Source organism: Aspergillus saccharolyticus (assembly GCF_003184585.1).
Source record: "Aspergillus saccharolyticus JOP 1030-1 unplaced genomic scaffold BP01scaffold_43, whole genome shotgun sequence".
Lineage (NCBI taxonomy): Eukaryota > Fungi > Ascomycota > Eurotiomycetes > Eurotiales > Aspergillaceae > Aspergillus > Aspergillus saccharolyticus.
The window spans coordinates 1-65992 of record NW_020290653.1 but is presented as its reverse complement, the minus strand read 5'-3'; the positions used below and the strand labels follow the sequence as shown (position 1 = coordinate 65992).

Sequence of the window (65992 nt, the reverse complement as noted above, 5' to 3'; positions counted from 1 at the left end):
GTCTGTGTACATCATTGGAAGCAGACGGCGGGACAAACCGACTGGACCGATTCACTGCCATGATTTTACGATCGTGGATCATGTGGACTGGGGTTGGATGGGACCTGAGGCGATGCGATACATTCCTCCAAGTCCGAAGGATTGCTTGCTGAGCGTCTTTCTCTCTTGTGGCGTTTAGATCGGAATGCAAAAGAAATGGGGAACCGAAACAGCAGCCGCGCAGCAGCATGGGCGGCAAGATCTTTGTGGCTTTGTGGGAGAGGTTTCAAAAAGCGAAGAAAAGTGATCGATTTTGTTTATCAATGCGTTCTTGGGATTGAGCCCCTTTTTCCTGTCAGAATTATATGTGCTATCTCACTGTCTATATTGAATAATTATATACAAAGATTTACTAGTTGAACATGATTGTTAAGACAGTACAGATCCCTCTTTCCTTCAACTTACAGGCAGACTCCAATCTGTAGAACGAGTCATATGCCTACCCCTCCTGATCTCGAGAAACCCGCCCTATCCTGCGATCGTTTCTTTGCTTTTTCCCTGTGTATCCAGCTTTGCGGGAGGATGATTATTGTTTTCCCCTCTAGGAATTCCATCAAAGTTTCCAGCGCAAAGACCGGGAAACCCGCCATCCCCCAGCGAAGCCCATGATAGTAGCGGTGTAGCCACCACCACCACCACCACCTGAGCCCCCCGCCCACCCCCCTCCCTCCAGCAAGCAGTTTGGCAGCTTGCATATGCATGATTGCATTGCCACGAACAACTGTCAATCACGAATCTGGGAAATATGATTCATGGGAGATATGTGAACGAAGGAACTTGGCGGACGTTTTCGACGTTATTGTGTCATCGCGATGGAGGGGGCGATAGTGTCATAGGCTCATAGTTACCTTACTTTATTTTAGGGATTGCACAGTACATACGTTATACCCGGCGGATTGCTTTTTGCAGGGTTATCTGCATCCCTTCTTGCTGCTGTGAAAAAAAAAATCCCTTTTTCTTCCATTCTTGTGGAATTTCAACTAAGTTGGCAAGTTTTATCTAGTAGTTTTGTTCTGCGAGTCATTCATGACCGTTGTATTGTACTAAGGGGAGTGGCGGTATAGGTCCTGCGCAGATTTATGCCATTGTTGTTCACAATAACTCCTTTGGTAAGACAAGGATTTGAACCAGATTGCTGGAATTGTGTAAGTAATACCATCATTCTATAAGTTCGGAAATCTATAGCCATGGTTTTCTTTGCACATAGGATTTGACATTTTGCGATATCGCTATCGATCCTTCGAGCAGTGATGTCGTGTAGGCTGGAGATATTGTCAAATCTATACCTTCTTTTCCTCGTGCGCACAAGACTGCTTCCTCGAACGAGGAATGCTGAAAACATATTCATATCAAAGTGGATATATAGATAGTCATCAACCCGATCATCATTATCAGATTCAGAACGAGCAAAGAACCCCCCCTAATGAATCCAGACCCCGTAGACCTGACCAGGAACCTCGTACGATGAGAGCAAGGACTGCTGCTGCTGCTGCTAACTTTATTCCGGGATGAGGATCTAGATCCCTCCTCCACATTGACTTTTAGAACTCTTATCCCAGAAACCGAACGTTAGGGTAGACACTCGCCATACAACCGGCTCAAACCCTTTGCCTTTGGTCGGCGAGCGGAGAAGCGGTCTGGAAGCTGGTGGTGTAGTCTAGTCTCTGAAGCTCGCTTGATTCTTTGGTAGATGGTATCATTGCTCTTCCTCATGAAGGGAGTGAGAAGGGGACGGTGAGACGGTGAGAGGGGTTGTGTGTCTGGAACTGCTTGTCATATTGATTCTGTATTCGATTCTCGGGGACGTAACTTTGAGACTTGATCTTATAGTCTGGCTCACGATTTTGAATAAGACCTGGATGGGAGGGCTCGTCGTTTAGAATTTCGAGCGGTGAGTCCCATAGTGTTATCATGATGAGTATGTACACTGGCAGTATGTGATGTGGTGGAAATGGGTGGCAATGTGAAATATATTTTGGTTAGCATGTTGGGCAGTGCATATACTCATAATCATATAGAGTGTACAATGCTCAAAAAGTGTACTCACTACATTATTCTACACCTTGTACAGAGTGCCATTCCTATATTGATGTATTCACGATCTCTAAGTGCTGTTCTGGTAACACCTTCCGCACTATGAAAGATTATCTCATCCCAGTTCAAAGACACCCTTCATACTCTACTCAAACAAGTACATTTCCCCGGAAAGATACTGTGTCACCATGTCTTCGTGTTCTTGTCGCGAGTAAATCCTTTCTATGACTGTCGGGTTGGTGTGTAGGCCAGATACTATTTCGAATGAAAACTGGCAAACTCTTCGCATTGGCTATACATCAGTATACACTTCCACCGCGAGTATCAGTATCGGGGCTGTGTTGGCCTTGGCTCCCCCTAATCTTCCCTAACTCAAAAAGCCTGTCGTTACTGTAACTACTATACCTGCTTATTAAAGAAGTAAAAGGAGCAAATGAAATCCATAAAACTACGGAGTATAGCCTACCTAGTGTTATGGCAAAATTCCTCGCCCAAACACGCCCAATATCCAGGGCTTCAACTATAGCACGTACTTTGTTTGGTCACCCGTTATAGCTAACTACCCTGTGTTAACTACTACTAGCGATACCCCCTAGGCAGACAAGGATAATCCCAACGGGCGATAACGCTCGCAGAGATGAGACAAGCGGTGAATGCCTAAGAGTATGCCTAAGGGGGGACAATAATCAACTGCTAGTTAACTAGTTTAATATCTAGGATTACTTGAGTAAGCTAAGTAGCAGACACGGCTGCTACTGCTGCCCTGTGCAATCTGATTCACTGCACCGGAAAATGAACGGCTGACTTATTACTGCCGAGTATTATTATGACAGAAGTACTCCGTATAGCTTAGCCGGAGTATATTAACTTATTGCACTAAGTCCTCTAGCACGCACATCGCTCCGATCCAGCGATACAATCGCCCGGAGGAGTTCGGTGGTCGCATCCTGCAATCACCAAGGACAGCATTGTCCATTACTCATAGTCTATTATAGTCTATTCCGTACAGTTTCGTGTATAGTTAACCAGCTATGGCTGCCCTCGGCACGGGGTGGGACTTCCGAGGGTCAAGAGAGGGGCCGATGTGCTCCCTGCCCGCAAATTGATCTTCAATGTGAATTCAGAGATTTCGCTAGGTAGGGAATTGATCGACCATCGACAAACTGACTACGTACTCACATCCTACTCAGTAACTAACTACGTATTTATGATTGTGCTGTGTAGTGGTGGTAAGTCGACTCTGTCGTCAGCGGCAGTAACCAGCCAGTTTCGGCCGAGGGCAGCGAATCTACCCCGCCAACAGCACAGGAAACAAAAACTTGGAAGAGTGAGTCCCTTTTTGCCCCCCCATTTGACCCTGTTCACTTGCTAACTACTACTGTAGAGGATTACTGCGCGGCGTGTGTCAGGTCTCAGAGGCGAATATTCTGATACACACAACTGCATCATCAAATTCAGTCGGAGGCTGCGCCCCTTCCACGGTCCCAAAGTCTCTTGCCTTCGTGACAAAGTCTATTCCACAGCGGGTATCTCCGCTGAATGCGCGACAACAGCCATGAGCATGAGCATGAGCATGAGCATGAGCAGCCGAAAGGGGCACACGAAGATTGAGAAAAACCTCCGAGTCCAAAAAAGGAGGAAGACAGAAAAAACTTTGACTCCTTGCATTACGCAGAATCACCATCGATCGCCTCGTTCAATAGAGGTGCGGTGATCTGGAGACGGTCATATCTCAGTCGAGTATAGTTCTCGTTCGCGGGGAAAGAGGAAAGCAACTTCCGACGGAGACCCAGCAGACAACCAGACACCAACACACGGGGCGGCGTTGAGGATCGACCCCCTTTCGCTGCTAATATCGTCTTGCCCTTTTGGTTCTTGGTTCTGTCTGATTCTGTCCTGCCCGCCCTCTCTCGACGACGAATTATCCACCGATGACCGATTGATCGATTGCCACCATCGCGGCGGATTAGCCTTCAGATCGGATGGAGGAAGGTGGATTCGCGCCGGTTCAACTCGCGCGGATAGTCAAATCAGGATTCCCGCCCCTAGGCAAGCGAAGACCGATTCGAAAAGTCAGATAGAAGGTATCAACAAGACAGATCTGAGATGCTGTGCAGGGACAAGCTGGGCTTGACCTGGTAATCGGGTCCTTGGGTTGGCCCCTAAGGGCAGGATTCCTCACGGCTTGATCCACTTGGATGACCGTTTCAAGCGGCGTGCATGGGTCGGGTTGGGTCCATCGTGGGACCGGACGAAGAAACAGAAAAGAGGGGGAGAAGGTTGATAGATACTGATCTATCAACTGGATCAACTGTCCGTCATCAGGTGTACACGACACACTTGTTGGTTCTTGGTTTGGTTTGGCGGCGGGGGTGATGATTCGTATTCATTCCCTTTCGAGTTTGGGTTGAGGGTGGTTGGTGCTTCACGCGGAGGACAACTCCGTAATGGAGACCGCCATCGTCTGTTCGCTGTTCTAGTTCTCCGTACTAGGTCTAAATTGACCGACTGATAAGATAGGTGTGGTAGTACTATGGCATCAAGGACAGCTTCATGTAAGAGTGTCTGATTTCCCAACGATAGCGAAGATCGTTCATCCCGACAGCTGATTTGTGTTTAGGGGAGGGGAAAGGTTCCTGATACTAGAGTAGGCAGGGTGCCAATAATAGCCCGTCAGGCGGGGGCGAAAATCCTCAAGGTCCAACGCTCAGGCCGTTAGAGACTTGCGGCGCAAGAGCTTCACCCAAGACCACTCGGAGGCCGATGGCATGCATCGATTGGTGGCGACCTCGAATCGGGGCGAGCTCGACATTCTCGATTTCCCGCGGAGAAAGGGGTCTGCAGGGACCGGCTGGTGACCAGTGGATCGCAGAATACACGCCAGATGGGAGGTCCAGACAATAGAACTGTTCGGGATTGATCGGGGGTATGCGCGCAGCAGAGTCCGCGCAAGACGACCGAAACGATGTTATGATGGATAGCGAGAAGCGGGCCCGAGAGGAATAATGAGTGATAGAAAGAAGAGGGGCGGCGGGTACTCCGTAGTTGGGGATGACAGCTGGCCGCGGTCCATTTGTCCAGCCGCCCTCCCGCTATCTCCCTTTGAGGAAAGCGTCCATTGGGTCGGTCACGGGTCTTAGGGTTTCTCGCTTAGGGCTGATGCATGGGGAAATAACATAATAAGTTAACTAGTACTCCGTATGACAACATGACATATATGACTAGTCAGCATAGCATAGCACAGTCTCAATCATATCGATATTAATAGCATAGCATGAATATTCTCCAACACCTCAAATGCGCTGCCAATTGACCCTCAACAAGAAGACTGAATTCCTATCATACAGTACCTACGAGACTCCGTCCCATTTCTCAGCTGTCATGGATCCTCAAATGCTTTGCCCTATATTGCAGATCCCCCCATTCTTTCTTCGCAATTCCAATTTACCGGGCCGGCCATCTATCCCAATACAGTATCATATCCGTGCCAACATTTAATGGCAGGAAGACAACAGAATCAGGTTAAACACAGACGAACAATATAGCCTAGTAGTCCACAGCAGCAGAATGACAAAAGCACCACGGACGATTGTTTAATTTTACGCCTCCCAAAGTCAATCCTGACTGAGGAGGAAAGCATCCATGGTCTTGGGAAATCCTTCGAACTCCTCCGTTACTACGTGGCTTGTGCACGACCCCTTCGGTCCGTTCCCTTTTCATCTGACAAACCCCGATTCCCAAGAACTTACCGATGGAGGACTCCGTACTTTGTACAGAGTCAACCCCCTGAAGTTGATATACCTGGGACCCCGGTACAGCCACCCCTCACCCCTGCTTTCTGCTGCATAGGATTGTAGGACCCAGAAAACCACAGTGGATCAACAGGGAACCGCGCGCCTATAGTACATTATGAGATGAGCGGGGTGGAGATGGAAAGAGGAGAGGAGCCGAGGAACCTTGAGCTTGATCTGCCTCCGCCCCAGTATCTGGCTCCGTAGCGACGACTAACTCAAAAGCGATTTGAGAATCTGAAACAAGCCTCCAATGTTCGATTTCCACCGTGGTGGGAGCCCTAAGGGGGCCAAATTCAACAGCTGACTGAGCATTGGTTTAGATTGCGGATCTTCCGCTGTCTACGGAGTACGGAGTCTTAACCGCCAAGTCAACCACTTCCAAAAACAAGCGATATTCATAACTTGAAGACAATGGCAAGTATGCAATTGCTTGAGTAACGCCCACAACCAGAATAATCAAGAGAGACACCTCACCCGCCTCTTCATGCGTAGTACTTTGTCTCTCACTGATACATCTTCATTTTGCCTTTTGCTGTCTCTACACTCTCTTCCCTGCCTAGTACTCCTTCGCCCTGCCCGTCTGCCCTGATTCTCATGCTTTTTAATATAAATCCCTGACCCGCGGACCAGGTTTCTAGACCACCACCACCTCACAACTTCCTTCGTCGTCTTCCCCTGGTCGAGTCTAGCGCTGACATGGAACACCCCTGAAGGAAATGAGTTTCCGGGCGGATGAACGCGACAAAGGGCTGGCTGGCTGGCCATTGTCTCTCCGTACTGAATACGGAGTAACATACTACCGGTAAGGATAGTTATTTCTTAGAAGTTATCTATGGGGTAAGGTGACAGATCCCAGGCAACAAAAAAGAAAATTCCCCAGAGGTTCGGCCCGATACCAACGGATTCCCTGGTTACTTTGGCCGCGGTGGTGACGGCCAACTGTAGCTAATAACTAGGTAGTTGTCGTCTATGATCCCTGCGCAGATTAACGGGCACGGATTGCACATCAACGCGCAACAGGACAAATCATTAGGACCAGAAATACCAGCTAGCGTCTGCTATAGATCGATGCATACCTATTCCATCTATGTCTGTCTCTTTTATTCTCGCTTGTCTTTCTCTGGCGCGCGCGTGCACTACAAAGGTCAAGCGTGTACGATGGGGTGGGAACTGTGATCCTACTATTTCAGACAGGAGCCAGTTGCCCCCTCTGTGATCCTCAGTAGAATCCATTCAGTAGTGGTTCGTAGGCGCACGATACCGGAAGCAGAAGGTATGCAGAGGCTCCAGCTGGGCTATACCCATACTCATTCCTAGTCTGTGGACTCATTACCCGTCGGGGAGAACGGATGTCTCTCCAGCCAGTAGACTGACGACCTTACTCCGTTACGGCCTCTCCAAAGTGGGCATTGCACCTCTTGCCTTCGGTCATCGTCAATGTTACTGCTTTTTTTCTCTTTCCCAAACAAGTGCATCGATTTTGAAATTGAGGACTGGATATTACGGATGGAGCCCGGATGCCTCACGAAGGAAGATCGTTGCTCCATGCGAAGTCGTCAGGCGATTCGCGCGGGGGGGGGGATTGACGTCGAGGGTAAATGCGGAAGAGGAAATGGGGATTGTTATTGCTTTAAGTAAAATGAAGTTAGAGATAGATTAGAGCGAAGCTCATTCGAAAAGCCCAGAAACATGGTGCCACCATGTCATAAGACAAAACAAGGTCTTGTTTGATCGTCGTTGGGCCAGAAATCTTGCTTTTAGAGTGTAACACTACCACAGTGCTGCTTGCTGTATAGATGAAGATATTCCCGGTCCCAGCGATGAGGTCAGGGACCTAAGGGAAAAAAAGCAGGGAAGTCGAAGAATGTTCCATGGAATATGGAGGAGCTTCTCTCTGCATCCCTGCTGCTGCTGGTGCTGGAGAAAGGGCAGGGAAAAAGCAAATAGAAATTGAAACGGTGATATCAACGATCAACACACAACAGCACTGCACAAGGTGCATGCACTTACAGGGGTCATCCCTGCAACTCTGGATATGGCGGATTTGGAAGCTGGTGATTGGATTGGATGTGTCCTAAGGTTAGCAAGCATGCACACGCTTTAGGTAGTGGGATGGAGTCAGAGGCGACTTAGTACCCTCATCATCTCACATTTGGTGATGTGAATGGAACCTCATCGAACCGGCGGCCCTCGGCATCCATCATCACCGTGCAAGATGCTTGTGTGGCTTGTTTCCGGAGTACTAGTTACCAGCGTGGACGGACTACCTTAGCCATCCACACGCATGAAATGGGTCCATTGGAGGGAGGGGTTTGCGGCTCCACTCGACTACAAACTAAGTGGAGAGACTGTAAGTACAGCATGATGGCTGCAGATGTGATCCACAACCCGGGAAATCATCTGGCCCATCTCCGCCAGTCGCTGAGCCAGGAACAGGGATCCCCCGGGTAAGATAGGTTCGAGGCTAACGAACGGCTGCAGATGTGGCCAAGCCCACCACAAGCCCAAAAAGCCCACGCGAGCTCCGTCCGTTCTCCCAACCATCGCGAAGAAAACAGACGAGCCAGGCAGAAATAATAACGTCGGCGATAGACGCCCGCCAATGAGGTCCTCGGGGTCAGTCCCCGCTTCCCATCCTGAAACATTCAGAGTGGAAACAAGTGGGAATCATAGCCAGAGCCATGACCGTCACCGAATTCGTCGAGAGCATGGCAGAGGGAACTGATGACTCGTGAAGAATTGAGGAGGGAGCCTACAAGGTGGTGGGTGCGGATGTCCGACACGAGTCGTGCGCGCACACACCCGGGAGTGAACTTGGCAGCAGCAGCAGCCGCAGCTGTAACTGTAAACCTGTTACACACTGGCCAGATTGACTTGCAGCATCCTCAAACACAAAACACAAAACATAAGTCGCGAGGGACTCTAACAAGGGGGTGGATAGAACCCAATCGGGCGATTTCCCCCCAATCAAGCCCAGCGATCTGATAGTCTGCTTAGGAGATCGTTCGAAAGCATGTTTAGTCTCAGCTGTCATCGTGACCAGGCACATCCACAGAAAACTCCAATCAAAATTTGACAGACTATTCATTCGCCTGCATGACTGGTCGAAAACATGCAGCCAGTGCCAGATCCTCGGTCGCGCGACGATTACCAAAAGAGAGTTGATTGATTTTGTCATTGATTCCCTGTAACTACATGGAGGGGGCAAAGGAGATGATTCCAGTTCTTCTGCACCTGGTCTTTTCTGGTAGGACGGAGGACGCCAGCCACCCGGGCGGGGAAAACCGACTGCTCCAATATGGATGGATAGATGGATTCTGTTTTTCTGATATACATAGAGAAAAGAGTCTAGTCCCAGCGACTATGGGCGCGGTTCCATGGTTCCAGAGGGTCTTCCGGCATATACCCGTAACCTTGATGAGTTGTACAACCCCAGATCTAAACCCGCTTCGGCAAGTCGGTGCGTCTGGGAGGAGATCGCGCTCTCTTCTCGGCGGATTCAGTTGACGCCTCCATCAACTCTGCTTGTAGCCACAGACATGCTCAAGCGTAAACAGAACCCATGCGGATTTGGGAGTGAGACTCAACTCTATGCTAAAGCGATTGTAAGGGCGGAACCATGGTCATGGTCCAGCGAAAACCGCCAATCCCATGGCTGCAGTACATGAGTACGGAGTAGGATCTCAGTCTCGGTAGCTCGGTCTCGCTACCCCACAGCTGGTCAGAGCGACTTCGTTCGGCCGAATCTTGATCCTTCCCAGCAGTCCTTCTGCTCCCCTCCCCCTGCGTTGCCATCTCATTCGTGAGTTTCACCGCGTCGGAGATTTGATTATCTAATCCCTATGCCTTCTGACAGCGGCTCAAGTGCCGCAGCCGTTTTGATATAGATATTGCTTACGGACAGCAGTTGTGTTGTACAACATATGCGCTACGCCTTGTATATCCACGTAAATTCTCACCTTACTGAGTCCCATTTGATGCTGACGTTCAATCATCTGGTCCAGCATCTCTTCCTCTTGCACCCCCCACGGCCTGCATACAAATCCTGCAGAGGCTCGGCCCGGTCGGGAGATAGCCCTCTCGACCTTCGGCCGATCTATATGAGGTATCTCAGACAATGACATAGTTGTGTCTCTACGGGTAGGACAAAAAGGAGAAAAAAGCTGGCAGAGCAACACCGCTCGCAGACATCAGTGACGTCGTCGGAGAGGAAGCAGGTTGGCATAGGGGCAAGGCAAGAGACTTGCTTTCTTGACTTGGGACAAGCAACCCTTCCCTCACCCTATTCTCTCTCACACGCTTCTCCCGCGTCCGCCTCATTTCCAACTTCTCTGGTTGCCGAAACCCTGTTTTCCCCTTCAAAGTCAAATTGCTCTTGGATTCTGGATGAAACGTCCCAGACGATGTCGCTTGTGACTCAGGTGAAAGAGGGACTACACGGCAGCGAGCGCGCGTGACGTAGGCTGAAGAAAGCTTCCTTCATTAAATCTGGGACGGGAAATTGGTGTTGTTCGAGAATGTAAATGGCCGTCTGTACCGAAGTACCATCCATCAGACTGGTACTCCGCTTCCAGAATAGTATAGTCCTCACAAAGCGGGAAACTCAATATGAAGGAGGCACCCATGCACAATGATAGACTGTTAGGCGAGTGGACGACGTCATATACATTGGTTTCGAATCTTCACTGGGCTTTTCACAGTTGTGTACAGAGCGGGAAGATAATTAACGGTGGTTGTTGATGGCATAGATGCAGATCAGCGCAAACATCTAGACTATTGGGTCCAGATGGTCCGGAAGCCAGGGATCCCACTCCGTAGTCCAGGGATAGACGGTACCAATGTCGATTGTGGACAAGAACGGTTAACGCATGGAAAAAGGGGGAGGGGAAGGGAGACGAAGAAGAAGATGGGGAAAAGTAATGCGTAGCCTTGAGGTTAATCGGTATCAAATGAAGAGTTGAGGATAGCGGGCTGATACTTAGTAGTAGCTCCGTGCTTTGATGGAGGAGAGAGGTCTGAGATGCCAAGATGGAGGTTGAGTGGCCTCGTACTTTTGTCACGCATGGGTCGCTTAGGCAAGCAAGTGTTATATATATAAACACGAACCCTTCTCAATCCCGGGAACTTAGATCGGTTCTCGGCAAGCCACCGAAAGATCGCACACGATGCGCCAATGATCGAGCACGATCTTCTGAGCATGCTTCAGCTTCGGGGTGGGGGGCCTGGGCTTCTGCTACTGCAGGTGTGGGAGAGGGGGGTCTGGACTGTCCTTGGGCCGAGCCTCTGACACACTGACACTTAATAACCACCAACTATGATACCTCTCAGTTGTTTTAGTTAGTTCCATTAGCATCTTACAGGGAAGCTCTGACGGGCGATCCATTGTCTTACTGGAGTTCCATCTGCTTGGTAGGTTGGTTGCTTTCCTGATGACAAGCGTTGGGACAGTCGGAAGCCTCTCCCCGAGCCGCTCTCTTTCCCCACCTTAATCTATGTGCACTGAGTGGCTGGTGCGGCATGAGAAATAATGGGAAAGGGTGCTTTTGACAGCCCTGACAATTAAATCCTGTACGTACAATCTGTTTCGTTCCCTTTCGGCCCGTTCCTGACACCCACCCGTGACCCCTCTCTTCTACTACCGAGTACACCATATCTCCATCAAGGAAGAAAGATCGAGACGGACGGGAGGACGGTAGGCTCGGTGCGTGCTGAGTGGGATCGGATATGAGAGGCCCAAGTTGGTCGTCACCATCAATCTAATCACCTCCAATACCAACTAAATGGTTGAAGTACCAAAGTACGATACCAAGCCTAGCCTGACGCCCCGGGCGGGCAGTAGCTCGACCCAGAAATTCAACTGATCGATGTTAGTCCATCACACCAAGTGGGTTTCGTCAGACAACATTGTTCTTTAGGCTTCTTCGTGGTAGCTGTAACATTTGTCACGAAAGTATGTACTTCGTTGCTGGTCTGGTTCCTGGAGCTTTTGTTTGCCGCGCTGGAGGTTTCCGCCTTCTGATTAAATATGACGTAGGGAGACTTTACCCGCCTTGAAATTAAGCATCCCTTCCAAGTATTGTCCACAGGCTGCAGACGGGGACAGTGTTGTCATCGCACTTACCATCAATACAACCTCAGTACATCTGTCACGCATGGTGTACAAATTAGCCGTCCAAGGGCCCTTAATTATGCTCGAAAGCGAGGAGTGCTCGGTTTGTCTTGACCAAAGCAATGCAGTGATTCCTTTCTACCCAATACCAAAACGTTTGAAATATGCACTCGTGGTAGACCTTTGATGAGGGTGAAAATTTACTAGGACGATCTTAAGCACGCAGTCGGCCGGTCGACTGGGGTCTTTTTGCCTTCAAAAATTCGGCAAAGTTCTTAACTAAGTTGATGAACCTTGATGAACCTTGAGACATTCTCGTGTCAGTCACTCTTACTCCGCACAGAATACACAGAATATTTCCCTTCTTTTGGTGAAGTGGGATTCAAAAAGTACCGTCAGACCCTAAGCACATAGTGTGTCCAAAGATTGAGGAGTTCATGGTTCCTAGTGGTGGTGAGGGAACGGGCTAAGGAGAATCCGAAGTCTGACAGGTGGGCTGTAATCCAATCGCTGGGCCTCAATTGCAAGTTTAATCTCCCATCCATGGCACCGGTCCGGCAAGCGTCTTTTTACACCCCCTTTTTTCTTACCCGGACCCCGGTTCACCCACACCCCCTGGGCTTTTCCTCCCTGCTAACCACCCTCAGGCCCTCAGCTCTCCCCTCGTCTTTCCTTTTCGGGTAGTCGTTTAGCGAGTTAGTTGATTTCACATTCCGTTTGTCATTGAAGACCTTCATGAACCGTCTGAGCAGTGGACAGTTCTACTCAATATTAGGATATTGAGTTGGACTTGAAAACAATTAGAATTGTATGGGTATACCTCCCTGAGACGACTTTCATATTCCAGCTGATCATCTACGCATTTGTATTTCGTAGTTCTCGCCAAAGCTCCAAATTCTATATATCGCAGCGAGGATATGTTTCGGTCATACCTGACACTAGCTGACTCGAGTCAGGGTGCTGCGAGACATGACCAAAGCACCTAGAACAAGCGGTCATGCTAGCATGGAATCAATGAACGAATGGCAAAAGGAGCAGATACCGCCATGTTCCGCGGAATCTCGTTTCTTCATCCATGATACCACTGCCAATACAACCATCAGGCATCAACCAACCAACTTATCGCTTGTTTACTGACAGAAAGAGGAAGGAGGGGAAGAAAAGGAGCTGAAGTCTCAACATCGAATAACCCCAAGATCGAGATTAAGAGTAGGTAAGAGTTGGGTAGCACATGGTTTGATCGATTTAATTTGGTTTGATTCAAGCGGAGCTCATGCACCTCAAGGCATACTTTGTCTGTGGCCATCCCACCCACCGCCTTGTTTGATATATCGTGGCGGTGAGGTTATTTGCTTCCCGCCTGCAAACTGTACTACGGTCCCCGTCACAATATTACATGGACAGACATCAGACATTGCTTGATGCAGGTGCTTTCTTCCCACGGGCTCGTGTAGCTGCCAGTTTATTTCGTTTTTCTCTATCCCCGGCCCACCTGGCACCCGCTGTTGCCACGTTGTGGGTGGACATACGTTTCTCTTAATTTTCTGCTTATCACGATCATACAATGCTGGTTCCTCGTTCTCAGAACGTGCGTGGATAATTCCATTCTAAGGTGCTCTCGTAGAATCCGTCAATGTGACGGAAATATACGATATGCTAAGGAGGGTGTGAGAACGGGCAGAGATCCTGAAGGTCTAGACTCGGGTATATCGGCTGGGTTGAATGAAAGGAGGGTGTGCGGGAAAGACCGTGGTGGTCATATGCGCAACTACCATCCATTCCCCCTCTCCTCTTCGCTTCTTTCTCCTTGGCGGTCACTTCCTGAGAGCACAGATGAGCAGGGATCAACAAACAACCGTGCATTTCCAGTTGGTTGATAGTGAGTTAATGATGGAAGGATGATGTGGTTCGGAACATGGAAAGATAGGCGGTCTGAAAGTTCGTCATTAGGTTAATTAGCTGAAGCATGAGGTATACGGTGTTGCTGCCTTGGATGGGGGCAGAAATTAGGCTTCAACTACTCCATACTCCGTGAAATATTTTTTGGTTTCAGGGGGAAGCTAGAGTAGATCATTATGCCATACGAAGGGTCTTGAGAGCCATGGCGTTCAGTTGACAGCGGACTGGTGGCCTGTCATCAGTGCCTTGAGACCTTGACTCGGGATCACGGATCACTGCGTGGCCCTGACGAAAATCATTCTCCATGATGACAGTGGGCGTTTCGCTAAGCGGTCTTTCTTTTTCATTTGTGGCTCGAGAGGCACTGTGTAGAGACTATGGACGGCCTGATTGTTTGCCAATGAGCCACTTTGAAAAATTGAGAAAACCCCGATCAAATCAAATAAAGATAAGATATGGTTTCTGCATTTGTTTTGTGCCTGACATGTTTGCAGGCTCGAGGCTTGCTACCGCCGGAACTATGCCAAGCGCTTGATCGGATTAGGCTGGTGGTTACGCAGACCGCACTACCAGCACTTAGCAGACCACTATTGTTAGACAGGACAAACAAGCATTGTTTCTGCCATGACCATTGGTCGGCTCAAACTCCCCCGAAAATACTTCCAGTAAAGTTAGGGTTGGCCGGACTTTGACCACCAATGACTCATTGAATTACTGTAGGTGAACACAGGCTGAACTCACAGCCTGGAGTGTCTCGTCTCTCAAGAATTTTCCCCCACCAAAAGTACCAAGGGCGAGCCTCTCTTCCTTCCCCTCTCCGCCCCCTTTCCTCCACCTGACGGCTCATTTGAATTTGAGGCTGGAGTATATTGTGCCTTGGCCTCGTACTAAGAGGTTCACTGGGTTCCAGATCGGAGTCGCAGCCACCACGCTGGGACTTCTTATCGGGTCCGTTTCACATGGCTCAGACAATCCAGAGTTCAGCTATAAGTTGATCGATGGTCGAATCATGTTAGAGTATCGCCAGTGACGCCTGTGGGTTTGCTCCATGTCGTTTTGGATACGCTCCCCGAGACACTCATTGCCGAGCTCGTCGGCCTTCATTTCATGACTCGAATTGATTGCTTTTCTTTGTCTCGGGGTCCTGTTAGCTTTACTAACTAGCTAGTTGCTGATTCAGCTCAAAGAAACTCCATACCGGTAGATCCCGACTAGGGACACTAGTAGAATGAGGACTCAAAGCTATGGGGTGAGTCTGTATTTCTGGCTGGCTGCTGTCTTAGTTGCTCGGCCCTTGCTCGCGCATCCATTGGTGAGAGAGCAAGCAGGCAGGCAGTGCTGTTGTGCCTTGAACAAAGACTCTCCGGACTTTCGCCGCATTGACACACGAGCAATTGAAATTAGTTGTCGTGATTAGATTACTTCTTTGTCGCTGCAATAAAGTAGGACTTTGGATAATGAAAGCATAATTCATATCGCGGTGTGGTGTTACGGTGACCTCCAATGGCCTTTCTATCCCGGTGGCAGGGCAGGTACCGTTTTCTGTCAGCCTCTCGGTCGAGTAAAGTTACTCTGTAACTCTATGCCATCATCCCGGCCTACGACTTAACCTCTCTGGGTAGATGCGCCGGACATGACTGTCCTCACTCCTGAGGTCTGATAATCTGAACCTATGGTTGGCAGATCCCCCCTCTCCCCCCCCCCACCCTTATGATTGGCACACTAGCGCTTCGGGGCAATACTCTTTAGATCCGCGCTCGATCGGGGGACCGAGATCACCTCTCCAGACTCAATCGTCATGGTGTCTTCGTCTATCGCAAACCCTTCTCGAAGTTTTTTTTCTTTTTCTTTTTCGGTTTCTTACAATTACTACTACGGGGTAGTATGCCCCCTCTCTGTCACCTCAGGTCATGAACATTACGTGCAGTCCTACGATTGTCTTCAGTAGTACTTTGCTTTGATGAACCCTAAGCTACTTCTCTGCCGCTTTGTCCCGCGGTCCACGCTCAGGGTACTGTACATCGCGACGTCGATTGCCCTTCTAGCGTCATACTACTGTCGACTACTCCAGATGCTGGTCGATAAATGACCAGGAGAGATTCAGACCGAAGCCAATTCCTTTCCGTTCAACTCGCTTAGTTCAGGTTCCTGCAGTTTGCGTCTGAGAATGCGGGAAATGGCATCCGAGTGTTCCATATTACTTAGGTATCAGACACGTTTCTATTTTGTTGTGGTTGGACGATGAAGTAGGCAAGGTCGCAATGTTTCTACACTGCATAGTAGGATGTTGAGCAGAAAATGGTTGAAGAACCCACCCCGCGCCGTGGGTCTGAAGAACACTAAACACAGTCCTCATACTGGATCACGACAACCAGAGGATAAGTAGATGTATACGAATCCATGCCCATCCCACTGTCTCCCCTCTCCATCCATACTCCATGGTAACTAACCCGCCCAGAAGCCGCGGAGTACAACCCTCCACAAAATCCGTATTAGAGGAGAGGGGGCAAAGGAGAACCGCGCGCACACCCCATAAACAAAAAGTACGATGTTTCGTTCGACTACTACGTACACCGTAGAAGTCGAATCCCATCCTCCCCCTTCCCATTAAAGGTAGAATAGGCCATTAGAGGTTCTAGGTCTAAGCCAATGGGTTGACTGGCTGACTTATGCTTGATGCGTGGATGTAGTTTGTAGTCCTCCGTAACGTATTCCGTATGCAGTAGTCATTCACCTGGTGGTCTTCATATTGGAGTGGGACATTTTTTGTTTTTTTTTTTGACGATATGCGATGCGGTCTGTGCGTATGTAATTCGAGAGAGGGAGAGGGGAAGAACTCGAGGGCTGGCCGCCGCCCGCCCGCTTGTCGGCCGGTGGTGGCCGGCCGTTCCTTGGAAATTATACACCATACTCCATACTCCGTATTTTTTTTTTTGTTTTTTTTTTTTCTGGAGGTTTGTGGTTATTTTGCTGTTTGGGGGATCTGTCTTTCGGGTTGTACAAGCTGCAAGCCATCCGAGAGGCTAATTAGGGGGCGAAACTTGGGTTTTTTGTGCTGTCTGGAGTACTGTGCGTAAACTGTGCGTAGTATGTACATATTCATCTGGTTTTCTCGCGTGGTTACCTACTTGCCTGCAGTGGCTACCTATCAGCTGTGGTGGATCCCTGACGAAGGGTCTCCAGAGGCTGTAACTTATGCCTTTTGCTCGGGGTCCCCGATAAAGCGATCCTGTACCTACACAGTACAGTGGTGAGGTATTGTGCGTACATCTTTATAGATCTGGCTTGTGTGTGTGGATAAGGAGGGCGGGGTTGATGGGGTCAGCAGCGGAGGGGGACCGCGATCAATTTGCATTTTGCGCCGCATCTATCTATTTATCTATCATCTACAGTATCCATCATGAGGGTACCCTAATCTACTCGGCAGATGTGGGTGGTGCCGGTGGAAGGATAATCTAGGTTTGCATAAAACAACTAAACTACAAACTACTGGCTCGCCTCTTCTCCGACTCCGTTCCGTCACTCGTACGGAGTACAACCGGTAGATACTACGGCGTACTCAAGGTTGCTGTCAGATAAAAACAGGATTTCTAACGGGGAGGGGGAGCTGTCGACGAAACGTCAAGAGGGTGACGGAGAGGGAGGAAGTGAGTAGTAAGCAGGTCTGGGGTTCAGCCCAATAGAACCCAGAACGGTGGTGGTGGTGGCTTGACAATTTGCTCACTGGTGAAAGAGGATGGAGAAACAGAAAAAAAGCAAAACGAAAAAGCAAAACGAAAAAGCAAAACAAAAAAAAAAAACAAAACAAAAAAACAGTGAGCGGGAAAGAGGAAAAGAACACAAACCGGTTCCATGTTGGTGGGCGACAGCGATCTGCATTAGCCAATGACGAAGGCGGGTTTGTCGTTGTTGTGCTGCAGTGGGCGATTGTACACTGTAGGTAAGTTAGACATTGAGAAGAGGAATTTAAAATCAAGACCAAAAATAAAATAGAAATGAAAGTCCCAGCGGGCGCATGAAGCCGCTGTCCCGGAAAGCCCATCCCTGTCAAAACGCTAGATAAGTGGCGGTTAGACTCGATTTCGGTATATCTTCTCATTGCTCAGGATGTTGGACTATGTTCACTATGTCTAATTAACTAACTATATGTCAAATCAGCTTAGTGCGCCTCCCCCATAAGTTGACTAGAATCGTCCCTATCGCTCTTCCTACACGTAGTTAGTGCTTTTGTCCTGTCTGTGCTAGACTGACGGGGACGGCCGGACCGGACTGAAGGCCTGAGATTTGACCCATACGCCCGGGGCTATCTGAATATTGCACCTATGTACGGAGTACGATGCGGATCCATAGTGTTTTGCTCTCCCTCTCTTCAATCCGATCTCTGTTTCGCGTCCCTCTATTACTCCAGAGGTTTTCTGCAGAATAGAGGACTCAAGTGCATACATTTGCCCATCGGCTGTCATCACCGCAACCGTCTCTCCCCAGGAATTCGGATGGCCGAGTCTAGGCAACTATCGATGCGCCACCGTTCGGGTCTTTTTGACAGTGGAAGTGAGCCCTGGGGAAAAAGGCAGAGGAGGGGCGCCAGCTGCTGCCATAGCCACTTAGCTGGACGATCTACAAATAGTACCTAGTCTTACTTTAGTGCCTTAGCATCGAGATATATGTCCATCAAAATAATCTTAAACCAAAATTCGAATGACAAAAAAGATTTAAACAAAATAATCACCCCCGCTTAAGAAAATCATTTTTACAAAATATTCGTCCCGGAAAAATCATGATTTCCCAAAGGATTTTTGACCGTCTATTGCATGGTTTACCGTAAACATGCAGGCGCAGTATTTACCAATGCTTTTGCGTCGTCTGGCTGTTTCGGCTCTGATACAGTCAGGGATCACCCATGCTGTTGGAACCACAAGTTCCAGTTCCCCCAGTTCCATGCCAAATCGGGATGAATTTCGAGTTGACAGACAGAAAAGATGTGGAGGGGAGAGCAATCATGCCGAGATGGAGTGTGTGGGTTCTGGGTTCTTTTGTCCACAGATGCACATCTCGATCCTTTTCTTACTTCTATCTCGCAGATTGTTCAAAAGGTCCAGCTCCTGTTCTTTCTCTTTCTCTCACTCGTCGTCTTTATAAAGACCTAAAGCACTCCTCAGAGCTCGATACTTTCTGTTCATCTTTTTCTTCACTCATCCCTATCAGAGAAGATTGGCTTATACCTCCGTCTTATATATACACACCACTACCAACTTATCACTCTTCATCATTACACTCCTCTATCTATCCCACCACCTCTTGAGAACACTCACTACCCCGTTCTGTACGACATCAAGTATTGTTTGTGTTACCGGACTTCTTCGACCTTGTTCTCGCCCGACGGAAGTGGTCTACACTTTGCCAAACCATCTCCGACTGTGTGTACGAGGATCGGCTACCAGCAGCTGCCTCTTCACTACACCCCAATTCGCGTCCTGGGTGAGTTGCCGATTCCCGGTCTGGTCCTACTATGTCTTGCAGTTTGCCTGGGATGGAGAGCATGGATCATCCTTCCGCATGACCACAATTCGGGGATGAGCCTATGCGATGTCTTTGCTTTGCACCAAGCACTGGTTCAGCCGTCATTTCAGTCGAATCGGATGCTAACCTCTGACTGTCCTTGATGCGCCACAGTTGCCACATTAGGAGTATTGCAGGGTACACCGTCTTTGATTTGGTGACTCGAAGGCTTTGGAGTTGCGCCATATATATCTAGCACTCTCCATCCGTGACAATCACCAAGTCTCGACACACACTTATGCTTTAGGCCTTCCAAAGCATCAAGCGTTCGCTCTGACAATCTTCCTTGACCTCTGCGATCTTAGGTCTTCCGATACGATTATAAATTCAAAGCACATCTCGATTGTCCCACCGTCCGTTCTTGATTATACATCCGCCATGGTTTACACACCTGCCACTCCGTCGGGGTCTGGACCTACCAAGAGGTCTGCCTCGAGCCTTCACGATGGTGCCCTTGGTTGGGAAACTGCTCCGGTGAGGAATTTTGCCATGTTTTGGTCTAGCTTTCGCTAACAGGCGCGCTTCAGATCATGAACGCTCCTCTACAAGCAACCGTCAACATGCCATTCAACCACTACTCTCTTATTTATCTAGATCACATGGGCCGGCTGCAGGTGCAAGAGTCGCCTTCGATCAGTGAACAGAACATGACAATCTTCACACATGACGTACGGGAGAAGTTCTTGGAAATCCTAGGTTCGCAAATCGGCTACAGACAGCCTTTGATTCGCAGTATGTGCTTGCAAATGAGGCATAGCAACAGTAGCTCCGGCTAACGCAATCCAGGAACCTCTAATGTCAGCCCCGCTGCTTTGAGCCATGACCGCATGAGTGAGAAATATCGGCGCTCAGGCAAGCGGCGCAAGACCCAGTCTGTCGCTTCCTCGACTCTGCGATACTCCAATCCCTACACCAACACCGTGCAAGAAATGCCCCCGGTTGCCACGGTGAACAGAGTCGCCATCCAGATTGGCGACTCGGCCAAGCTACTCCAGTACTATCGCATTGCACTGGACCATGTCCAACAGCAGAATTGTCGCCACGTCGCCAAAGCGTTCATCAAATATATCGAGCCGCGCAAGCAAGTGCGACACCCGTACAACGGAGGCCGTCCCAGGCCTGGAGCGCCACCGGGAACCAGAGGAGACCCAGAGCTGACAAAGCCTGCCTGGTGGCCAGCTAATGTGACTCACAAGGAGCCTGACCATCTCAAGAAAAAAGGTAAATCCATTCGCTCTGACTTCTGCCGAGCATTGGCGCTGATTCTTTTGCACAACAGAGCGACTTGAACTTCTACTCCACATTATCCGAAATCTCGGCCAGCACGGCATCACCCCAGAGGACCTGCAAGACGTGGCTCATGATTGCAGAAGACAGATTCCCCAGGAGAGAATGCTCATTCTCGACGAGATATTCAGAGTGCGCAAGATGGAGGTTCGATATGAGATGGGCGAAGTCGGTAAGCATCACCCTTGTGGGTTTCATTGTTTATCCTAGCCTTGGCTAACCAAGACCTGTCAGACGCGACCACAATTGTCTATGTCCAAGAAAGACATGACAAGGGGGAGAAAGATGAGGACAACGAGGAAGAAGGCGAGCCCGTTCCCGAGCCTGTGCAGAAGATCGAGCCAGAAGAGGCAGAGTGCAATGAGGCGATTCATTCGACCGCAACCTCGATGGAAGCCTTGTCTGCACCATTCACAGCGATAGATCCAGCCAGCGTGTCCTCCCACCGTGCCATTTCATTGGGAGCCGACCGGGATCAACTCTTCCCTCTCCCAGAGTCGCTCAGCTACGGTGAGCCAAGCCAACTACAGAAAGGATCCTTTTACTCAACCTCTGTCGACTACAATGACGAGTACACGTCTCCCACGGTCATCAACACCCCCGCGGGCAGTGAGATGCCTAGCCCGATCGAGCAGACCTCCTCGTTCGAATGTTTGACTCCCGCTCCTATCACTGCGCCCGCTGGCTCGGAACACCATCGTCCTACGACAATGTCCATGCAGCAAGCTGTCGGAGCATATGATAGCTGGGCAACACCAACTTACCGACCACAGCCTATGTACAGCTCCTTTGACTACAGCACTGTGGCAACCACCCAAGCAATGGCTCAGCCGACCATACACTACCAGATGCCGATGAATGAGATGCACGGCCTTCCTGAGCTCGCAAACCCTGCCAAAATGTCCTTTCGGACGGGTTCTCTAAGCCATCCCAGCCTTCACCAGTCTGCCGAGCAGCTGTGATTATAGACCGCACACGAAATGACCCCGTAACGAATATATATGATCGACTCCTTATTTTGATTTTTCGCCTCTGTTTTCATCTTCGGGGGTTTTTGGTTCCGGCTTAGGCCATTGTTCGTTTTATTTCCCTATGCCTGTGTTTTTTTGCTTGTCGACACATCTTCCTCTGGTTCAGACAGTTGATGTGGGAGATAAACGTGCACGGCATACTTTTCTCACCGAGCGCTGTGTAATTGAATTAGATGGTTGGGTGGTGAGGTTGTTGTCTTTGCGACTTTATGGTTTGCTTTGCTGGGTGGGACTGATATGATAGATTCTGGGCAAGCACGGGCGCTCCGAATTCGTTGTACTCTCTGGGTCTCTTGTGACAGAGAGCTGGTGGGTTTGTTGCTTTCTCCTCTTTTGATTGTCATTTGCTTGTGTTTTGACCTTGGGGTGGATGGAGCTTGAATGTAGCGTTTTAGCGTCTCTTGTACTTAGTGGCGCCTAGAAAGAATTGCATGAGTTGTATACTGTTGTCATAAAGCGAGTTCTTGAAATGTATAGAAGCTCCTAGCCTAGTTTCGCGCTGCATTGGTGGCGGAAACTACTCAACACTGCAGATTCCTAAGAAAGTTCCAACTACCTCTGAAGGGTGAGCAATATTGGGAAGTGCTGGCATAATTACACGAATCATACTCTAGTCAGACTGACTGACCACAGAGATAATCCATTCAAGTGCTCCCTGCTCTGCAGAGATTTCCGTTTCAGGTGTCAAATTACTGTAGAATGTAGTCTGCTAGATTGTATGATAAGATCAAGCATGTTGATATGATGCATAATGAGATGATGCATAATAAACCTTACTAAGCACAGAGCTGCATTACACGCGCGGTAGTGGCGCCTGCGCCTAAGCTGAGCTTGGCGCGCATTGACGCAGTCCCGCATGCCGCCGCTTGGAGCTCCCCGATGTGATTGACTCGGGATGGTTGGCCATCTCCTCTTTCCATCTCTCCCAAGTTCAACAAGCAACCGATCTCCTTCGAGCCCTGCAGCATCTCCCATCTGCCATCGATACTCCCGCATTCCACTTGCTTGCCGTCAGTTTGAAGTGCTTGCGACTGCATAAAACCACCGTTTATCTCCAGTTCGCAGCGCACGTCCTGTCCGAAGTTGCGGGAACACAGTCTCATTTCCGCGTCACTTGCATTCGCTCACAGCGTATCGTCTTAATATACCTATTGATTTCTTCCCGACTTCGCATTGCCTTGCAAGCAAACACTCGTCCATCCCTGAAGCTTAAGCTCCAAAGGTACCGCGCCAATCGCTCGTTCCGCATGCTTGAAACTTCCTCCGTTCGCGATTGTCCTTTCGTCGTTCAACTGCTCTTCTCTATCTCCATCGCCCCTCAGTCGCCTTGTCATATCACACCTTCTCGTTATGTATAAACTACAGCTGACTCTGCTGCCACACCCGTTCCCGCGGTTGCATCGATCATACAGCGCTTCTAGAGTTCTCGATCCCACTCGTTCCCCGCCCGGTGCCTGACCACGCAAGTCATAACCCGAGAAACGCGCCCGGACATAGACCACAAATCTGGACAGAAGAACTGAGACGCTCCAGCTCATCGCACGAAAATTCGAACCCCCGTCCACGGTTCCGCTTCTCGCGGCAGAATGGCCGGCCCAGCGAATCCTTTCTCGGGCCTCGGCCAGAGAGATGGGTCGGCTGACTCCGCTAGTCGTGGACGTGGTGGACTATCTTCACGCTCAACGCCTTATCAGCCTAAGGCTAACTCTGTAGCACGCGACCCCAGGCTTCGTGGGCGCGGACGGGGCGCTTCGGCGGTAAGAGGCACACGTGGTCTCGGGAGGGGAGCCAGCACGGGGAGTAATGTCTGGAGGAAACAACCCGAGCAACAGGCAGATTCTGCCGGCGTCGCCTCGTCGCCTTTCGGGCAGTTGAAGCAACCTGCTCCTTCCTCGGCTTCCCCTTCTGCGCAACCGTCCCCGAGCCCTTCTCCTTTCGCGGGTTTCGGGAAAGCCTCGCCTGCGTCGTTCGGGGCACCCTCCAATTTCTCGGGAGCTCCATTTGGTGGTACTGCGGCGTCACACGGGCAAGTATTCGCGCAGCCCACGAACGGAGGACCCGGTGCAAACGTTCCCGTGGAAGACGCTGCGCTCTTGGGTAGCTATACTGATCGCTACGAAAAGGTAGGGTTCAGCGCCCAAACACACAAATGGGTGAGATGTTTAGGTTGGTGCTTACTTAAAAATAGCTCAAGCTCGATAGGACGAAGCAAAGAGAGAAGGCTATTAAGGAAGGTCAGATGGCAGATCCGAACCAGCCAACGTCGTTGCAGCAAGCCATCACGCCCGTGGGCACCTGCACAAGCATGTGTCCGGAATTCGAGCGAGTCGAGCGCATTGTTCAGAAGATGGTCGACAAGAGCGAAAAGGTGATAGCATTGGTTCATAATTCCCACATTCCAAAGCTTATACTAAACTCTACGATCAGTATCTGCATCCTGCTACGAACACTTTGCAAAACATGGAGTTGAAGATGCTCAAACGATTTCGACGATCGGCCGCTGGATATGATGCGCAACTTCCGTCTGATATCAGAACACCGCACACGCTCCTTCAAACCATGAACTATTTAATTCGGCATGTCCTTGACGGCCCCGAGCCACTAGGCTTGATTCACAAGTTCGTCTGGGATCGAACCCGTTCTATTCGGAATGACTTTTCGGTGCAACAGCTCACCCAAGAAGCCGATGTCAAGATCGCAGTGGCTTGCCTTGAGCGAATCGCTCGATTCCATATTGTGTCTCTGCACCTGCTGTCTAGCCCCGCCAACGAGGAACCATTTGACCGACATCAGGAACGCGAACAATTAAACAACACAATGCTCTCGCTAATGTATTACTATGACGATAACAGAGGACGTATCCCTTTTCCCAACGAAGACGAGTTTCGAGCTTATTACATCCTTTTCTCGATACATGATCAACGCCCTGATTTGGAGTCCCGCGTTCAGAAATGGCCAGTCGAGCTGAGAAGCTCACCTCGCGTCCAGATGGCATTGGAGCTTTTCGCTGCAGCCAGCAATACTTGGGAGTACCAGGGTACACTTGATGCCAAGCGTCCGAACGCTATCGCTCAAGGCTTCTACATGCGGTTCTTCAACCTGATAGACTCGCCGGGGGTCTCCTATTTAATGGCATGCGTTGCTGAGATCTATTTCAATCATATGCGCCAAACCGCCATCCGCTCGATCTGGAAGGCTTACTGCCGCTACCCAGCCTCCCAGCAACACAAGAACGAAGAATGGACAGTCGATGAGCTTACTACAGTTCTTCGCTTCGATGACCATGACCAGACGATCAAGTTCTGCGAAGAGCAGGACCTTCAATTTGCCGAAAATGCAAATGGTGATCTCTATCTCAACTGGGGCACCCGTCCCGTGGACTCAGTGGGTACGTGTGACGACCGACGATCACCATGCCTTGTATTTTAGACCGTCAGGCTCGATTCGCATCGGAAAGAGCCTGGATTTCGATGTTATGACCTTTGGATTCTACCTCATGCAAGTTTGTCGACTAATTCAGTTCACTTTAACAGCCTTCCAACCATCGTCAGACCATGCATTCTCGGAGACATACGTTGAATCAAAGCGCGCAGGTAGAACTCTGCCGGCAATCATCCTTGGACTCAACATCAAAGAAGCAGCAAATTTGGCAATGATCGACAGTTCTCTTCTACCAGAACGTGTTTCCGCTCTGCCCGCTCCCCGTGCACTTACTTCGACAAACGAGGATTCGCTTTTCGTGAGCGACGAGGACAATGCACCTGCGTTCCGCTCGACTCCGCAAGAAGGGAGCTCCCGCAATTCTCCAACGTCAACCTCTGGCTTTCAGAATGCCTTTGCGAATGCCCCTGCCCCAGCTATAAGCACCGAATCAAGTCGCCCCCCAACATTCTCATTCGCTAAGCCATCGGTGTCACCCCAAGCGCCTCAGAAACAGGCGTCTCCTTTCTCGTCCCTCTCTCCCAACCCTTCCTTTGCCGCGTTTGGCGCCCCCTCACCATCACCCTTGAGCCCCTTCGCCAACGGTGTCCCAACTTCATCTCAACCAAGCCAACCGTCCTTTGGTCTTCCAGCTGTAATGAGCAGTCAGCCTCCTTCATCTTCGAGCCCATTTGCAAATGGCACGTCGCTGTTTCCACTCTCCAAGCCACCGCAACCAGAGCAGAGCACAAACACTTTTCCCCCCGCATCGAGTAATCAACAAGCTCTCTCTGACCACTCTGCTACGGCCACCTCACCTTTCTCCTTCAAACACCCTCAAGAGGACCAAAGCAAGACTTCTGTTTCCAGTACATTAAACGCACCACAGGCCTCTCCGAATTCATCTTCATCAACCACGTCGCCTTTCAACTTTGTACAACCACCGCAGCTGAAACAGTTTAAACCCGCATTCTCATCCAACAGCCAAGAACCCATATCTTCCTTCTCTGGTCTCCAAAAACCAAGCCAAGAGATACGGGAATCTACTTCCTTTTCACCTACCCCGTTTAATTTTGCCGCTGTCTCTGCACAACCATCCTCAACTTCCCTCTTCAGTACTTCCGTGCCTGCGTCTGCGTCTGCGTCAAGCCCCATCCCAACTGCTGGGCAACCTGCTCCCAGCATATTCAGCCTTGATACAACATCCTCGTCAAACGGGTCAACTGGCTCAAGTTTCAGTGCTTCTGTACCGAGCCTGGCCGCTAAGCAGCCTCCATCTTTGTTTCCTAACCCTTCGGATGAAGCACCCAAACCGGTTTTCTCATCTCCCTCATTTTCGACTCCTAAAGAAACTAGTATGTTCCCACACGTGTACGAGAGAACCTGAGAGTTAACTTTAACAGAAGAACCGGCTGCTTCCTCCTTTTCGCAGCCCACGGCTGCACAGTCAGATGTTTCTCCTGAGATGGAGCAGAGCATCTCTAGTGGTGCACAAGCCAATATCCTTGAAAAGCAGACTACCACATCTACAACGGCTGGAAAACTAGCTGCTCCTGTTGCAAACAAGGAACCAGAATTAAAGCTGGGTGATCTTGTTCCTCAACGGAAGCCACCGTCTGCAGCTAGTGTGTCCGGCAACGACATGGCTCTAGAGCCTCCTACTCAGCCTTCACAGGAACCGGCCACGCTAGAGAACGATGCGCCTGCGCAGCGTACTTCCTGGTTGTCAACCCTGAAGGAAGCGGCTGATCGGCGTCGGGAGACCAAACCGACTACTGGCCGCAAAAGAGTGCATGAGGAACCAGAAGAACAGCCCTCCGCCCCAGGCGGAAGCACAAAATCCGTCAAGGCGCGAAAACCCGAAGCGCCGCTTGTGTCTACTAGGAAGTCGATGGCACTTTCTTCTCTAAAGCCTCTGCCTAAGCTTCCCATTCTGGAAAAAATCGAGTCGATGACGGCGCGGAAGCCAGCCGCGCCCGCCAAACCCCAGGAGCCCCGATCTGTTCAAGTCGACGAAGACGAGCTTCTTCTCTCTGCTGCTCGCATTGCAGCCGAGTCGCTGAGGAGCGGCCCTCGTATTCTGGATGGATGGTCTAGTACTTCTTACGATGGGCGAGCTTCCTCCTTCAGCCATAGGAGCAGTGCATCGCCATCGTATGCATTTTCGCGAAGTCAATCACCCCAGTCGGGCCATGTGAATGGATACGAGGTGTCCCTGGCCCCTGACAACGGCTTGGGGCTGGGCCGGACCCTGTCCCGAACGGAGCAACGAATTCGCATGACGGGGGCTAAGGGATTAGCCTATAAGCCTTTGGACTTTACATCTGCCGATAGCAAACGGAAATCTCGTTGATGTGCTGTTGTCTGCGTGGCCAAGAATTTTTGCGCACTACTGGGGATACACTCTCTCTTGATGCTTGTCTCGGGTGCATTTATTATCATTCCCTTCTGTTGCGCAGGCTTATACAAGCAGACCCTATTTCGTCATGCATGTCGTTGGAAGGTCAGGAAGAGAGCTTATACCATGATTGCATTTTGTCGTGGCGTTGGTTGGGCATGATACAGCTTTGTTGTTTTGTAGTTTACCTAAGCTTTGATCGATTGGGTTGAATGCATGGCGTGGATTCAGTCTCTCGCATACAGAATTATGTGTTGTATATAGCGCGCTTGCTGCATTCTATTGAGTTCTACGGAGTGCAACGTATGGAGTCTGTTCAGCGTCGTGACCAGCTACCTGCCAGCAGATCGATTCTTACATATGTGATGTTGTAGTACAGTCCAAACATGTTGACACCATTCGCGAATTCACAGTCAGGATTACCAAGTAAACCCAGCCCCAATGGGTCCGCCATGGGCAACAGCGCCTCCCACCAACATTCCAACTCGGCGACGGCGAGATCAATCTTACAATCCGAGGCACTATACATCATGTCCAACACGGTGGAATGCTCGTGTGGGAGGGCGCGAAAGCCGGTCCTGCGTCGGGGTGTTTCGCGAACCCGGCCCATAATGTCCGGATATAAGCACTCATCACCGTGTTCCAGTATCCAAGTCCCATCTTCAATGCGTCAGAGCCAGCATCATCCTGTCGTCGCGATTCAGACGCAAGAAAGGTGGTTAGCAGATTTCACCCTCACAAGTATTTGAACCCACAGAGGGTCTCCGTAGCAATTACCAGTAAAGTGAACTGAATGGGTCCTAGGTGTAGACAGTATCTTCCGTATCCAGTCACTCTCCGGTCGTTCTTTCGCGCGGAGCCCATGAATGCCTCATGCCAAATCCATCGAATCTTGATCCCTAACGACGAAGCATGACAGACCAAGCCTCTATTCACGAAGCTGCGGTTTGGTTATTGTTTCAGTCTCCTGTCAGGGCAGGTAAATAAGATAGATATCATGTCGCTCCTCAGCGAACTTTTTGATCTTTTAGATCGACTGCATATAACCTGGAGTTCTGCTATAAGCTGGCAGTTTATTGTCAATTGGTTTGTAGACTGGTTTGCACCATTTGCGCTCCTTCCCAATCTGTCCCATGGCTGAGGTATACTGGATAACTGAAGTCCTCCTCCGAGACAAACCTTTTCCCAAACACTTTCCCTCAACCAAATTCTTCCATTTAGCAGACTTCTCTATCATTATCTCTCCAGCATTGTTCTTGTTCAACCTAGAGATTATGTTCCGGTCATCGTCTTCACCCTCCTCTCAAGGCGTCTTGGTCGGCACAATCTCAACATACCACCGATCAACCGGAGAGTATACCGATCTTCTCCCCATCTACAGCAACCAAACAATCAACGTCGGTAAAGCAAAGCATTGCGAATACTACGTCACTGGCCCTGGCATCTCAAGGAGACATCTGAAGATCGAAACAATCATTTACGACCGCGAGAATCTCGACGACGTGCCTCCACTTGTCTACGCCGAATGCAAAAGTGTGCATACTACCATCCACTGGAATGGGTTTCCCATGGACACGGCTAGGCGCAAGGTCCTGCTCGCCGACGGCGATATCCTCAATCTGAACGGCGAGATCTGCCTCATCTTCAACCATCACAACCGCAACGCCCACGATACTGGCCCCGGTGAGACCCAATCCAGGGAAATAACGCTTATGAGTTGCGAGCTCCAGATCACACGTCGCAAATTAGGGTCCGGGGGTAACGGCACCGTTTACATGGCCTATCGACGAGACAACGGGCGCCAGATGGCGTGCAAGGTTGTCAATATTCAGTCGATCAGAGACCGGATTACCAGAGAGGTAAAGAGGGAATTCAACGAGAAACAGGGTCTTTGGCGCGATGACTGCAATCCTGCCATGCAACGTGTATTTCGGAATGTGGTTAAGAAGAGGTTGAATGGGAAGCTGGACGCCATGCGGCAGGAGGCTTTGATCTTGAAGGATATCTGCCATGTAGGTGCAAATGCCATTCACAGAGTCTGCAGAATACATGGCTAATTTGGGCTGAAGCCCAATATTATCACCCTTGAGAAGTTCGTATATTCGGACAACACCTTGTGAGTGGCTATGCAATCCGCCCCATTAGCATGACAACCATGACTTACGATTCCATGAACAATCAAATACAAAGCTACTTCTTCCAGGAGCTCATCGCTGGAGGAGACCTCTTCTCCTATATTCAATCCAACAGTGGAGCATCTCTGTTTATGAAGTCCGTGTGTTTCGTACGCCAGATTCTGATGGCTGTCGATTATCTCCATGATCATGACATCGTCCATCGTGATTTGAAGCCTGACAACATACTCCTGACGGAGCGGGACCCACACTATAAGGATGTTCACCGGGTTGTCCTTATTGATTTTGGCAGCGCCACTCGCGTGCAACCAGAAGAGCCGATGTCCACAATAGTGGGTACCGTGCCGTATCGGGCTCCGTAAGTCAAACCCTCTCGGAGACTTAGCAACTTGAGAGCTGATGGAAAGGAAGCGAGTTATCCGGGGGTTCCTACACCAAAGCTATCGATATGTGGTCCCTGGGCTGCGTGACGATGGCCCTCCTTACCGGACAATGCGCACCCGATGATTCACGTTCATGGGGTGAATTACTTGCTCAAGAGGGCGATGAAGGCCAGCACAGGTTAGAGGCTCTCTTCCAGCAGCATAGTATAGGAGGCCGGCCCAAGAAGTTCATCCGTCGTCTTCTCGAGCCGAACCCAGCAACGCGTATGACCGCCAAGCAGGCTTTGCAGGATGATTTGTTCACAAATCTTTCGCACAAGAAATGCTTTGGGGATCTTTATGATAAGGCAATCAAGAACTGGACCGAGCGGGTTCCGGCTGACCCAATCGTTGAGCTCTCTTACTACGGTCAGACAGGATCTGAAAATGAGTCAAAGGGTCCCGATGAACTTGAGAAAGGGTGGGATCATCTGAGCGAGATACGCACAGGCACAGAGGATGACGGTGTATCGTGGTGTAGCTCAGATTCGGAGGTTCTCATATGTCATCCGGAGCCGTCACCGACCTTGTCCGATCCGGTGCTTCCACCGATGAGGCTTGGGATGAAGAACGACTGCTAGGAGTTATTGGGTGATCGACTCTGTCATCATGATTGAGCACGTGGATAGCTATGTAGGTATTAGCTCAGCGATCATAGACTTCTGCCTTCGAATCGAAGACTCAAAGCGTAGGTCTTGTTCTCCGGAGGCGCAATCCTTGTTATGTTTAGTACATAGTATAGTTGACCACCGGCTCACCACAGGAGCTCACCAAGAGCCTGGCATACAGAATACATCATAGGCCTTTAGCTGTAAACATAACTTTCCTTCCCGCTTCTGCACACCTTCTCTATCCTAGGTCTATAAGTAAAAACTGAGTGCCGTGGAGTAGGATAGGCAACTACAGTAGATTTACCCCAAGCCGGCAGATTTTGATAAAGGCTCAAATTCCTATTGCCACCCGAATCCTACCCGACGATATTCTTCTTACACCATTTGCAGCTCCGCAGATGTACTTACGGAGTAGTCGTTATCGCAGTATTGACTTAGCTCGTACCGTACGTGGAAATCGCAAATGAGAAAGTTTCAAGAAGATGGATGACTCGAGAAATGAATCAATTATGCTGTGTGATGAGTACCGAACCAACGAAGACCGCAGTCCAATGCGCATGTTCTCCTGCACGCTATAACGGTTAGTATAATCGGGAATATGTTTGGCAATTAAGAGAGGAGAGTTAGTTTGAGCCCCACTCTGGCCCACAGTAAAAGGCATCTATCACATCAACTTAGACAGTACGGAAGTACAGTATATAGTAGCTATTTTTCTGATATTTGACCATCCCCACGCCTTTTGCTCCAAACTCGCATCCGCTGAAGAAGCTTCACCACCTCCTACACCTTCCAGCCCAACAAACAACCCTTTGCACACAATGAGTCACAGACTGCCAATCAAGGCCGACAGACACCCCTTTGTGCCCTAGCTCCCTGTCTTGCAACGTGTAGGCTAGAGTGGTAAGGGTCTAAGGACGTGCCATGATATGTGTACCGTACGAGAAACAAAAGCACGTCCGACCGCACCTCTAGAAAAGGGTTCAGTTGTTGCATAGACGCGCGTATGTTTGCGCGGGTAAGACAAGCGGGCGCGCCGCTGCGCGTGAGTCTTCAGAGACATCATGCCTCCCTTGCATATATAGTTACCTGGCTGTCTTTGTGGTAACTGCTCCGTACTGACTACTGAATGAGATGGGTGAGAGCAGGGGAGACTACCATACTACCGGTAGGCAGATAGATCTACGGAGTAGGGTTCGGTAAGTTCAGTAAGTAGGGTTGGCACGTTGCCTGCTATACATAGAGTTGACGCAGCGGCGCGCTGCTGGGACCGGACAGTGGGCTGCAGTGTCCGTGCCAGGCATCGTGCGAGGATTAGGCCGTGCAGCCAGCAAGCGTTTCCTCTGCACGTGAAAAGCATCCCTATGCAGAACAGGGGCGGGACCCATGGCGTGACTGACCACGCGATCAGAGGCGTTTGGCTTGTTCCACAAGGGATCAAAGGGAGTCTCGGGTGTCTTGGCCCCATCGTCTATGCTAAGTCCCAGTCAGCCAGTGAACATTCACGCAGCTTGAGACCGCAGCGTCATGTCTTCGACTGCCAGGATTCCAGCCACCAGCGATAACGTAACGTCACTGCTTTCCACACCTAAAGGAAAGAATGCGGGTGGAGAGGGCCGAGGCCTAAAACTCTTCCGGAAGGGGGATGGATGTAAGGGAGAGAAGCTGAGAGAGAGAGCGTGTTGCTGATAAGACTACTACAGCGAAGGAGAGATTTTTATCGCGACGCGCTCTGGGATCTCGCTTCTGTTCAGAATCACAGGTCCTATGCACGATCCTTGCTTGCTCGCCTACTCACTGGCTGGAAGATGGCTTTGTCTGTCTCATTGATGACGGACGTTGTGAGATCGCGTTGATTGAGATTGCATACAATGAGGCACCGATCGACTCCTGAGGCCGTCAGGCATTGATTGGTGGCCGCTCGACGCGAAACGCGCAACGCGCGACGCGACTTTGAAACATCCATTAATGCCGTTTTGGGAAACGTACAGAAAGCTCGGGCTCCGTGTGATATCATCAAGAAGATCATGATATCTCTCTAGTAGAAGATATTCATGGATGATGTCTACGATGCATGGGAAAGAATGGCCTTTTAATGTATCGCTGTCAAGAGATAGGGGACCTCGATGGGAGGAATCCAGGTGATATTGGGTGTGAAGGAGGAAAGTGTCCCAGCTGTTGAAAAGAGGGAGCCGATGTCTCCTGAAACCACCCAGTTGCGCAGTATCCAAAGAAGTAGTTGATCCACCCGTGTCTCGAAACAGAGCGCAGATGCATTCATTGCAGGGCATCAGGGCATCGGATCATCGCGGAAGAAGCCATCATGACTGCAAGCGCAATGCAACGCAACCCACGTCATCCCACTTCACAGCACGGGCCACCACAGGATCAGTTCATGACATCGCAGGACACGATCCTGCAACGGGTGCCTTGCAGCCTGCATCACCTCCCAGTAGCTCCTGTGCTCCTTGTCCTCCCTTCGCCACTAGCAGGGGGCGGGCTTCTGCTCGCTTCCATGGCCATTGTAGACCTTCAAAAATAGCCCATTCCCTGTCGTCAGGAGAGGGAGAAGGTTATGAAAGAAAGGAAAAGAGGGCGCAGGAGGGAATGAGGATCCTTGTCACTGTCATTCATAGTAGGCTCTTTTCATTCAATCATTCAATCCCTGAGTCAACTGATTGTGTTCATTGATTCCATCATTACCATTACATATTGAGCCTATTCATTCAGGCATCCAGTTACCCGATCCGGGTGAATAGTGATTGCTTCCTGAGGCTCCGTTTGCGGAACCGAGAAAAAAAGTTTGCACTTTTGAAAAAACAACCAACATCTTTTCCGGCGGAGAGCCCCATACATCATTCCCCCATCATTCTTCCCTCTTTCTCCTCCCCCCCATAATCCCGCCCGCCTTCGCAAGTCTCCTCCGTCTTCCCTCGCTTCTGTCAACAACCCATCATCGTCGCTCTCTCGTCGCATCGCTCAAAAGTGTCTCGCATCGAGTCGCTCATCTATACCATCAATATTCTGTGTTTCTATATCCTTTGTCCACTTCTGCTCACCGCAACACCTTCTCCGGCGCAAAACACGCCCGACGCGCGCAATCCTCTGTCGGCGCACAACTCGCCCACATCCGCAAACCTCACCACAGTCCACTCCCTATCGCCCATTTCCCGATCAATCCCACTATAACCCGCGAATCGCATCCGCTACCTCACATCATGCTGCTTCCCTCCGCTCTTTCCTGCGACGTACCGCGACCGTCGAGCCGATCGCGTCTCACTCCTAATCGCTTGATCTCAACACCCCCACCGTCCGACGACGACTCTGTTCCTTCAGGCAACGGCCTCCTCGGAACTTGTCGCGCATTACAATCACTGCTACATGGATCACCCGCGCCTACCCGCCACAGCGCGATGCGCCAGCGGCTGCAGAGCCCTGTCCAGATCCGACCCACAATATTCGCGCGATCGCAGAAGCCATCGTCGCGCCAACAAGAGAGCCAACACATGCAGGCATCTGCCTCTCGAATAACTCCACAAAGCCCCTCAACCGGCGCACTCAAGCGTCGCCGTGATGCGTTCGAGTCGGAGACCGAGGACGATCTACCCCCTATCACTACCATTAGTCGCGGGATCAACCCTGAGACGGCATCGACAGACGCCACGGGTCGGTTGCAGCGCTTCACCACCCCCAAACGACAGAAACACATTCCTCACGACTTGCCCCTCGGCTTATCGCCATCCGACTTTTACTCTCTTCATTCACCCCCGGTGTCGCAATCCCCCGCGTCACCTGCGCATTCGCGCAATCCCGCGGCGGCCCTGGTTCGCAACCCACCAAGTGCAAGCGCCGCGCGCCCATATAATCCCGACACGGCGCTCCCATCAATAGAGGAATCAGACCCCGTGCTGTCAGCATCGACAGCCAGCAGTCCCGATCTCCCTTGGACCGCCGAGGATGATGAGCGTCTCGTCGACTTCATACTTGCCAAGTTCCAATTGTCGCAGCGTGACCGGGACGACTGTGCGCAGCAATTAGGCAAGGACCAGGCGTCCGTGGAACGCCGATGGCAGGCCTTGCTCGGCAATGGGAACATCGGCCTCTGTCGTGGCGGTCGCAAAGTCCGTCGGCGACTTGACAAGAGCTGCATGTGAGAATGTGTCTGCTCGGCTGTACTCTTTCATTTTTTCGATTTTCGACACGAACTTTTACTTTCTCATCACCTCCTTGACGGAACTCGACCCATTCTACTGCCCTTTTGACATCTCCACCATCCCGTTGACGGGATCCACCACTTCAACCTAAGTTATTCTAATGTATTTATATCCTGTTCCTTCATCTATGTATTCTACACTCTGGGCACGGTCTACACGGGGGGCGAACACAATCAGGGGTTCATGTTCTTTTTCTATGGTGCTTATGGCTAGTATGGGAAAGGACCGGATGGATTTTTGGCTTTCTTCCTGGCGGATATTCCCCCTTCTGTTCTTTGGCTTCACTTTGGTTGATTAGGATTTTTGGGAAAATAAGACATATCAAATGTGAGAGACCTAATGGTCTCATGCTATGACAATTCCTTCTGCTTCGTGTAGCTGAGTAGTGACATTGGCGTATCCGTGTGTTAGACCGGGTTGATCCAATGATGCACCGGGCTGGCTACCTATCCCCGTGGCACCGGGAAATCACTCTCTCATCGGACCAAACTTCAGACTTGACGGCCTTGAGGGCAATGATCAGACACAGGGGCTGAGAAGAGCATTCGGAGAGCGCCAAGTTCTCATTGCGTGGTGGTGTCTTAGAACTAAGGGTAATTATTACACATGCAGCCTCTATGCTTGTTTGAGGTTTGCTGTCTATCACTTACCTCCTGGTAGTGCGGATTGATCCGCTATATTAGTACAGACAGATTGCTTGTCTATGGATTAGCTGTTTCCACTTATGGGCCCTGAGAGAGTTGTGACAGATGGTATGTATAGATACAAGTTTGTTGAGAGTGACTTGCATGATTACACTCACTGGCAGGATATACCGACGAGACCTGCCGGCTAGCATGACAGGAAGGGTCATTGATTCCACCTCAGCTGCATTCACGGCCCCATCATAAGATGTAGTGATTAAATCATAGGAAGAATTTTCTAAGTGATCATGTATACTTGGATCCGTTGCCTAGATAGTCGTACAGCGAAGACGGAGCAGCACGGTCCATCACGTCCGTCTAGTCCATCATTACAATGAAAACACAACTATCTACGTAACTTACAGTAGTTCAACTCAATAACTAGCAAGGGGAAAGAGAACGCCTCGGCGAATTGCATGCATGCAATTACGCGTTCAATCGAACCACTCATCAATTAGAGTTGATTGCAGAAAGTGGCACAGTTTTTTTTTAGTATACAGTAGTCCATTGTTGTCTCCGTATGAGAGAGAGAGAGAGAAGAGAAATGAACCTGACCTTGAGGTGTTCTCTAAACTTCTTGCCTGCCTAGCGAGCATGACAGATGATGATTCGCCAGAAGAGGCGAACAGCCCTCGGAATATCAAATAACATTATAAGAAGTATACAGGGTGGCATACACCCTCAGTCAACAGCGCGGGTTTTTCTTTCAACGAGATTCCTCAACATTGTATGTACTGTTCATAACCACATACTGGGAAAGAGAGAGGGGAGTAGCAGGAGCTCAGAGGCTAGTGGTAAACTGTTGTATACTGAATTTAAAAGGTTGCAAATACTCAATAACAGTCAAGGAAAAAAGCTACTACTGAGCAGCTGGTTGTCAACTACTTATCGGCAACTGTTGTCAATGGTTTGCTCACTAGGTAGTGTTTCACCTTCATCAATTCTTGCAATCGGTTTCATGATGAGGGATGTTACGTCGCTAGCAGACCCCCGTTTCCAATGTAGGATTGAGTTCAAGGCCTGCTGCCTATTACAACATATTTCTCTGGCGGACTTATGACCATTCATTCGTATTTGTCGGTATGCAGGAAAGAACCATGAAGATCGTTGGATAATGACGTGTAAAAACGTGTACAACCAGGTCAATCCTGACAAACAGATTATGTGGTAGCAGTCCTTGATATTGTCCTTTCATTCAGCTCGACCACAAATATGCACACGGTCCGGTAAGACAACAAACCCAACGCCAGACACCAAGCTCGATGTGAACAAAAGTAATAATGTATAGGGTAGAATGCACAGTCCATCAGTCGATGAAGAATGGTAGGGAAGTAACAAAATATGCCAGAGAAATGTGTAACGAGGTAGAATGACAGCGTGCTGATTCTTGATATTTCTTTTGCCTGCAATGGCCTCTTCTCTTCTCTATGTGGCCAACCCCATCACTGCTCTGCCTGCAGCAACAGTAACAGCTAGAATCTACACGTCTTAGGTTAGTGTCATCCAGAGCATGCCAACATTCAGACCGTAGACTTACCGGATCTCATAACTTCCAGCACGAGTCATATACCGCACCCACTTGACGCTGCTGTAATTGCTCTTCTCAAACACCTTAAGGTAACGCACCAGCAGTCCCGAACTGGTGAACATGAGCAGACTGAACGACAGACTGAGCGGCGGCCGGCTCCACGCCTTCTGGTGCGTCATGCTAGTCAGCGTCGCCTCGGCCGTGAGCACGTACTCGCTGCCACCGGAGAAGCGCGCGATCTTCCAGACGATATTATTGTGCTCGGGCTCGTACTTGGCACGGCCCTGACTGGTGCGCTCGGTGGTCTTCGCGGTATTGAGCGGGGTGGGGATGCGGATGACGACGTTGGTGGCGAACAACTTAGAGCTGTAGTTGGCCTTGATAGCCACACTATACTCAACCTTCGTAGTACCGACCTCGCGCACGATCGGATGCACCTTGAAGGGCAGGTTAACGTTCTCCGTGGCGCGGTAGCGCATCAGCTCGAACTCTCCATCGGGCGGCACAAACGAGATGATCCGGTCCGCGTCGAATCGGCCTAGCTTCACGCACTGGTGGAACTGGCAGTCCTCCAGCGTGACAGAACCCGCCGCCGCGCGCGTCGCCTTGGTCGTGCCATCCCGGTTGCCCGTCACCACGCCGCCGCCGCCGAACGAGCTGCTGCCGCTGCCGCCCCCGCTGCCCCCGGCCGAGTCCCCATCCAACAACAACCGGTCATTCAGCCCGAACTTGCACTCCGGTGTGCCGGACAGGTACGCCCGCATCACGATCTGACCGTTGACGTCCGCCCGCAGCACCGTCCCCGTCGCCGACATCAGCAGGTTCACGTCCTCGATCACGTCCACAAACGCCTCGTTCTTGCGGTATTTTACATCCGACCGTCGCCACGATAGGGCACCCGTCGCTTGCATCGTGATCCGGCTCGAGTCCGTCGCCGAGTTGGCAATCGCCGACCGCACCCCCTCCGTCGTGATGTACATCTTGAGCGTGTCAGTTTCTGTGTTCTGAGGGTATCCGTAGTCGAGGATTTCTGTTCACAGCACCAGAAGACAAGGCTTGCGTTAACAAAGGGATACTCTCTGGACCACAAAGTATGCGGAAAGTCCTACCGTCCAGTAGCTCGTAAATGAGCACAAAGTTGTTCTTCACAGCTTCCTCATCGAACTTCCCAAAGTAGCTCCGCCCAAGCATCACCAGCCGGTAGAGAAACTCGAAAACGAGAGCGGCATTGGCGTTGCTTTTCGTCACCGCGACCAAGTAAATGTTCTCGTGCTTGACATGGCTGAAAGTTGTCGAGCCGAGTGTCAGAATGGGCGAGCGCACCTGCGGGTTGGAGATGACCTGAATGCGGAAGATGTCGGCCAGGCGCGGCCGGCAATCGCTGCGGAAAGAGCGGAAGATAAGGTTCTCGCCCTTCTGGTTGAAGACAAGGATACCCGAGAGCATGATGAAAGGAGGAGAATGAAGCGAGAGAAGGAGGGGTGAGGGAGGGGTGAGGGGAATGAGGGGGAGGTTGAAAAAGGGGTGCAGTGGGATGGAGAACTGCTCGGCGGCGGAGGTTCATCCAGAATCGGCGATGGGGCGGAAGCGGGTGTGGGGGAGGGATTGACAACTAGTTTTATCGCTATCTCTACACAATGCTCCGGATCACAACAACTTGGACTATACGATGGCGAATCTCTGTTTTATTGTCGAGTCCGACTCGGGTCTCAAAAGAAACCCGATTTCATGTCTTCTTTAGCTGCATTCGTTGACACACGCTCAACAGCATCTTTGAAGATACTAGTAACCTGCGTCAACTTATCCACAATTCAACCTCTAACAATGTACTCGGGTAAACCACCACGAAGATTGGTGGCTATCAATAAGTTTTAGGGAAGTCCACCACCAATAATACTAAAAAGACAAAGAGAGACATGAATAGGAGGAAATATCAACGATCATGGCGAGAATGCTCCAGCTGAGACGCAGGCCAGAATCTCAGAAGCTTTCCCCGACGAAACAATCAAATGGTATCAAACACTTTGTGACCTGGCATGGATATCGTGCATGTAAATCAATCAAGTAAGTAAGTGAGGGTAAACGAATAGAGTATAAAAGTCGGCATCTCGCACATGTGCAAGGGACCAATATATGCATGTGAAGAGAGCGGATGATTAGAAAGAAGTAACCCTTCCAAACATAGAAAGGGAAAATATGAAAAGAGAAAGAAAGAGAATGAGGGTCGTCAGTTCTAGACCCCACTACTAGGACGAGTTCCGGGCAGAGAGAAGCCACTTTCGCTGGGCACAATACCGACCTTTGGATCCGGAATTTGAATATCCAGCGAAAGGTAGGCTGTCCGTCGTAGACTCCAGATGTGCACGCCATCCTTTGCCCCGACCTCCCTGTTCCAGTTGTCCAACCACGATTCCACGCGCTTCAGGTGATTTTTGATAGCGGGTGCACCCAGGTCCTCCCATATCCAACCAGTGAGCAAGCCCAGAACGCTATCGATGATGTTGCGAAAGCTGAAAGGATCGAAAGCCTTAATGAGTTCATCATTCACTGTCGCAATGACCCTGCGAAACTCCTGCTCCGGGAGTAGTGGGTCAAGGATTTCGGGGTAGAGATTGGAGAACGTGGGAGCAAGATCCCCCTTCACCATCCAATCTCGTCGAATCCGAATGATGCGCGTCGTCAGAAAGTCTTCCGAGTTGATCGGCACGTGTGGGTTGAAGTGAGGAAAACACGGGTGGGCAGGCCCCCAGGCCAGTTCTTCCGCCGTGTCGGGCTCTCCACCGGCGTGCAGCCCCGTATTCGAGGGTACCGAGGCAATCTGAGATCGCAGCGAGACTTGCGACCGAGCATAACGGGGTCGATCATCCGGGAGAGGTCCGGGGCCGTCGGGCACATAGTCCATACCTAGATGCGCCCGCTCCGGGGTGCGCGGCTTGGGTGCATCCTGGGCGACATTCGACACTCCCAGATCGGACATTTCTTGCAAGCTCAAGTATTCCTCAACTGCGCCACTGCGCCTCTGGCCTCGAGGCACTGCGATGCTGGAACGTCCACTCTCAGTTTCTCCTTGACTGCGCTCGACCAGCAGACTATTGGGGGACTGGTTGAGTCGACTCCGCCGTTGTTCGGGGATGGTCAGGAGCGGATAGGCGTCCCGATGCGCCTCGAGCGGAAGATTCTCTTCCGATGGCTGCGGGAACCGGGAGACCGTGACTGGGGTGATGCGCGGCACGTAATTGATAGGGTTGGCAAGTCGCACCGACGGCGGCCGTAGGATCGACGGAGAGATCCAAGAACTGTTCCGGCGGCAGGAAAATTGGGCTTGGGAGGAATTTTCGGCGGCGTCAGCGTCGGCTGATGCGGTGGGATGGTACGACTCAAAGGAACAGCGGCGAACGCGGTGGGCTCGGGGGACCGCACGATCTTTAATCTCGGTCGATGGTAGGGGTGGGTCCGAAGGCGGCCTAACGGGCGTCGTCGTTGCGGCGAGAGATGACGGACGCGGCAGAGGCAAATGGTGAGGCTGTGGTGGAGGGGCCGTGATGGAGGAAGAGGACGTCGTGGTGGTGCTGATTGTAGTGATTGTGAGAGGCCGCAGAGGAAGAAGAAGAAATGATGTCGATGGAAGCGACCGTGTGGACGAACGGTGATTGGCGGACAAGGATCGAAAAGGGGCGCGGCAAGGGACAGAGGCTGATCTGAGCACGACGACATTCAATGTTGCTGCTGGGTTGGTCGCTGAATCTTAAGTTATTGGTAGGTAGTAAGTAGAAGATGATAGTCCTGAAATCTTTCTTATGTGAGAATTTGAAAACAGTTAAGGAGGGTTGGGGAAGAACGAGTGGTAATAGGAACAAGAATGTAGACAAGGGAATGACAGCCGAGTGGGAGGGATCAAGCAAATCGGGATGGATCTGTATACTAGTACTCCTTCGATTGGAACTACCTATATAAGACCGTGATGGCGCCAGAAGAGCAATGACGATCAATGATCCACAGAAAGCAAAGGAATGAGCGATACTAATAAGATTGAAACAGCAATTGAAAGCCCCGGGACCGCCATGATTCTTATTACAACCGCCGTATTCCCCCCCAGACCAGCCGCTATCCACTTGGTCCCGGCGCAGAAACAATAAACGAGTCAATAGCCAAGTAAGGCTCCATCCCATTTCATCACTTCGGCACTTCCACTGGCAGTCAGCAGGGGGGTGTTTGTTTTCTGGTAGGATGGGTCCTGGGCCGTCCTTCCCTTGTTTATGTGTGGTGGTGGATGCCCTATTGGTGCTGTAAGGTTTGCTTGATTGAATTCATTTCTTTCATTCATTTATCTTGGATGGAGGGAGGTTTGCATCCCCTGGCCATGACGACATCCGCCCGGCCTGGATCGTCAATCACGTGGTGCTACGGTTTGCTTGCTTTGCCTGCTTTGGTGCCTGGAGCGGAGAAACAATACGTACTACTTGTATCTAATCTAGAATGAGAACAGAAGAAGCGAAGGACTGACTTAGTACTCCGTACTTGAGGGCAAATAGTCCATCATCGACATTATTGCGCCAGTTACTCTGCTCTGCTCGGTCCATCTTGGAGCTGGTCTCCAACGCTGGTTCCGCCACTTACCCGTCATCTTCCACCACCTCCACCACACTACTCTCTTTTTACAATCTACCCGTGGGATTTCTACCAGCATCAACACTCCCCGCTGGCAGCGTCCATCGCAATCCCACGCCAGAGGAATGAGAATCGCAACGCTCCAATTCGCCCCGCAGTTGGGTGATGTTGAGGGCAATATTAGGAAAGCTGATGAGCTACTGAAGAATGGAAAGGTGGTGCGAGGTGGAGGCACGGGAGCGGTTGGACTGAATATCTTAAAGCCGGACATTCTGATCCTGCCTGAGCTGGCTTTGACGGGTGAGTGCAACTTTGTCCTCCCCTTTGACTGTCACACCATGCATGAGCTGCGGGATGGTTGGGCTAGTGGCTTGTGTTGCCAATCCACCTTCAAGCTCCCTCGACTGCTAAGCTTCCAACACCCCAGAGAGCTTGCGAGGTAAAGGTTGCTGACGTGAACAGGATATAACTTCTCCTCCCTGGAGGCTATTAAGCCGTATCTGGAGCCAGCAGGCCGAGGTCCCTCGGCTGACTGGGCTCGGCAGATAGCTCAGCGTCTACAGTGCAAAGTCTGCGTGGGGTACCCCGAAGTGTACACGGAGAGCACGATTCAGGCAGGAGACGAGGCAAGTAGTCATCACGAGACTTATTATAACTCTTTGCTTGTGGTCGATGAGAATGGTCAGGATCTTCTCAACTATCGTAAATCATTTCTCTATTACACCGATGAGACCTGGGCATCAGAAGGTAATGTGGAACGTGGATTTGAAAATCTGATATTCCGGAAAGGGGAGCGAACCTCCCAAGAGTCACACATAGCCACCTCCTTCGGGATCTGTATGGACATCAACCCATATAAGTTTGAGGCCCCGTTCACCGCTTGGGAGTTCGCCAATCGAGTCATGGATTCCAAGTCTCAGCTGGTCATCCTGTCTATGGCCTGGCTATCTACCTTGAGTCGAGAGGAGCTGGATCTTCTCGCGGATGAACCTGACCTGGATACCTTCAACTATTGGATCCAGCGATTTTTGCCACTCATCACGAAGAAAATGAGCCATAAAATTAATTTGGACGAGGAGGGCTCCGATCGGAGCAAGGATATCGTTATCGTCTTTGCCAATCGAGCTGGGGGAGAGCCGGGAGCAGCGGGGGCGAACCCGGCGCATTATGCCGGTACCAGTACCATCATCGCCATCTCACAACGACCCAAGGCCCTTCCCACGCCAGCAGCTGCCGGCTCTGGTGACTCGGGCGAATCCAAAGCACATTCAGACGCAGACCAGGCAGCCGAAGACCAATTTGACGTCAAAATTCTTTGCTGGGACATGTTGGGCGCAGCAACAGAAGGTATCTGTTTTGCCGATACTGCGGCAGACCCAAGTATGGTTTTCACGTTAGCAAGACGATCGTCGAGCTAAGGATGCGACTGAGCAGGAGGTCGGCTTTCTCTGATGTTGGTTGGTCGGGTCGCAGCAGGGCGCTGCTATGGCTTACGACCCCCGCCGGGCGTTTGATTATGCGCATCCTGTAGTTGGAGTGATAGCATCGTAATAGACAAGCGTCTTTGCTAGTTGTACCCCCCTCTCTAGGTTCGAATCTCCAGAGCTTGGATCCGTTGACTATGAGAAGCCCTTCTCTGGCTGCAACCCATGTCTATATCCCTCCGACATCCCGCATTGTTCGCAGCGAGCGAAAACTCTTTTGTTTTGGCCCCATTACTTTTTTCTTTATCATTTTCGCCTCCCCAGAAGAGAAGAGGAGGCCACCACACCCTTTAGATTCCAGGCTTGATATGGTCCCTACGGCACTATCATGTGAGACATTGAGTTGGGTGGGTGGGGGTCCCCATTTATTCTGAAATAGCCATCCATGTGACAGGCAGTCATCATGAATTGCTTTTCGACTGGTGTCTTGCAGCAACACCACAGATTATGACTAGCCCCTATATTCTTCATACTTAAGCATACCGACCTCAAGGGTATCATTTCGAGGAATGATCCTCTTCAGGGAGTTGAAAGAAAAATTGCTGGTGGTAGTTCCTCTTTCCCACACCACCGTCTTATCTCGTGACCAACCAACCCACCACCGTGGCTCTGAGAAGAGTTATTCAGACCAGCTCTCATGCTTGGCCTCGTTTCGGCATGTAACCCTCGAAACATTCATACCAGATTCATCAGTCAGGTCAAGGGAGCAAACATGTGATAACTGGAGTCAGCGGGACAGACGGGGAGGGATTTAGAACCCATCCGCGAGCAACAAAGACTCTGCTGCAGAAGGAGTTGAGGGTCTGCACCCTTGTTGTGAGCTCACCGCTGTCAATGGGAACTTTCTTTCGGTGCTGCATGGCTACAAAGCTCTCTGCAAGCCAGGTCGGTAGCTGTGGGTGGCCACCAGCGGTGGACAACCACATCTTACAGGGTGAGCGGGAGAAGTAGATCATGATGGAGCCCACCAAACCGCTTGGTTGCTGCGCGAAATGGAGGAGGGATCGGCCGCTAAGCGAACGGGCATCAGAGAAACATGGAATGGGCTGAAACTGGACTACATAATGCTGACTACCTTAGTCTAGTTAGTCTAGACCCCCTTGACTTGACTACTAACTTACTGACTTACTGTCTTTAAAAGGAACGGGCCGACCGGGATGAGCAGGCGCCATCCTCTCCAAGGCGCAGAACTAAGTCTTCACGAAACTACTGAATGCTGCAGAACAAGGCCTGGCAGCGTGATCACTGGTAATTGACTTCGACTGGCAACTGGCAGAGCACCTCAAGCTCAGCTGCTAAGCTCATTAACCTTTTCGGGCAAGGAGGGTTGGCGGTTTCCACGTGATCCCGGGTTAACCCCTCCTCCGGCTACCGGGAGAGAGAAGGGCGACTGGCCAATCAGAGGAGCGATTTGGGTAGCTGCGAGAGGAGGGGGCCACGGGATGGCAGCACATGACATGTGGGATGGAGTAAAAGGGAGGAGAGAAACCGGTTGAATGAGGGTAAAAGCTGAGGGGGGTAGGGGGTGCAGAAGCAAAATGTGAAGATCTTAGACAAAAGAAATTTGTAGATAATTCAATCACGGAATCACCATGGTGGTATGATGGTGCAGTGAAGTGGTGAAGTTGATCCCAGGGGGGAAGGTGATTTTGGTCACAGTATCAGGTGACTGATCTGCACCCTAGGTCGTTGTCCGCCACCGGAGTAGGTGGTTCTCCCTGTGAATCCCTCTTCCTCGATTCTCGTCTTCGTCCCTCGCCACGTGAGCAGTCCCTCTCTACTCGACTCTCTCTCTTCACAACTCTACTCCATGTATCCCTTTTTTGCATTGTAAGAACCACCACACCTTTTTGCTTGATTTCTGATCCGGTCTGTTCGCTGTCTCCATCGGCGACGATTCTATCTACACTTTTCTTTGGGAATCAAATTCGTTATCCTTATATCGTGAACAAACCGGTCTCGCTTCGTCTTGTTGTTGCCCGTGGCAGGTGACTTGCTGTCAGGTGATAGAGACACCAACCATCCCAAGGTAAACCAGCTCTCCCCCTTTCCTTCTTGACTCCAACTTCGCCTATGTCTACCTCAACGTCTCTCCTCTCCTGCTACCATCTTCCTTTTACCCTCAAATCCCACCGCTCTTCCCACCGCTTGCGCTTCATGTCGGCCCGGGCTGGGTGAGGAGACGGTCGGGGATCGTGATGCTGTGTTTTTCGCGCGGTCCCATCGGTCGCAGGACCATCCGGACGCGTCTCCGATGTTACCGCTACCACTGCAACTGATGGCTGGAAACTCGGCTTGAAATTGACTATTTCTTCAAGCACCCTTTCCATCCTTCGAACATGATTTATTGTAGTTGTATCTTATGCTGTTCTTGTGCAAGAAGCCTTCATTCCCCAGCAGGTCATGGTTGTTTATTGCGCCGCTGTGCGCGTATCCACGCGTTCTCGGGCATCATCAACATAAGCATCTTGATCACTACTTGCTCAAAAGCTGAATCTGTGTACTAACTCACAGCTGACTCTATGCACTGTTATCTATCCGCATATCTCTGCCTTCGCATGTCTTACCTTTTGCACTGCCTATGAAACATATCAGGTTGGCATGTCAACTAACCGAGGCTATAGTGTCGCACAACGATAGCCGATCTTGATTCGGCCCTGGAAACCTGATAGCGGTCACATTCGAATCTGATCGAGGTTCAGACCCTACTCAACAGGTACTGTATCCTGGAGGGCCTGCCGCGGCGCGATTGCCTATTAACGATCGAGTCGCAGATCGGCAAGATGTCTGATCCTTCAATGACCACTGCTGATGGCAGTGTTGCCATCAAGCGCAAGCGCGACAGCACTGATGAAACTGGCCCTGATGCGCAGCGTCTCAACCGTTCTTCAAATGGGAGCAACGGCAGCCTTCCCCCTCCAGACAACCAGCCTAGCTTCACGCACAATTCGCTCGGGTCCTATGATGCCCACGGCCTTCCGTCCACAGAGTTGAACATCGACCAACAAATTCTCCAGCACGTCGGTCCTCAGAACGGCATCTCGGACGACAATACCCTGACGGCTAAAGCGGCGTTGGCGGCGCACACCCCGCAGACTAAATATCCGCCTCCTCCAGATAATGCGTTCGACAATAATCTTGCGCATGGATTGACCTTCGGGGACGACATCAGCCAGGCTATTGGATCTACCCATGGCCATAATTCCACTGCCGCTGCGGTCTATGCTGCGCGTGAAGCACAGAGCATGAACCAGAAGCCCTCAGTTGGCTCTCCGGAATGGCATCAGATCCGCAAAAACAATCACAAAGAAGGTAGGATTTCATGTTCTGCGTCATGGGATCATTAATACTAACCCGATGTAGTGGAGCGTCGTCGTCGCGAGGCGATCAATGAGGGTATCAACCAGATTGCTCGGTTGGTGCCTAATTGTGACAAGAACAAGGGAGCCATTCTGCAGCGGGCAATAGAGTACATTTGCCAGCTGCATGAAGAGAAGAAAGCGATGAGCGAGCGCTGGGAACAGAACAACATGACCACGAGCCATGCCATCAGCGAGATCAGTTCTCAGAACTCCAAATTGAAAGTCGAAGTCAACCGCCGTGGGGACATTGCGCTGAAATGGTTGCAGCGTTGCCGCGACGCTGGCCTTGAATTCGACGACTACGAAGAAGCTAAGGAGCTGGAACCCCTCGAGGTGGATCCCGGCCAAGTTTAGTTTGTTGTTGCGTTCATTAAATCTCTATTCCCTGTGTCTCTGCGTGGCGTTCTTTGCTGGGCCATTTCACATGTGCTACGACTTGTCTGTTTCGGAAGAGGCTTGAGATGCTCGCTCCTCCATCTTATTGCGATTGATTTGCTGGTTGATATTGCAATGTCTCTGCACAAATTCTACTCGATCTTCACGTGGTTTTCTCTCCTGTGTTTGCAAGGTTTTACTGGGTGCACAATTTCTTTAGTGCCGTTCTGATGGAAGATAACATGGGTTGTTTCTAATCTCGCCATGGTGGCTTTCTGATCCCCTGCTTCACACTTATTCCCTTTTGTATGCTAGTTTCTTCGGAAGGATCAGTCAGCATGTCATTCATGGCTAAGGGGGGCTTTAGGGGCTGCGTGAACATTCTGCAGTCCATCGCTGTTCTCGAATGACAAATGACTACTAATTCGCTCTCGATGTAGTTGTGCATGCATGTAGAGCTGGAACGGAGATTTGACAGAGTCCCGTAGATCTGTGGAAGATCAGCCCTGCCAGTGGCCTCGGATCTAGTCTGGTCTAATCCCGGCATTCCTGGTCCAACTGTGGAGACGGACCCATCGGTCAGCTGACTGGCTATCAACCGTTCGGATAACGAGGTAACTATTCCGAACCCATCGCATCCCCACTGGCTGCGATAAGCGATGAGTCTCAGTTTCAGCTACGCTTTGCTGGACTATTCCAGCACCTCGTATGTGGCGGTCACTCCGGGCTGCTTTGGAGCAATTTGCACCAGAACTTTGCGGCGCGACAATTCTCGCCGGTCACGTTGAATAGAGGGAGCGCCGCGTACTTTAAATAATAGATGGATCAGTGTCGACCGGATACGGCTTGCATAGCAGTTGGCGAATCAAGCGCTGCTTCGGCTCCAAATCGAGCCCTTAGAGACTGGACGGTCTCCTCCTGAAGGTGGCAGTCTACATTGCGCAACTCCCAAACTCCGCTGGGACACCAGCGTGAGTACAGGCCGGCAGGCCGGCCTTGGGCTCGGGCGAATCTCTCCATGCGTCAGCATAACGCCGGGATGACTACTATGTTCTGACGAACAGGGAGCTGGTAGCTGTTAAGCGTTTAGATGGAAGTGGGTCGTCTAACAGTATCCGCGACGGTGCCCTGGACGCATGGAGATATATGTAGGCGCATAATCGGTATCATGGCATCCGGCCGCTTTATGGTCCCTTGGGGTGCTTGCCGCAGAAGACGGGAGTTGGATTTTTGGATGCGTCGCGATTTCTGAGAGAGGCTCTTTGCTGGGGCTTCCTCTGGGGGCTGAACTCATTAGGCATATTCTTCGATGTTTTGGGCATAAGTGGGTGGGAAATTCACGGTAACCCTCCCTTCAAATCATCATATAGAGCAGTGTTGCCTTGCTGAAAAGTCGCTTGGCTCGGTTACAGGCCAGGGCGAAGGAGGAGCATTATGTGGCCGATTATTCTATCATGCAAAGGGGCCTTTCTGGGCGTATCTTTCTTTGTGAAGTACGTAAGTATAGATAGTTAGTGCTGCCTAGGGAAAGGAGCTAGGCATTATCGGAGTGCAGTGGTTGCTGTGTTCGTTATGGTGAGTAGTAAGTAGTCTTGACTAAACCCTGCTTTTGCCACGTCAACCCTTCATCTTGTTCTTTCTACGAGTTTCAGCTCTTGACTGAGAAACAAGCTTTACCTTACGATAATGTCTCTCATTAATATTATCTTCACCTCCTGTTTGGGCCTTGTATAGATGGAATAAAGGGTCGTAGTAGGTGCAGATATTTTACCCACGGTGGATCTTCTGCCTGCCTTTGATGCAGACGCGGTGTCATGTAGTTAGTCTGACGGTGTGCAGAAGGTAAGTAAAGATGGACGGATTTCACCATTCTCTGCTGAAGTGATGCAAAACTCATGGCCCACAATGGATAAGGGAGTCTGGATTTTCCCACTTCATTTCTAAAGCGTAGGCTGGGTAAGTTATAGCTACTAATATTAGTGATATTGTATCTAGACTCTGAGCAGATACAAGTATTTTCTCTTCAGGTTGTTGCAGAATCCGGGGGGGCATTTCGGTTTGTCCGGCCGTGGCCCTCCTTGCACGCGCAGAAACCAGGTGACTATAAGGTAATACTTGACTCCCTTTCTTATAGAAGGACTACCAAAGACAGGGGTGCCCTAAGAATGCCGACAAATGGTCTTGAACTACCTAGAGTAAAAGCTTCCGTCCGTCTATGGTGCGGGTGTCTCCGGCCCAATCATACTTTATCATGGATAAATTAAACATAAATTATCGTCCAGAAACTAGCCTGCCGACTATTGATTTGGAATATCCTATTTTTGCTTCCGGCTTGTACCGATGGCCTCAGGAGATGGTGCCAGTCTGTCGGGCTGTCTTCGGCGGCATGGGATAGGCTAAGCCACTACCCAGAATCATCATCACTACCGAGATAAAGTCGATTTCTTTTGAAAAATCTAGCCAATATATACATTGAAGTGAAAGCCCAAAGCCATAGATTTATAGCATATAAACACTTGTCTAATCATCCCCTTGAACAGCCAAGCGTTCGCGAACCAAATCCGCGGAAAGGACCGGAAGTCCGTAGAAGAGTGAAATCAGTCTGACGACGGACCATTTTAGAAAGAATAAGAAAGAAGACCCCCCCCACACACACACCATCATTCACTCCCCTAGAAGTTAGACGAGGCGGTAACGGACGAACCCGACGACACGCTGACGTTGTTGACGGTGATCTTGGCGCCAGACTGCGCAGTGACGCGCACATCGACCGTGTCGGTGCCGAAACCGCTGGAGTTTTCAAAGTAGTTGTAGGTGGAGCGGGTGGTGGATTGCCAGGTGCTGCCGCCGTCGGTGCTGACCTCGAGGGCGGTGACGGGCTCGTTGGAGTTCTCGACCTGCATGGCGAACCAGTAGGCCGAGGTGCCGCTCTTGTTGTTCAGCTTGATCGGGGTGGTGATGCCGCAGGTCACGTATTCCCAGTCGATGCTGATGACCCCCTCGGAGATGTCGGCCAGCTCGGCGAAGGCGGTTTCGAAGAGGTCGAGGTGGTTGGAGTCACACTCGGGGCATTCGTCAACGATCTGGGTTGGGAGGGTTAGCTTCTGGGTTTCAAGAGAAGATGAATGTGTGGATGCTTGGGAGAGTTGCTCACCATGGCCTTGATCTTGTTGCCGCTCGGGCCGGTGACCTGGACACAGGAGCCACACTGAGCGGCGTCGTCCCAGCGAGGGGATCCCAAGGCAGTGCCGTAGAGGCCGGAGGGGATGGTGTAGCCGGTGAAAGAGCAGGTACCGCCGTCGACGTTGCCGCCGTAGAAGGTGGCTTCACCGGAGAACTCGGAGCTCAGGCTGCTGCTGGTGCTGCTGGAGGAGGAGGAGGACGAGGTGGCAGCGCTGGTGGCAGTGGTGCTGGTGCTGGTGCTGGTGCTGGTGCTGGTGCTGGCCTTCTTCTCCACAACGGAGGCAGCAGTGACCTCGGCAGCCGCGGTGGTAGCAGCAGTGGTAGCAGCCTCGGCCGTGCTGACAGTCACAGCCTGAACGACTGAAGTGGCCTCGACAGCAGCAGGAGCAGCCGTAGTGGCAACGACAGTAGTAGTGGCAACGACAGTAGTAGGGACAATCACGGACAAGGTAGAGGTCTCGACCGCGGCGGCAGCAGTGGGAGTCACCGCAACAGTCAGGGTCTTGTAGTAGGTGCTGACAGCGACCTCGTCCTCACCACAGTCCCACTCATCGTCATCGGGGATCTCAATGGGCCGAGCAGACACGGAGGAAAGGGCACCAAGGGCAACAAGACCCAGGGAGGCAAGACGTTCGTACTTCATGGTTGAGATGGAAGGAACGGTGTTTCAAACAGGGAATAATGAATGGAAGAGGCTCTCGTGGTTAGCCAAGGTGGCAAAAGAACGTGTAAGTGTCAACACTGAGGTGGTTTGAGAAAGAATGGACGCCTGGATATCAAATCCTAGGACTATAGTATAGATCGGCTGTTCCGGACAGAGTGAGTGGTCCCCGAGAGATAGAGGAGAAAGAAACGAAAGAAAGAAGGAAGAGAAGAGCTTAAGAAGGGAGCCGTTCGGGATTCCATGGAATAAAAGGAACCTCCTCCAGGCGCATACTCCATAGAATGTTTGCCCCATGGTCCAGACAATATGATCGGTCCATCGCAGCATCATGGTTGCCCCATTGTCAGCAATATCAGGGAAATGAAACTCGGGGAGTAACAGGATGTCAACGGGCGGAAAAGGCACGGTGGCAAGGCAGCAACCATTAGGGTTGGATGCCAGTGGGAAATGAGATCGCGAGGTGAAACACCGGATGGGGATCAATTTGATCATTCCATCGACCAAAGTCAATCAGTTCACGCGTTGAGATTGAGAATTAATTTAAACTACTCCAGTCAGACCCACCCCGGAGATTTCTTCGCAAACGGCCACCTTGACTCTAGACCGTTATCAGACTAAGCACTAAGCACTAGGCGCACTAAGCCAACCTGTCTCACAATTTGTTCGGTGGGTTTCAATCAGGGGCTCTCGTGTGATGCGTCGGTTATTGATATTCACAAGTCACGTCCCACCCCAAGAGACATGTTCTTCTTCAAACCACTGGTCACTGCTTGGGACAGTCATAAAAATTATGTGGACAACTTTCGGCGTTGCTGGCAAGTGGGTCGGTTCATCACCGTCCTGGGCTCCATAACTCACCCCCCACCCCCTTGAGCTACAATACAATGTGGAATTATGAAGAGAGGTCATATTTTCGCTGTGGGCGTATGCAATCCTATTTCGAGTCCCACATCACCTCATTCAACCGCAGCAGAGCATCCGCACTGGCTTTCTTGGCCGCCATGAATTCCTCCCGGTTTTCCGCTCCTCGGGGTCCGAGCAATGCATCCGAGAAGCAGAGGTCGATCAGTATTTTGAGCTCTTCGTACGAAAAAGGCTCCGCGTTTCCAGCGGCCAGCGCCTGCTCTCCATGCGCAGCAAACGATTCCTTCTCCTCCTTCGCGTAGTCGAGTGCTTTCTCTGCACCCTCAAGGAACCAGTCGAGAAACTTGGCGCTTCGCGGGAGGGCGACCACCTCGTGGTGCTCCTCGCCTGGGATGGAGTCCCCATTGTGGGCCGGATCATGTTGGGGATCGATGATGATATTCTTCAAATTCTGCTGCAGAACGAGAACGTCCAACTGAAGGCGCAATGCGCCATTCTCGTTCATGGCCCCAATCAGGTGGGTGTTGGCCACGAACGTCTGATCGATGAAGCGAGCTAGCCCTGAGGTGATGAACCATCGTTCAGAGGGTCCAAGGTAGGTGGAGATGTTACTGTCGAAGCTTATCAAGTCACGATTCAATTCTAAAATTGTCGGCGATGCAGCAGTGGGCTGGTTCATCAGAATATGCCACCAATGGGCGGTGCTGCTGGGAGCCGGTGTCGTGGGCTCAGAAGCGCGCTGGTTCCGAGGATTTGGTCCTGCCATCGTTTTCTTCAACATATGAATGACACCACACCGACAACCAATATGAAGAGCGAACAGAGCAGTGTAAGCCAGTTCGCGCAGTGACTCAAGTGTATTGTCAAAGATAACTGCGGTTTCCGGGTTCAATGGCAGGTATATCGGCTGGCTAACCCCGTCGACTTTGTACTTCATCGCCCCAATCAAGGTCCAACGACGGTTGGGAGGCCCAGTCTCGGGGCGCCGAGCTTCGGAAGAGGGCGGCATGATTTGACGCAACTGGGCAAGATGGCTTGTGAACCATTGCTGTCTCGAAGTCAGCACACACAAAAGCTCTTAGACCGAGCATAGGAACTGACCATGCTATTGTAGAGAAGTGACAAAGCCACCACGGTCTTGGGGTCGGATATAATGTCGTACGGCTCCAATGGGACCTCAGACGTAAGCTGGAGAAGGAGCGCAATTTCCTGGTTTGGTTAGTGATATCTCATGATGAAACCATTTCGGCCACAGTACCTTATCGACAAGCGCCCACTTGTCGTTGGTCGCCTCTTTCCAGAGACTGACAACAGTATCATGAACATCTCCTGCTTTAGCAAAGCCGGCAGCAGCCTTGAGCCGTGGCTCTCCATTATCTCGCGGAGAGACCTTGGTCACCAACGCTATCACCGGAGTCAGCCAAATTTGTAGGTATTCCAATGGAGCTAGCATCTCACCTTTGTACCATCCACAGCATTTGTCGTAGTAAGTCACGATCTGGGAGAGAAGAAGCTGCGTGAAGGCTTGATCTTGGGGAATACTTGAGAGCATTTTGCTGAACTCCTGGATGATCGACATGAATTTGACCGCGCCCTGAATCAACGCAATCAGTATGAAACTCGATGTCTCAAGTCAGAGTAAATACCTTGAAGACGGGTCGAGGTGAGACCGTGGACCATTGTGGGTCTTCTGTGAATGCATCGGTCGAGACGATAGCAAGAGTGCAAAGGTCTGTGACGGTATCATCAAGCTGAGGCAGGAACACGTTGACCAAGAAGTCATCGAGGAAGGACGTCAATGTGGTCATGGCAAGATCCGAATCCACCGGCACAATCTCCTTCAGCCGTTGAATGAACGACAAAGACGGAGGCAACAGGAGACTGATATTGAAAACACTGGGTTCAATAAGTATCTTGTGGCCCGTGCCTGAGTTGCCTTGTCGAACATCAGAGGAGTCAGTCACTGCGAATTTCTGGTTAGATTTGGTCACTAAGCCAGGCACCGATGACCTGAGAATCTCGTCGAGTTCGGACTGCTCGGCTTGAATCTCTGTTGTTTGGTCCGTTTCGGATAGCTTGAACATTTTCTGCAAACAGTGAGTGTTGGCTCTTTTCACCCGAAGTCTCTGAACAAACCTTGTTCTTGTCTCGTTGGCCCGTGTAGATCTGACGTCTAGCGTCGTCTTCGTCTCTCGGTCGATATTCTACGTCAGTAGCCAGATAGTCATGCAATAGCGAGCGGATCTAAACAGACGTCAGCAGCAACACGCAGCTTTGTCGCAGAGTTAGTTCTCACCTCGCTCTGATAAAGCTTCCACAGCTCCTTGAAACCACCACCAAGCGTGTTGCCCTTGGGGATGCCCTCCCGGGCCACAATGGCGGCGATCACATCATGGACGACGCGGTGGCCTTCAGCGATGGACTCAAACTTGGCGTACAATGTCCACAGGAACTCAGACAGAACATGACCACGCGTCTCAATGGTCTTTGTTGCCACGCCGCTTCTGCTGTCTTGGGCTGCGAAGCCACGCGTAGACGTCAGATCCGGGTAACGCACATCAATTTCAGCATTCGTCTTGTCAACAACAGAAAAAAGTTCAACAGGGAGTCTCTGCTCGATGCAGTTGACCGCGATGTCAAGGTGACCCATCTTGTTGAGCGCTTCTATAAGTAATTGAATGTAGTAGAACGTGTCGGCTTCTGGGTTCCGAGAAGCATCCTCCACCATTGGGTTGGAGGCATCCAGCTTGGCAAGGAAGTTGTAGACAGGGCGTTCCCAGGAGCTGTTACCGGACCAGCTAGATGAACTGACACCATTACCCTCTCCGTCAGCTGTCGGGGGCTTCCATCGATTCGCGCAGTATGGAGACTTCAAATACAGATGATCGTGCAATTCCTCGATCAAGATATCTGTCAACGAAGCCTCTTGGCTCCCGAAATAAGCGCGGATATCCGCCAACGCACCAATGTTCTCGAGCTCGGAGCGTCGCAGAAGCCGCAGCGCATCATGTAGCACTTCAACAGCAGCAAGGAAACGCTTGTCTGAGATGCGGGATTCCAACTTCTCCGGAAGCGATTGTATCTCCTGAATCTGGCTGAACAACTGAATGATATCGTCGTATTTCTGAGAGGAAGTAGCCAGCCCTTTCAGTTCAGGCTTAGTTGACAGCAAGCCCGATTTGGCTCCTTCGAGGGCATTCTTCAGATTGCGAACTCGAGTCTGTGAAGTCTGAATGCTCGTCTGGATCTTGTGGTATGTACCGATAGAGCTATTGAAGCCCTGATGGTGTTCTGGCGAGTGAGGTCAGCATCGATACGGATGTATGGTTCACATCGGACCCAAGCAAACCCACCATTGACAACTGACTTCAATGTCCGCTGTATTTGATCGTGGATCTCAAGGAACTCTGGTTCACGCTCCGCCTTGCCCAAAGTGCTCGTGTCCATGAGTTGTAAAGCCACTTGCACCGGGACACAGCTCTCAGAAGCCACGAAGGCCCAATCGCGCTGGACCATCTGTAAAACATCTACCAATTCCGAAAGAAGGTTAGACACGATTGGCCCAATGCATCCGTCGCTGCTGAGGAGAGACCCTTAATTGGTATTTCGCACCTTCAATGGCCTGGGAGCCTCCCTTGCCTCCGGCGCGGGCGACGGTGTTCAGTTCTCGTTCCCTCTCGCGGCTGCTGCTGCCTCCTCCCAGCCAACTCGTCTCTCCGCGCGCCCGACCGTCTCGTGAACCCAGTGTTGCCCTCTCTGCATCCCCCTCTCGTGTTCTGGATCGCGATGACGCATGCTCGGGGTCGCGGTCCCATCGGTCTCGTCGGCGCTCCGGGGATTGAGCCGGAGAGAGAGAGGACTGCGACGCCTCGGCGTAGAAGCCACCATAGCCTCCAGGACGAAGGTCGTGTCCCCCTGAGCCACCGTTGTTACCTCCTCCTCCTCCGTCTCCGTACCCATTCATTCCTAAGCTGTTGCTTCCATTGCTGCCATAGCCGCCGCCGTCGCCGCGGTCGTAGCGGCTGGTGTCGGAGTATCCGTATCCGTTCGCGTAGGGGTTTCGGCCGCTCATGCCAGGTCACTGAACTTAGATGTAAAAGAGGTATAAGTAGTCTCGATTGCTCGTCGCGCGTTGTGTACAGTTAAAAGGAAAGTAGTCGGTCGCTAGGTGCTCGAGCTCCGTAACTCTAGGCACTGGCGCAGTTGAGCAAGCAGGTAACAAGCATGGTCGTTATCAGGAAGGATCAATGTTGAAGGGAAGTCAGAGCGCTGACTTCAACAAGTCTGATTGAAGGAGAAGCTCGGAAACTATATCGGGATACAAAAGACTTAAAGGGACGTGGGTGAGATTGTTGTAGACATCGGAGCTGCTCGATCCCGCGAGGTGTCGCTTGGCCCGTTGCTCCACATTCCGCCCACCTTCAGGCCGCTTGGCTTCGCAACCGTCGGGGTACAGTGTGAATGCTTAATTATAACTTGCCCGACACTTTCCTTTTGGGTATTTCTTTCCTTGCTACAATATCTTTATGTTCCATAGAAGCGGACCGGTACAGATCATTCTGTCACAGAAAGTCTGAACTCGACAAGAGTACTAACCATAGATCTAGGTATGATATTGGCTGTAGGCTCTAAATCTAGGTTTATAGTATAACTATCAGAAACTAGCAGGCTCATTTGGTAATGGCCTTAGTTTCACGCTGAAGCCAACCTCGGGTGTACTCATCGTTCTCGAAGAACTTGTGAGTCTTTTCCCAGACCTCAGCATGGTAATCATTGACCCATTTCAGCTCGGCGTCAGTGAGAAGGGAGGGCTCTATTAAGTTCTGACCGATCGGGGCCATCGTGACGTGCTCGAAGCCCAACCAAGGCTTGTCACCGAACTTGTGCGCCGTCTGCACCTCGCGTGCCATGATGATGTCTAAGGCAGCGTTAGCTAAAGGCATACTTTCTCCCGTAATGAGATACTCACTTTCAATACGAATTCCGAACTTTCCATCTTCGTAGAAGCCAGGTTCTGCTTGAATTAGCTTCTGGCTTGCTCAAAATTGGATATAACAAACATACCATCGGAAATGACGTTGCCAGGAGCGATGGGGACTTCGGTGTACTGCACGCGCGTGCCGATTCCGATGGGTCCTTCGTGCACGTTCTGTCGCTGAATTAGCTGAGTGAAAATGCCATATGCGCTTCTTAAGACTCACCAAGTACGAGCCGACTCCATGCCCGGTTCCGTGGAGGTAATCCAGACCCTCCTTCCACAGATGCTGTCGCGCAAGAGCATCAAGCGCAAAGCCACTAGTGCCCTTAGGGAATACAGCAGTGTCAATGGAAATGAGGCCCTTCAACACAAGGGTGAATGCCTTCTTCTCAAGGTCGGTAGGTTTGCCGAAGTGGAAGGTGCGGGTCACATCAGTTGTTCCATCCAGATATTGGGCCCCAGAATCACAGAGATAGATGGCGGTAGGGTCGATGATGGAGCAGCTTCCCTTTTCGGGCTTGTAGTGGATGACGGCACCGTTTGGACCCGTCGAGGAGATGGTGTCGAAAGATAGACCAGCAAACAAATCGTGCTTGGATCTGATTTGCTCCAGCTTATCTGCAGCATCAACCTCATCCAGAGTTGTCTTCTTGTTCACCAACTCGTTCTCCAGCCAGGCAAGGTATTCCGACAAGGCGGCACCATCACGAATGTGGCAGGCCCTCATGCCTGCAAGTTCAACTTCGTTCTTGACTGCCTTGGCATCCCCAATGGGGCTACGGACCTCGTCGACCTGATCCTCACCCCCAAGGCTAAGACTTAGAGCCCAGGAAGCCCTGTTAGATACAAGAAACTTGGTAGGCGCGCCCTCGGCTTGCTGCTTCAGTGACACGCTTAGTGCTTTGGCATCCGCGAAGATCGAGTCATATGGCTTGATGACGACATCCTGACCAAGGTGAGCCTTCACCTCGGGCGTCAACTTGTCATCGTCGACGTAAAGGTCGACAGTGGTGGGGGTAACGATGGCGTATGAGAAGAACACAGGATTGTAAGGAATACTAGAGACGGGTCAATGAGCCTTGCATAGATGCAGTGTAACAGCCAAGCACACAGCCAAGCACGAAAAAAAACTTACTCGTTGCCACGAAGGTTAAAGAGCCAAGCGATCTCATCCAGCATCGCTATGTTTTGTTAGCCATGCCAGAACAAGACGGACAAGGAACCAGGGTAGGTGATCACCCACAGATAACGATTCCAGCAGCCTTCTTGTTCTCCAATTCCTTGCGCAGATCTTGAATCTTCTCCTGGAAGCTCTTGCCAGCATATTTCTCCGGGTGGACCGTGACTTTCTCCCTGGGAGGAGCTGGCCTGCCATCCTTCCAGACCATGTCGACAAGATTCTGGACACCAACGAGGGACGATCCCTTCTTCTTCAAGGTCTCTGAAAGGCTACGAGCACCCGCTGAAGACAGTCAGTTTCAAAGGCATTTGCCATTCCCAAAGCGAACTGCCCCACTTACAGGCTGTGATTAAAGCTGGATCAACACCAACCACCTTGCCGCCCTCAGCCTGCTCCGTGGTCCTGAATCAAAGGTTAGCTCCCGGGCCCGAGAGCAGCTGTGTTTTGACCTTCATACCATTCTTGCCATGTCGGAACACCCTCGACACCCCGCTTCAGCAGAACCCAGTTGTTGTCAAGCTGCTTGGCAGCCTGGTTGAAGTAGCGGCCATCCGTAGACAATGCGGCCTTGGACAAAGAAATGATGGCCGTTCCAGCCGAACCGGAGAAACCTGAAATAAATTCTATCGAGCGTAGTGTGAGTTATCCTGCATTCGATAGAGGGTGGTAGAGAGAGGCGTGGAAGGGACAAAACGGTTGGTGTTCTAACCTCGACGGCCGTCGCATGGCGCAATATACTCCGACTGGTGGCTATCTTCTGAAGGAACGACTATTTGAGGGAGAAAAAAAAAACGGTAAGAGTTTTGATATCAGAGTGAGATGGGATTTCATTGAGTACGTACTATATACATCCACTTTGTGCTCCTGCATCAACTGCCTCAACTTGGCCAGGCGCTCTGAGGTATTGACGGTCTCCATGTCGATGATAAAGCGCGGGGTGGAGCTGGAAAAGGGCCTTGCACGGGGAAGGGGTAACTTGCGAGCCGATCGGAAAGCTGAGATCCAAGAAAGGCGGATAGGAGGGTGCGAAAAAAGCATCTACTGGCGAGCGATTGCAAAGGACAGCTGCAAGTGTCCGGTGGAAGAGATGGGATCTTATTAAGTTGGGGTTGCACAGAGCACGCAAGGACCTAGGCCGAAGGTAGGCGAGGTAGCGATGGTGGGTGGGTGGGTGGGGAAGGGTAAAAGATACGGGATAACTATTCGTGTGCACAAGAGACAGCGATAGTGGAGGATAAGGTCGTTACTAGTTGGTCAAATCTGGAGGTATGATCTTGAGTCGTGGTGGTGGTGGTGGTGGTGGTGAGGAGTAGCGAGTACGTAAGGGAAGTTCAGTCCCCCGTAGGAGCTCCGGTGGCAGATTACAAGTGGGCCCTTCGGCCGGCCTCTCTTTGCCGACGGTGGAAGTGGGTAAATGCCACGAGATCGGTATCGTCAATTACCGCACGGTAACTTTTCTGCACTTCATTAATGATTCTTCATTAATGATTACTGCCTGCTTATGCTCACATGAGAGCAGACTCAATCAGTCCAGACTATTGGATTTTTCAATCAAGGTCAAACGGTATTCTAAGACAAAGCGTTGTTCGATCATGGCCCGTTGGTTGGAAATCGAATAATAGTCTGCAACTGTTGGCCCAGCCAAGCCACATGCTTTCACCCAAATGCCAACCTGATCAGCTATTTTTCATCCTGTCGGATTAACATTTATATCCCAGAGCCCTTCCTTCCCCTCCATCCCACTTCTCACCGCCTGGCCCTTCGGTAGTAGTGTTATCAGCACGTGACACCCCTTAAATATAGCTATCGCTCATCATCTACAGTCTATACCCTTCTTTCTTCTTGCAAGGAGGCCACCAGTGTCGCGGCCATGTCTGTGGACATTCCAGGTCAAGCCTCGGATGTGCTCCTGCTCATCAATGAGGCAAAGACGGTAAATTGAGCTGTTCGCACGCGTCAATTGCAGGATAAGTGCTGATCTCATTCCTATTTCCAGCTAGTGTCGCAACTTTATGATCCGGCAAATACTGGCAACCCCGCCAAAATAAAGGCGATCCAGGAACACCTTCAACGTCTTCAGAAAGGCCCTCAAGCATGGCTGATTGCAAATCATCTTCTCGCGGAGGATAACACTGATTTGAGATTCTTCGGAGCTTTGACTTTCACTGTAAAAATAAACCAGGACTGGTGCGCGCCCACCACATGATAGCACTGTGCGCAACCTGCTAACTCTGATCGTAGGCAACACTTGAGCACAGAAGAGGCCCAGGAGCTACTAGGACGACTGATAGAACACTATGTCATCTTAGTCAATGGAGGAGAACGGTCTCTGGTAGTACGAAAACTAGCTGCCAGCTTAGCGACCATTTTTCTGAAACCCAACGCTCCTTGGACACGGGCCCTTTGCAACCTGGCGGCTTCCTTAGCAAATGGGAAGCATGTCTCAGAGGAACACTGCAAGGATGTTGACCTCAGGCATACTGTGCTTCCAGCTTTGTCCGAGCGGCAGGTAACCTCCTTGCTATACTTTTCTAATATCCTTGGAGAGGAGATCCATCGGTGGAGCTCTGAAGCCCGTCGTAATCGCGATGATCACCCCATCGCCGAGAATATCAAGGACGCTTTTGTACTCGTCGATGTTGTTCTTGGCCACATTCTGCAGCAAGTCGCATCCGGAGCTCACTTGTCTGATGGTGACGACTTGGGCACTGAAGTTATCAGTTCCTACCAGGTGAGCGCACTTGTCTCCTATACTCTCGTTCCATCTGACATTCGTGTTGTAGACCTGGATGTATGTACGGAGCGCATTTCAACTCCGCGACACGATACCTGTATCCCAACTAGCACCGACCACAACTCACGTGATTCAATGCATGAGCATTCCATCTTTGTCGAAAACCGCGACAGAAGTTCTGGTCGAATTGATAGACTGGCGGGATACTATCTTCAGCCCGGAGCACATTAGTGCCATCTTAGATTACATCGTTTGCGATTATGGTACTGCGCATATCGCTTCACTCATGGAAGGCGATTTCGAGGACGAGAACATGATATTCTTGGAGCTTTTACTAGCATATTCAACACTACAGCAAAGAGACCTTCTAACAAAACCACTGGATCCGCAACATGACAAGGTTCTTGCTCTGCTGCACATGCTGTTCAAAGCTCCTGGTTATGCATCGGTGGACGATTCGGCCTCCCCTTTGGTTCTCGAATGGTGGACTGAGGTGGCAGATGACCTTCAGGAAATATACCTGGACTCAGAAGAACAAGCGGGGCTTGAACCTGCAAAGCACAATCTTGCCCGTGCAGCCCTGGACTGTTTTGAGAAACTCAAATATCCCACTCCGGAAGAGTTGCAGAGCTGGGGCGATGATGATCGTAATGAATTCGGGGCTTTCCGGCGCGACGTCTGTGATTTTCTTTTAGCGATCTATCCAATGCTGGGGGTAGAATTGGTACAGGTTTTCCAGGAGCGAGCGAGATCGTCACTCCAACAGCAAGACTGGCGAACATTTGAGGCCGCCATCTTCTGCGTTGCTCAGCTGTCTGAGGCGGTTGATGAGAATCAGCATGCTGACGAATGTCTGAATTCAATATTCTTTTGTGATGAATTCGCCAATTTATGCGAAGGAAACGGGGTGGCTATTCCAGACAAACCACGCCAGACTCTAGTGGACATGCTTGGGAAATATCAATCATACTTTGAACGAACACAGGCATTGCTACCCCGGGTATTAACATTTCTCTTCGCGTCCCTTAATGTTGGCCCTTGCGCGCCAGCAGCGTCCAGGTCGATCGCATATCTCTGCAATTCATGTCGCAATGCTCTCACACTCGAGCTTCCGGCCTTTATCGACCAATTCGAGAGCTTCCGCTTCAAACCCACTGCTACAGCCCAGACTATGGAGAAGGTTTTAGAGGGCATCGCTGCAATCATCCAAACGGTACCTGAGGATGAAGCAAAGGCTCCATATCTGGAAAGGATTCTTCGGATCTTTCATGAGCAAGCAACCGCAGCGCGAGAAGAAGTCGTCAATGGACTCATCGAGCAAGCTCAAAGCCATGCTCAGCTGGTATTACGATGCATTGCCAGTGTCGGCAAGGGTCTCCGAGCCGATGGAGAAATCAATTTGGACTCGAATGACGATAAGGAAGCCGATGCTTACCCGCCGACCTTCTGGAATATGGGTAGCGGTGCTGTTGTACAGAGCCACATCATGGAATCTATGCAGCTGCTCATGACTGGCTTCCCTGTGGATGTGGCGATCATCGAGGCTGCATGCGACATACTCAAAGCCGGCTATACTGAGAGGACCGGTCCTTACGTATTTCCGCCGATGATGACGGTCAATTTTGTGAAGAGTATCCCACTAGGTAGTGCGGGTACCGACATAGTTATGGGTACAGCCTCGGCTTTTCTTGCATCCCATAGTTCGCATCCCCAGCGTATTCGTGATGAAACAGTTGCCTTGATCATTCACGTCTATGACACATTCTGCTGGATGCATGAGAAACCTGAGTGCTATGACCCCGAAGTCGCTAACAGCGGAATCGACTTCCTGACGCGCTTGCTTCCGAAATACCATTCTTTCCTCTTCGCGCTCACGTCTGCACCGCAGGAACCCGGCCAGACCACTAGTCAACAGCGACCGTCCGTTCTAGAAGCTATCTTGAACTTCACACTTATCTCTCTACAGGGCCCCGAACCCCTGCCATTGCGCTCCGCTTCGCAGTTCTGGGTGAGCGTGCTGAACCTCCCCAGCGACGACCCAGCTATTCAAAATGCTATCCGTGAATGTCTGCCCGCTATTTGTCGGATTCTGATGAGTCAATTCGCCGGTAGATGTGCCCGGTCTGATCTGGAACACCTGTGCGAAGTGCTTCGTAAGGTCATATTCAAACAACAGGGAGCAGCCCGGCCGCACCTTGCTGCGGCGCTGGCCGGGTTGGACGAGGTGGTCGATCAACACCAGCGGCCATCTGTCTCGCCAGAAGAACGACAGCGCCTCCTTGCGTCATTGTTGGCCGCCAGGGGGGCTAAAATGCAGACCAGTCAGTTGATCCGCACTTTCTGGGTCAAGTGCCGTGGTGCCGGCTTCGACTACGTGGGATAGCCTGTAGGGTTGTCTAGCTAGTAGCAAGTGTCGACTATAGCTACCAGACTCTAGGTTCATTGTGCCACCACCTTCTAGTAGGCGGACAGTAACACTTGCTATAATATAAGCTCTCACTAGCCGTGTGTAAAATCACTATTTACCCGATGTCGAGACATCAAGGGATTAGCAATTCCGGAGTTTGCCTCAAGTGACCGTCTGTCATGTCACTGTAGTTGACAGGCTATGATCTTCTGCCTCAGACCTACACAGACAAAATCGTCGGCTCTGAGATATTTTGCCTTTGGAGCGGGGCGATCATCCGCCACTGAGGCGGTGCGCCCAATTTTTGACTGCAGTCCAAGTTCAGGAGTAAACACCAGCGAATATACCTGACTCTCCTCACTAGTGGCCAACGCAATCCGAAAAAAAAAGGAGAAATAAGAAAAAAATGTAGAAAAAGTTAAGGAAAAATAGAAAATAAAAAGGAAAAAACAAGTAAGTCCTGTTTTTAGGTCCTGCATTGACAAGTCTACTATCTCTCCCACTAACTGGCCATTTGTTGTTCCCCAGGGTCTCCAACCACTCCACCTCCACCTCCCCCCCGCCTGTGCAATGCATGAAGTCTCCGTCAGAATCTTCATTGCCGACAAATATGCAAACCTTTGCCTTAGGTGGAAAAGGATGACCATTCATCCAATAGGGCGACGTCATGCCCTGCGAGACTGCCTCTGATCTCCTTTTTTCTGTGTGGGCTTGGTCAGTGCTTTTCACTGCCTCGTGTTTCGGCTTAGACGCGACGGTGGATCTGGCGCCTGCGCCTGGGGCATGGCCGACGACATCATATTAAGGCACGACATGTCTGCGCCTCCTGCTGCCTTTCTGACTGTATCGTTCCCATCATGCCCATCATCGCCAACACTCCGGAAGCCCTTCTTGCTCGCACAGACTCCCTCGACCCGGCGACCACCTGCCAAGGGTTGACCAACAGCGGACGACCATGCCGTCGCGCGCTCGCAGACCCGGCCGACCAGTACTGCTGGCAGCATAAGGACCAAGCGGCCAGCGTCACCCCCAGCACCGCGTCTACTACGAATCCCAATAAGCCGCGCACCAGCATCGATACTCTGCTGGACCGATTAGGAGTGCTCAACATCAACAACGCGCCGCCGCCCGGGGCCTCCGAGAAGTGGCGCCCGCGACCCAAGCCCCAGAAAAGACAAAAGAAGCGCACGATCTGCTGCTGCTTCGAAGTAATCGAGGAGGAGGACATCAGACCGCCCAGGCCCGTCTCAGCCCGGCCACCGTCGTCGCAACCGCCGCAGCCCAACCTGCTGTCGCCCGGCTACAACCAGACCCGACCATCCGCGCAAACATCCCACCACTCCTCCACCTCCTCGGGGATCCCTGAGAACTGGATCCCCACGAGCCTCACCGCGGAGACAACCTCCATGCTCGAAGCCGAGCTCGACAAGCCCATCTCCGAAGCCGACGAACCCGGCTACATCTACATGTTCTGGGTGACGCCCGTCGATGGCAGCGACGGGACGACGCGCGAGCTGCCCCCACCGGCCGCAGAGGTCGCCAGCTCGCTGCTGCCGCCCAAGTCCTCCTCCACGCCGGCGGGGCGCGACCGCCGCATCAGCGACGCAATCCACACGGCGCGGGATCTCCGCGCCTTGGCCTCAGCCCCGACAGCCACCAGCCCAGGCACCATTCGACTGAAGATTGGGCGGGCGAACAACGTCCAACGCAGACTGAATGAATGGTCCCGTCAGTGCAGCCACCACCTTACCCTGATCAGGTACTACCCGTACACCCCGTCGACGCCGCAGCCGTCTCCGTCGCGGTTGGGGGGTGGCGGCCACGACAATGAAGCCCTCGAGCCGGGCCGCAAGGTGCCGTACGTCCACCGTGTCGAGCGGCTGATTCACCTGGAGCTGGCGGATGTGCGGGTGCGCGATATGGGTAAGTGCTCGGACTGCGGCAGGGAGCATAAGGAGTGGTTCGAGGTAACGGCGGAAAAGAGCTCGCTCAAGCGGGTGGATGATTGCATCCGACGGTGGGTGAAATGGGCAGAAGTGCAGGAGAAGCAGAGACGGTAGACGTAGCAATGCCCGGGTGCGAGGTCATTTGAGCTGCTTCATTATACCTTAACAGATAACATAGAACATAGAAGTTGTCTTTCACGTCCTTACAGTCCAGCTAGACTCCTCACGGCTGCTCAACACTTCGCCCTCACAGCGCCCATAGTCATTAAGAACAGAACAACCATAAGTATCAAGAAAGCCACGACACTATACATCCATCCAAACACCCGCTCAAGGTCCAAAACCCACTCAGACACGCACTTAACTCCACCCCATTTTCAATCCGAATTAGAACACAAACAGTGCACCCTCAACCCATGACTTTCCCACTCCCATCCTGATCCCCATTTCCACCCTTATCCACAGCCCCCTTCTCACTCCGACTATTATTCTCAACTAATTTGCTCAAATCAACCCCAAAGACTCCCAACCCCTCCTCCTCCTCCCCCCTAACAACTCTCCCCACCTTCCGCCAAAACCAGACCAACGCCCACCCCCACCCCCAAACCCCTAACCCCAGCAAAAACGTCACCACCAGCACTGGTCCCAGCACCAACATAGCAAGTCCCGCCACCACCGCAGCAGCCACACTCGCCGCCATCATCACGCCGCCCAATACCAGGCACAGGGGGATACCCGAGCAGATGATCTGGGCCAGGAGAAAGGTGGCGAGAAGGGGATGGGTCGTTGCGATTCTTTTAAGGTGGGGGAGAAGGGCGGTGGCTTTTTCCTTCATAGCTCCCAAGGGGGTGGTGGCGGATGGGGATTGGGATGTAACTGTGTGGGTTTGGTCCCGGCTTTGGGCTTGGTCTAGCTTTTGCTTTCGAGGGCTGGTGATGCTAGGTGCCTGGGTGCTGCATTCTTTGTCCGGGTCTCCGGGCGCTGTCATTGTGGTATCGTCTTTGCGTGCTGCTCTTCCTCCTCCTCCTCCTCCTCCTCCTCCTCCTC

General features: G+C 51.2%; 16 protein-coding genes across 16 annotated transcripts; 8 read left to right on the top strand and 8 right to left on the bottom strand.

Moving 5' to 3' along the window:
• Positions 1-19716: 19716 nt before the first annotated feature.
• BP01DRAFT_160976 (uncharacterized protein) lies at positions 19717-21791 on the top strand. The gene is made up of 5 exons (XM_025570696.1): positions 19717-19908; positions 19962-20166; positions 20221-20655; positions 20714-20893; positions 20956-21791. The coding sequence occupies exons 1-5, from the start codon at positions 19813-19815 to the stop codon at positions 21681-21683; spliced, it is 1644 nt and encodes a 547-aa protein (XP_025427712.1). The 5' UTR covers positions 19717-19812; the 3' UTR covers positions 21684-21791.
• A 1253-nt stretch (positions 21792-23044) lies between these two features.
• On the top strand, positions 23045-27837 carry BP01DRAFT_360075 (putative leucine permease transcriptional regulator (SAC3)). The gene is made up of 5 exons (XM_025575832.1): positions 23045-23875; positions 23941-24120; positions 24180-25140; positions 25286-26527; positions 26576-27837. Exons 1-5 carry the CDS (start codon positions 23339-23341, stop codon positions 27523-27525), a joined length of 3870 nt encoding a protein of 1289 aa, XP_025427711.1. The 5' UTR covers positions 23045-23338; the 3' UTR covers positions 27526-27837.
• Positions 27838-28638: 801 nt separating this feature from the next.
• BP01DRAFT_348328 (serine/threonine-protein kinase) lies at positions 28639-30708 on the top strand (the record flags this gene model as incomplete). The annotated part of the gene is made up of 4 exons (XM_025573722.1): positions 28639-29429; positions 29517-29606; positions 29774-30063; positions 30117-30708. The coding sequence occupies exons 1-4, from the start codon at positions 28704-28706 to the stop codon at positions 30706-30708; spliced, it is 1698 nt and encodes a 565-aa protein (XP_025427710.1). The 5' UTR covers positions 28639-28703.
• Positions 30709-32455: 1747 nt separating this feature from the next.
• BP01DRAFT_160922 (uncharacterized protein) lies at positions 32456-33199 on the bottom strand. Its single transcript, XM_025570695.1, has one exon. It carries the CDS (start codon positions 33024-33026, stop codon positions 32559-32561), a length of 468 nt encoding a protein of 155 aa, XP_025427709.1. The 5' UTR covers positions 33027-33199; the 3' UTR covers positions 32456-32558.
• Positions 33200-33832: 633 nt separating this feature from the next.
• On the top strand, positions 33833-34969 carry BP01DRAFT_160905 (uncharacterized protein). The gene has a single exon (XM_025570694.1). The coding sequence runs from the start codon at positions 33954-33956 to the stop codon at positions 34887-34889; it is 936 nt and encodes a 311-aa protein (XP_025427708.1). The 5' UTR covers positions 33833-33953; the 3' UTR covers positions 34890-34969.
• Positions 34970-36697: 1728 nt separating this feature from the next.
• Positions 36698-38682, bottom strand: BP01DRAFT_418472 (AP-2 complex subunit mu). The gene is made up of 3 exons (XM_025579332.1): positions 38270-38682; positions 37170-38190; positions 36698-37111 (listed from the first exon to the last, which is right to left on the bottom strand). The coding sequence occupies exons 1-3, from the start codon at positions 38604-38606 to the stop codon at positions 37105-37107; spliced, it is 1365 nt and encodes a 454-aa protein (XP_025427707.1). The 5' UTR covers positions 38607-38682; the 3' UTR covers positions 36698-37104.
• A 711-nt stretch (positions 38683-39393) lies between these two features.
• BP01DRAFT_386099 (ERF4 family protein) lies at positions 39394-41740 on the bottom strand (the record flags this gene model as incomplete). Its single annotated transcript, XM_025577656.1, has 2 exons — positions 39394-40729; positions 41679-41740. 2 exons carry the CDS (start codon positions 41738-41740, stop codon positions 39394-39396), a joined length of 1398 nt encoding a protein of 465 aa, XP_025427706.1.
• BP01DRAFT_360071 (putative protein N-terminal asparagine amidohydrolase) lies at positions 41632-43631 on the top strand. The gene is made up of 2 exons (XM_025575831.1): positions 41632-42068; positions 42231-43631. Exons 1-2 carry the CDS (start codon positions 41894-41896, stop codon positions 43184-43186), a joined length of 1131 nt encoding a protein of 376 aa, XP_025427705.1. The 5' UTR covers positions 41632-41893; the 3' UTR covers positions 43187-43631.
• Positions 43632-44270: 639 nt separating this feature from the next.
• On the bottom strand, positions 44271-44826 carry BP01DRAFT_360068 (uncharacterized protein). Its single transcript, XM_025575830.1, has one exon. The coding sequence runs from the start codon at positions 44709-44711 to the stop codon at positions 44541-44543; it is 171 nt and encodes a 56-aa protein (XP_025427704.1). The 5' UTR covers positions 44712-44826; the 3' UTR covers positions 44271-44540.
• A 983-nt stretch (positions 44827-45809) lies between these two features.
• On the top strand, positions 45810-47105 carry BP01DRAFT_160736 (putative HLH DNA binding protein (Penr2)). The gene is made up of 2 exons (XM_025570693.1): positions 45810-46564; positions 46616-47105. Exons 1-2 carry the CDS (start codon positions 46036-46038, stop codon positions 46966-46968), a joined length of 882 nt encoding a protein of 293 aa, XP_025427703.1. The 5' UTR covers positions 45810-46035; the 3' UTR covers positions 46969-47105.
• A 2556-nt stretch (positions 47106-49661) lies between these two features.
• Positions 49662-50815, bottom strand: BP01DRAFT_368743 (putative extracellular cellulase CelA/allergen Asp F7-like; the record flags this gene model as incomplete). The annotated part of the gene is made up of 2 exons (XM_025576515.1): positions 49662-50072; positions 50144-50815. The coding sequence occupies 2 exons, from the start codon at positions 50813-50815 to the stop codon at positions 49662-49664; spliced, it is 1083 nt and encodes a 360-aa protein (XP_025427702.1).
• A 611-nt stretch (positions 50816-51426) lies between these two features.
• BP01DRAFT_418467 (exocyst subunit SEC8) lies at positions 51427-59028 on the bottom strand. The gene is made up of 19 exons (XM_025579331.1): positions 58701-59028; positions 58568-58627; positions 58316-58481; positions 58199-58260; positions 57922-58140; positions 57814-57859; positions 56902-57736; positions 56765-56849; positions 56670-56714; positions 56420-56618; positions 55313-55767; positions 55054-55227; positions 53997-54991; positions 53837-53944; positions 53347-53787; positions 53159-53294; positions 52959-53104; positions 52802-52909; positions 51427-52748 (listed from the first exon to the last, which is right to left on the bottom strand). The coding sequence occupies exons 1-19, from the start codon at positions 58894-58896 to the stop codon at positions 51771-51773; spliced, it is 5454 nt and encodes a 1817-aa protein (XP_025427701.1). The 5' UTR covers positions 58897-59028; the 3' UTR covers positions 51427-51770.
• Positions 59029-59437: 409 nt separating this feature from the next.
• Positions 59438-63085, top strand: BP01DRAFT_326890 (putative importin 13). Its single transcript, XM_025572896.1, has 4 exons — positions 59438-59791; positions 59855-60045; positions 60100-60589; positions 60642-63085. Exons 1-4 carry the CDS (start codon positions 59729-59731, stop codon positions 62973-62975), a joined length of 3078 nt encoding a protein of 1025 aa, XP_025427700.1. The 5' UTR covers positions 59438-59728; the 3' UTR covers positions 62976-63085.
• BP01DRAFT_160600 (uncharacterized protein) lies at positions 63079-63751 on the bottom strand. The gene has a single exon (XM_025570692.1). The coding sequence runs from the start codon at positions 63644-63646 to the stop codon at positions 63182-63184; it is 465 nt and encodes a 154-aa protein (XP_025427699.1). The 5' UTR covers positions 63647-63751; the 3' UTR covers positions 63079-63181.
• On the top strand, positions 63371-65114 carry BP01DRAFT_360060 (uncharacterized protein). Its single transcript, XM_025575829.1, has 2 exons — positions 63371-63452; positions 63528-65114. Exon 2 carries the CDS (start codon positions 63857-63859, stop codon positions 65057-65059), a length of 1203 nt encoding a protein of 400 aa, XP_025427698.1. The 5' UTR covers positions 63371-63452; positions 63528-63856; the 3' UTR covers positions 65060-65114.
• A 30-nt stretch (positions 65115-65144) lies between these two features.
• Positions 65145-65957, bottom strand: BP01DRAFT_394785 (seipin co-factor family protein). Its single transcript, XM_025578348.1, has one exon. The coding sequence runs from the start codon at positions 65931-65933 to the stop codon at positions 65355-65357; it is 579 nt and encodes a 192-aa protein (XP_025427697.1). The 5' UTR covers positions 65934-65957; the 3' UTR covers positions 65145-65354.
• Between the last annotated feature and the right edge of the window lie 35 nt (positions 65958-65992).

Coding starts and splice junctions, on each gene's coding strand:
- BP01DRAFT_160976 (XM_025570696.1), top strand. CDS start 19,813: ATGGTTTACACACCTGCCACTCCGTCGGGGTCTGGACCTACCAAGAGG. Junction 19,909..19,961: donor TTGGTTGGGAAACTGCTCCG/GTGAGGAATTTT, acceptor GGCGCGCTTCAG/ATCATGAACGCTCCTCTACA. Junction 20,167..20,220: donor CAGACAGCCTTTGATTCGCA/GTATGTGCTTGC, acceptor AACGCAATCCAG/GAACCTCTAATGTCAGCCCC.
- BP01DRAFT_360075 (XM_025575832.1), top strand. CDS start 23,339: ATGGCCGGCCCAGCGAATCCTTTCTCGGGCCTCGGCCAGAGAGATGGG. Junction 25,141..25,285: donor CCGTCCCGTGGACTCAGTGG/GTACGTGTGACG, acceptor TCACTTTAACAG/CCTTCCAACCATCGTCAGAC. Junction 26,528..26,575: donor TTCGACTCCTAAAGAAACTA/GTATGTTCCCAC, acceptor TAACTTTAACAG/AAGAACCGGCTGCTTCCTCC.
- BP01DRAFT_160922 (XM_025570695.1), bottom strand. CDS start 33,026: ATGCCCTGCAATGAATGCATCTGCGCTCTGTTTCGAGACACGGGTGGA.
- BP01DRAFT_160905 (XM_025570694.1), top strand. CDS start 33,954: ATGCTGCTTCCCTCCGCTCTTTCCTGCGACGTACCGCGACCGTCGAGC.
- BP01DRAFT_418472 (XM_025579332.1), bottom strand. CDS start 38,606: ATGCTCTCGGGTATCCTTGTCTTCAACCAGAAGGGCGAGAACCTTATC. Junction 38,191..38,269: donor CATTTACGAGCTACTGGACG/GTAGGACTTTCC, acceptor TGCTGTGAACAG/AAATCCTCGACTACGGATAC.
- BP01DRAFT_360071 (XM_025575831.1), top strand. CDS start 41,894: ATGAGAATCGCAACGCTCCAATTCGCCCCGCAGTTGGGTGATGTTGAG. Junction 42,069..42,230: donor GCCTGAGCTGGCTTTGACGG/GTGAGTGCAACT, acceptor TGACGTGAACAG/GATATAACTTCTCCTCCCTG.
- BP01DRAFT_360068 (XM_025575830.1), bottom strand. CDS start 44,711: ATGTCATGTGCTGCCATCCCGTGGCCCCCTCCTCTCGCAGCTACCCAA.
- BP01DRAFT_160736 (XM_025570693.1), top strand. CDS start 46,036: ATGTCTGATCCTTCAATGACCACTGCTGATGGCAGTGTTGCCATCAAG. Junction 46,565..46,615: donor CAAAAACAATCACAAAGAAG/GTAGGATTTCAT, acceptor AACCCGATGTAG/TGGAGCGTCGTCGTCGCGAG.
- BP01DRAFT_418467 (XM_025579331.1), bottom strand. CDS start 58,896: ATGCTTTTTTCGCACCCTCCTATCCGCCTTTCTTGGATCTCAGCTTTC. Junction 56,715..56,764: donor TGGCAACGTCATTTCCGATG/GTATGTTTGTTA, acceptor TAATTCAAGCAG/AACCTGGCTTCTACGAAGAT. Junction 53,788..53,836: donor GCCAACGAGACAAGAACAAG/GTTTGTTCAGAG, acceptor CACTGTTTGCAG/AAAATGTTCAAGCTATCCGA.
- BP01DRAFT_326890 (XM_025572896.1), top strand. CDS start 59,729: ATGTCTGTGGACATTCCAGGTCAAGCCTCGGATGTGCTCCTGCTCATC. Junction 59,792..59,854: donor TCATCAATGAGGCAAAGACG/GTAAATTGAGCT, acceptor TCCTATTTCCAG/CTAGTGTCGCAACTTTATGA. Junction 60,590..60,641: donor AAGTTATCAGTTCCTACCAG/GTGAGCGCACTT, acceptor TTCGTGTTGTAG/ACCTGGATGTATGTACGGAG.
- BP01DRAFT_160600 (XM_025570692.1), bottom strand. CDS start 63,646: ATGGTCATCCTTTTCCACCTAAGGCAAAGGTTTGCATATTTGTCGGCA.
- BP01DRAFT_360060 (XM_025575829.1), top strand. CDS start 63,857: ATGCCCATCATCGCCAACACTCCGGAAGCCCTTCTTGCTCGCACAGAC.
- BP01DRAFT_394785 (XM_025578348.1), bottom strand. CDS start 65,933: ATGACAGCGCCCGGAGACCCGGACAAAGAATGCAGCACCCAGGCACCT.